Source organism: Anser cygnoides, chromosome 30 (assembly GCF_040182565.1).
Source record: "Anser cygnoides isolate HZ-2024a breed goose chromosome 30, Taihu_goose_T2T_genome, whole genome shotgun sequence".
Lineage (NCBI taxonomy): Eukaryota > Metazoa > Chordata > Aves > Anseriformes > Anatidae > Anser > Anser cygnoides.
In genome coordinates, this window is record NC_089902.1 from 4,220,366 (window position 1) to 4,291,140 (window position 70,775).

The 70,775-nt window shown below is 51.0% G+C and overlaps 1 protein-coding gene and 1 pseudogene across 1 annotated transcript; one reads left to right on the forward strand and one right to left on the reverse strand.

The window, feature by feature from the left end:
- Positions 1 to 22,709: 22,709 nt before the first annotated feature.
- LOC136787750 (olfactory receptor 14J1-like) lies at positions 22,710 to 23,294 on the reverse strand. The gene has a single exon (XM_066985068.1). The coding sequence runs from the start codon at positions 23,292 to 23,294 to the stop codon at positions 22,710 to 22,712; it is 585 nt and encodes a 194-aa protein (XP_066841169.1).
- An 8,451-nt stretch (positions 23,295 to 31,745) lies between these two features.
- LOC136787751 (olfactory receptor 14C36-like) lies at positions 31,746 to 32,708 on the forward strand (annotated as a pseudogene).
- The last annotated feature ends 38,067 nt before the right edge of the window (positions 32,709 to 70,775 follow it).

The window sequence follows — 70,775 nt, forward strand, 5'->3', positions numbered from 1 at the left end:
AGCTTATCGGTAAAGCACCAGGGCCTCATTGCCTCCTCGCCCCCACCCATGAACCAGGCAGGGCTCGTACCATTCTCCTGCACTTGCCCATGCACATCCCCATCTCCTCCTGCCCCACGAAGAGCCCTGAGCAGCGTGTGAAGGGAAAGGATCTCCCTTCCCAGGGGCTGGGGGTCAAGGCCTGACCCTTGTGCTTGGTGAAACACATCCAGTTTTCCTACACATCAGGGTCACATTCACAGTGCCTTTGTCTCCTTGTCCTCACCGCCTCCAATGCTCTGCTCTAACGAGCTCCAAGGGAGGCTGTGTCAGTGCTGGCCCTCAGGGGGACACTGCAGGAAACTTGCCTCTGACTTGGACTTGTTGAGAGATTTCTTCAATTGTCTCTCAGTGCCTGAGGTTCGTGGGCTCCTCACCAAAGCCCCCCGAGGGGGGATTCCAATGCCTTGGGCTGGGCGTCTGGTGCTGAGCTGGGCCGGGCTCGTGGGACAGAGAGAGCTCGTGGCAAGAGGGCCCTGGTGCAGAGAGACAGCTGTGCCCAGGAGCAGCTCCTGTGCACAGCGCAGCAGGGCTGGGGGCTCTGACCTCAGCTGGCACAGGCAGAGGAGAGAAGGAGAGAGGGCTTGGAGGCAGTTGGCAGTGGGAGGATGCTGAGAGCTGCCTGCAGGAGAAATGTGCACAGCCCTTGACAATGTACGTCTCTGGCTGCAGGGCCATGCAGGTGGGGTTGCCAGAGGGGTCTTCTGCAGCTGGCACATCCGATGCCTGACAGCATCTGTCGGGATGGGTCTCTCTCTTTCTCCAGCAAAGTGTAGAAGAAGCTGTAGAGAATGGCATTTATAAGAAGAAATTTCGAAGGGAAGACAGAGGCTTGGTTTATCTGAAGGGAAGAGATTTTTTGGACTCTGTGCTTTCAGATTCCTGCAGTGGAGGGGAATCTGAGTGAATCCGAGTACACATCTTGTGGGATGGGTCTGTGAGCATGGACAGGGAGGAGACGTGGGGACACAGAAGCGGCTCCCAGCAGGGACACGGGCAGGCAGCAGGGACATGGGCAGGCGGTGAGAGGGAGCTGCTGCCAGAAATGCTGTGCGAGGGAGGGCTCAGGCACCTCCCTGCCATCCCCAGCAGGGCAGGCACCTTCCCTGGGACACCCCCTGCTCTCCTCTGCCACCAGCACAGCCTCTGCCCTCAAGGCCCCGCTGTCCCCAGCAGGAGCTGCCTCCTCTGCAGGCAGAGCTGCAGCACAGGAGGGTGTGCTGAGTGTCCGTCTGTCCCTCCCTGGCCTTGCCTCCCCTGGCAGCAGCACGCTGCCATTCCTCCTGGCTTCTCCACCTGGCCGTGCTGCTGCTGCTCTTGTTCCCAGGCTGCCTGGGGATGGGGGTTTCACCTGCCCATGGGGTGAGCGCTCGGGGTGCTTGGGGGAAGGGGAGTACGGGGACAGGGTGAGGGGTCTGGAGATGGGCACTTGGAGCCTGGCTTCTTCTGCTCTCAGCAGTACCCAGGTTCTTCTCAGGAGAACCTCCTTAGTGCAATTGTCCTGTAGCTCAAAGAGATGCCAGCACAGCTCAGACCAGCACTGATGGACAGACTGGCTGTCGTCTCTGTGCGACGCTCTGCACTAAAGGGACAATCTCTTTGCCTCTGAGGATCCACAAGGTTTTACTTGGAGTGCAGCAGAACGCCCAGGATTTATGCCTTAGAAACACTCCTCAGGTGTGGTGGGGCAGCTAGAACCAAAAATACAAAACAAATAATTAAATAACTAAATCTTCACACCTCTGCTCTGCAGTTGGGTGAACTGGGAGCAAAACTGGAGAAATCTCTTTGATATCAGCAGTAAAGTGAATCGGAGACTACCCCATGTTCCTACCATGTTACTACCATGCTACTACCTCTGGCTGTAGTGCAGGACTGATTCTTGCATTGCCCACAGATGAGTCCCCTGTTCCCAGAGACACTCTCAGGCAGAATCAATGAAAGAGACCTTCAAAATATCTCCCTGGAAATGGGCAATTTTTGGTGATTTTAAGTGAGAAAATGGAGAGTTTTCCTCTGATATGCCTGTGGTACATTATCACTGCCTTTGTCCTCCTTGTACAGGACCTCATGACCAGAATTAGCAGATGTCCAACAGCAGCTCCATCACTGAGTTCCTCCTGCTGGCATTCGCAGACACGCGGGAGCTGCAGCTCCTGCACTTCGGGCTCTTCCTGGGCATCTACCTGGCTGCCCTCCTGGGCAACGGCCTCATCCTCACCGCCGTAGCCTGCGACCACCGCCTCCACACCCCCATGTACTTCTTCCTCCTCAACCTCGCCCTCCTCGACCTGGGCTCCATCTCCACCACTCTGCCCAAAGCCATGGCCAATGCCCTCTGGGACACCAAGGCCATCTCCTATCAAGGGTGTGCTGCACAGGTCTTTCTGTTTGTCTTCTTGATTGGAGCAGAATTTTATGTTCTCACGGTCATGGCCTACGACCGCTACGTGGCCATCTGCAAGCCCCTGCACTATGGGAGCCTCGTGGGCAGCAGAGCTTGTGCCCGGATGGCAGCAGCTGCCTGGGGCAGTGGCTTTCTGCACGCTGTGCTGCACACTGCTAATATATTTTTACTACCTCTGTGCCATGGTAATGCCGTGGACCAGTTCTTCTGTGAAGTCCCCCAGATCCTCAAGCTCTCCTGCTCAGACTCAGACTACTTCAGGGAAGTTGGGTTCATTGCATTTAGCTTCTGTTTAGGTGTTGTTTGCTTTGTTTTCATTGTGCTGTCCTATGTGCAGATCTTCAGGGCCGTGCTGAGGATGCCCTCTGAGCAGGGCCGGCACAAAGCCTTTTCCACGTGCCTCCCTCACCTGGCCTTGGTCTCCCTCTCTATCAGCACTGCCACATTTGCCCACCTGAAGCCCCCCTCCCTCTACTCCGCACACCTGGACCTGGTGGTGTCAGTTCTGTACTCAGTGGTACCTCCAGCAGTGACCCCCCTTATCTACAGCATAAGGAACCAGGAGCTCAAGCACGCACTGAAGAAGTTATTTCAGTTGTCTTCCAGAAGCAGTTCGCTGCATCTGAGCTGTTAAAATGGGAATAAGTCGCAAAAAAATAATCACAGAATCATAGAATATCCCGAGTTGGAAGGGATGCATAAGGATCATCACGTCCAGCTCCTGGCACCACAAAGGTCTACCCCAAAATTCAGACCATGGGACTAATTGCACAGTCGAAATGTTTCTTAAACTCTGAGAGGCTTGGTGCAGTAACTAGTTCCCTGGGGAGCCTGATCCAGCGGGCAACCATCCTCTCGGTGAAGAACCTCTTCCTGATGTCCAGCCTAAACCTCCCCTGACTCAGCTTGACACCATTCCCGTGGGTCCTATCACTGGTGACTAAAGAGAATAGATCGGCGCCTGCCCCTCCACTCCCCACCGTGAGGAAGCTGTAGACTGCGATGAGGTCTCCCCTCAGCCTCCTCTTCTCCAGGCTGACCAGGCCAAGTGACCTCAGCTGCTCCTCATACGTCTTCCCCTCTAGGCCCTTCACCATCTTTGGAGCCCAGTATCTTACTGACTTGAAGAAAGAGGCTTTAATCTCTCCTGGTTTCTTTCCTAATGAAGGAGCACAAAAGAGACGCGTGTCCTTGTCTCTGAAGAGGAGGTGAAGGAACAGCTAGGGCAAGGGACACAAAAATCAGTTGTGCCAGACTAAACTGTGGTTGTATCTGAGCTTGGAGACTGCAACCCTCTTCAGACTTCCAGATCTAGAGGAACACTTTGGCTGCAGCCTAAAAGCCACGTGTACATAAGCTCCCCCAAGCCAGCCAATCTCCTTCCCATGACCTGCCAGGAAACAGCAATGTAGGCATGTAACCAAATTAAAGCCCAAACCTTCAGCCCAGCCCTTGACCTGAATAGTGAGTGAGGATCCGGATCCTGGCATTTATACGTGAGAGTCAGTCAAAGTAAATACTGTAGTCAGAGGTCACGGGGCTAGATTTTGAAAAGTCCTACAGAAAGAAGAGATCTCAGAAAAGCAAATTTAAATAACATTAATGTCAAGAAAAGTAATTCTGATTGCTATATTCTTTATCTGCCATGACTAGACAGAAGGAAATCTGTGATAACAATTTTGCCTTTAAGGTCATTATCTTTTTCCTTTTATTTCTTCTATTTATTTATAAATTGATTGATTGATTGATTGATTTTAACAGGCTCTGTACTAATTTTCCTCACAGAATGACTAAGAGAAATGTGACCCTTGTGCACCATTTGTAGTTAATTCATTAGGTCAACTCTAACCACTAAGCCCCTTCTCAGGCTATTTCTATTAGTGATAAGGAGCGATTGACCTTCAAAGACTGAAGCCAGGTAGATGAGCCTATTCCACAAGGTCTCTTGGCTCCACCCTTGTTAAGTGAAATCTGCCAGGTGTGGATCATTTGACCTTTGCTCTATAGGAAGCATGAGGAGTGGTGGGGAATTGCCTCCCCAGGGGAGTTGGAGGCTTGTGTTATTTAGGGTGTGTTTCTATTGTGGTGCAATGGACTCAGTGTTCCCCATAGGCTGCTTTTTCTTCATGTTTTCTACCATCTCTGTGAAATAGTTTTAGTGACTCTAGGAGCTAGCTACATTGGTGGTGCCTTCTCAGTACAGTAAAACCCTGGTGGTACGACTTCACTGTGAAGTAGTTGGGAAGTGACTCAAGCTCAGAAGCTGGCAGGTAAGTGTTCCTGGGTTCTACAGTTGTTTAATGTTGAGGAGTTTGAGTACTTCCTTCACCTTGTCTGTTTTCAGTGAAATTACTTACGTGGGTTCTGAGCTCCCTTTCCAGCCCTTAAAAATAAAATAAAATAACAATAAAAAAGACAAACTCAGAAGCTCAAGTGTTTACAGGTGAGCCTGACTTTGAAGAATGTTTTTAAGTATTTGTTAAGATGGAACAACAGACTGTGTGAAAAAGGTGCCTTAATGTGAACTCAGATGATGTCTTGTGGTAAGTAGAAACAGATCTGGATAGATACTGGTGGCATTAGTGTTACTTTCACTAAGTGGAAATTGTGGGAATGTTCTGTTCCTAAAGAAAATAATGTTCTCACTATAGGCAAGTCAAAAGCACTGGGAAGGAAGCCTGTCCTCTTCCCTACAGGCCTGTGTCTCGACTGTGGAGAAACTTTTGGAAAAGGTCCACCAACATAAAGAGAACTGATCTTCCTCCCCACCTGTACAAACCAGTGTCTCAGTTCTCGGGGTTAAGCGTCCTTCTGTGCTAAGAAGATGACAGAGTGTGTAGAGGCTACCCGGGAAACTCCCCTGAAGAACACCACTGCTGCCGAGAAGAACCTGCACCTTGTAGTTCGCCGCAACCGAACTGACAAGCGAGGCAGAGAGTGAAACGGTGGGGAACTGTGTGGCCAGGTAAAGAACTCCGGAAAATGAGCCCTATCCACTTTTTGTGATACATAGTAATAGATGTGATTGTTTTCACTGTTCCTGGGTCTGCGCACCCTCATAAACCTTTTACATGGAGCCTAATTAGATGGGAAGATCACCATGTTGTGCAGCAGATAACTACTGCTGGGGGCTCTAGCTTTAAGGTCTCACTGTGTGACCTTGTGACATGGGGCAAAAATATAGCAAACGTGTTCTGGTCAATTAAGCTTCTATATGTGCCCAAGTTCTAACCTGGGAAAGCCGTATTGTAATTATCCACATGAATACTTTTGTGCTTATTGGGATTGTGAGACTATCGCCACAGACTGGAATCCCGGAGCTGGAGCAGATAAATATTTGAAGGTGGGATATGGGCCACCAGGATGTAATTATAAGGGTGAACTACGGCACTACACCACCCTCCATGGCGGAGGTCTACAGTACTCCAGGTCAGATTGCAAATTCACATACATCAATGTAACCCAACCGGGGGATCAAAGATGGACCCTGGGACAACGTTGGGGAATCAGGTTTTATGAATCTGGAGCTGACAGGGGAGGGATAATGTATATAAAGAAAGAAGAGGCTAAGAACCCCCAACGGGTGGGACCAAACCAAGAACTGTCAGGGAGTATTTTAAGGATTCAACCTACACAAGCTTTTGAAATACAAACTGCTAATAGCCCAAAACCACTAAAGGTTATTAATAAATCAGTGGGTCAAAAATATGAAATTAAAAATGAAGGGATGACTGAGAATAACATGTGGAGAATCATGAATGCTAGTTATTACTTATTGAATCAAACAAATCCAAACGTACCTAGACCTTGCTGGTTATGTCTTGATATAAGGCCTCCATATTACAACGCTGTTGGGGATCTGGGAAAGGCCACCCATTCAAGTAACACCAACCGTCCACAATGCAATTGGGGAAGGGATGTGGGAATAACATTGACGGAAGTAACTGGGAATGGCAGGTGTGTAGGTACGATCCCTAGTGAGAAGCTCCATCTATGCAGTATTATGGAGAAGATTACACCAGGAGGTAAAGAAAAATGGTTAATACCCGCAAATAACGCTAGATGGGTCTGCTCATCAATGGGTGTTACCCCTTGTTTATCACTTGAACTCTTTAATGTATCTCAAGGTTTCTGTATACAGGTGATAATTGTACCAAGAATTCTATACCATTCTGAGGAGTATGTATATAAACGGCACAAGGTAGCAGAGTACCATCTAACAAAAAGAGAACCAATCATGGCTGTAACATTGGCTACGTTGATAATTCTGGGAGGTACCGGGGTGGGCACTGGAGTTGTCTCTCTGGTCAGACAAAGCCAGGAGTTCACCTCCCTATGTGTGGCTATAGGTGAAGACTTAAGTCAAGTTGAACAGTCGATTACTGCCCTGGAAAAATCGGTACGGTCACTATCAGAAGTTGTTTTGCAAAACCGTAGAGGACTAGATCTGATATTTCTGCAACAAGGTGGATTATGTGCCGCCTTGAAAGAAGAATGCTGTGTATATGCAGACCACACTGGAGTAGTGAGGGATACAATGATGAAGCTCAGAGAAGGATTGGAAAAGAGGAAACGAGAAAACGAAGCCAGGCAGAACTGGTACGAATCTTGGTTTAATTATTCACCTTGGCTTACAGCTTTGCTGTCAACAATAGCAGGACCTTTGTTGTTATTAGTGTTAGGGCTAACCTTTGGACCATGTGTTTTTAACCGAGTAATCGCGATTGTAAAAAGCCATTTAGAGGCAACGCATTTGATGCATATCCGTGCTAAATATGAACCCATAACTACGGATGAGGATGTTAATGCTTAGTAGTCAGGCATACCAGGAATTAATGAAGAAAATAACTAACAAAAAGAAAAAGGAGGGATTGTGATGTATAAAGCATGTTTGTTCATTATTTCCCATGGCTATATTAAGAAGGAACAAAGGGAGTCACCCAGGTGGCGGCAAGAACCGTGAGGCACCCTGCCTGTTGCTGTCTTGGACAGAAGATTGAGAGAACTTTGTGTAAACAATGTAATTGGAAAAATGATAACCCACTGCCCTATCTTAAGACAAACCAACCTGACCAATTAAGGAGGGGAAAACACCACATACCAAGCAGGGGAAGACTACTGCCTTCATCCGTGCGACCACCGGAGGGACCGGAGACGACCCGCTAGCAACAGTTGACGCAGCCGCAGTACCAGGAAGGGGGGCTACGTAACCCCGTAAGAACCTGGTGATAAAAGGGTACTGCGAGAGGGGGGGGGGTGCGCACCGTTTGGAGGAGCATGGACTCCCTGGCCGCCCAGCGCTGTTTTGCTTGCTGATCGCTTACTCAATAAACTAATTCTTTCTGGCTAAAAGAGTAATTTATAACAGTATAGTCATTGCAATGGGGCCTCTTTGCTTCCTTGATACCCTGTGCAGGGGTGGGCAGGTGTCCTAACGAAGTTCTTCTCGTGGCATCACACTGCCTACCACATCATACAGACCCCAAGAAGAGCCCTGAGCCAGACGTGGGGGTGCAGGATCTCCCCTCCCAGGGGCTGGGGTCAGGCCTTGGCCCTTCTGCTTCACCAAAACCAACCAAGACTTTTCTCAGCACAGCGCTTTGCCTGTCTGCAATCATGGCTTCCAATGATCTGCCCTAACAAGTCCCTGGGGAGGCTTTGTTAGTAACAGCCCTCAGTGGGGCCCATTAATACTCCAAGTCACTTCAACTTTTCCTTCTGACTTTACCTTCTCAAGCAGTTGCATCATTCTCCTCTCACTACCCAAGCTTAGTAGTGTCAGCACTAAAATACACCACGGAACTCATTAAAACAGAGTAAGTCCTAAGCAGCCATATCTCTCCCACAGTTTTCTTCAAATCTTCAGGACTTGTGCAGCTAACTGGAGAACTTTCATGGTGTAGTTAAGGAGGAAGATTTCAAAGAGCATCTAATAGAAATCTTTCCTCATTGTAAAGGCTGATTTTTGTTGCATTTCAGTTTGGAGCATCATTTTCCTATAGATATTGGTCTAGGGTTACTCCTTTGAAGCCCTGCTTAGGTAGGAAGAACAGGGGTTTTCCTATTTAAAAACAAATAACAGGAAATCATGCTGCAATTTAAAAAAAAAACAAAAAACTTTAAGTTCCTCATTTTGTTGCCTCCAATTATGTTATCCTTCCGATAAGAATGACTGTACACGATATATTTTACACTGATTAATAGGAAATTTAAAATCATAGTGTTAATATTAATCCATATCATAGTAATTCAATGAGAAATGATGAGTTTCTTGCTAAGGAAACCATTAGACAGACTGCTGAGAGATGGGCGAGCTGGAACTCACTGAAACTCAAAGCAGCAACTGGGTTGGTGAGAGCGGTCTGAATGATCAAAGAGTAAGGGGAGGGCAAAGCAGGAGAACCATGGGAAGTGCATGGGTCCAGACAGGCAGCTGGCAAGGGGACATTCGGCAGGGTCTGTGTAATCAAGATTGGTTTCATGCCTGGAAGATGAGGGAGCACACCATGATAGACAGTGATGACAAAGCAAGTACAGGCGAACAGCAGGATTTCTTCTCCTGTCCTGAATATACATCCTGAAAATTTCTTCATGATAGAAATTATTCACGTGAGACATTTAATGGAAGGGATTGAATCAATTGAGCTGATGAGTAGTTGCTTTATTAATTGAGTACTAAAGAATTTATTGGGTATTCGGGCAGAATATTGCTGTCCGACCACAAGCAACCACGGAAAACCTCCTGTGGCCCCATTCTGTTTGAGGTACTTCCCTGGACCAGCAGATGTCAGAAAAGACCTGCAGGAGACCGGAGCCCTTTGGGAAAATCAGGTGGAGCCAGGTGGAATTCCCAGGGCACCTCCACTGTCAGCAGTGGTCTTTGTCCCTGTAACTGCAGCCCAGCCCAGCACAGGAAACCCCTTCAAAGACAAAACCCTAGTACAGTGTGTTCCTGGGATTGACCTAGATTTGAAATGGCCTTTGGGAAACCATGATACTTTCCCTTTTTCCTACGAGACACATGAACATCCGTTTAGATTCCTGGGTCATCTTTAGCAAACTCAGGCTTCAAAACTCAAGTATAGCATGCTTCAAATGGCTGAGGCAGAACCCATCAGCTTGCCCCACTTTAATAATGGTCCCTGTACAACTGAGGTTTTGAAAGTGAAAAATGTGAAATGACCCGTCAGGTCAACGCGCAGAGTAAGGGAATGTCATAGGCATTGTGCTGGATTGTCAGAAGGCAAAAAGCACTGCACTGTGCCTCAGAGTAATCAAGGAGACCTAATCCAGTTCATCTGTGAGATAAAGCAGAGTGAAGGACGTTGAGTTGTGTCCTAACGTGAAGAAGGATGTACATCACTGGTGAAGGAGCTGTCTTTTTGTGCCATCACCAATGCAAATTACACAAGAACTACGTCAAATAAAGGTAAGCTGTCCCACCCTGGCCCTGTCACACCACGGGGCAGCGGAGGGACCTTTTTCGGTTTCAGCCTCTTCTTCAGAGAGGCTTTGCCCTCTCCCTGCGCACCACGGGGCAGAGCCTGGTCCTGGATGCTGCGTGAGCGCCGTGCAGGTCGTGGCAGGCTGCGGTGAGGGGACGAATGCCCTGGGCCCCCTTCCTGCTCTGCCCAGGCCAGCAAGGGCCCCGAGCGGCCTCGTGTCCCCTGCCCCTGCAGCTCGGGGCTCCCTTCCCCAGCCCTGGCTCTGCAGCACCAAGCCCTGCTGGGAGCCCTCCCCTGCATGCTGCCACCGCTCCCTGACGCTGCTGCTGCCCTCTGCTGGGCACTGCCCAGCCCAGCCCAGCCCCTGCCCACCTCTCCCCACCTCCCGGACCTCTCCCCAGCCCAGCAGCCCAGGCTGGGCTGGCCCCAGGCCAGTGCCCACCGCAGCCTGCTGCAGGGCTCTGGGCACGGCCAGCACAGCCCCAGCCCCTCGCAAGGCACCGCAGCTGCTGGCACAAAGGCGGCTCTGGGCCTCCCCAGCAGCCCCCGCGCTGGGGCCAGCCACGGCTCAGGAGATGGAGGGCCGTGAAGCTGCAGGAGTCCTGCTCTCCTGCCTGGGACATCCCCAGCACAGAGTGCCTGTGCCCCGCAGGGCCAGCCCCGCTCCCCAGGCCAGCACAAGAGGCCTGGCCCAGGCATAGAGCAGCTCCAGGTTCCTCTCCAGGATGCTATTTGCCATCAGACCCAGCACCAGTGGGACAGTCCCAAGCAGATAATTCAAGGGCCAGTAATTGTTTGCTGGGCCATAGGCAAGCAAGAAGGCAGCTCCCAGTGCAGCCCTTGATCCTTCACTGATCACGCTGGGGTTCTGATCCATTGTGAGGCCCAGAAAAGCAAGAGGTCTGTTCAGGAAGCAGCTCCTTGGGTGTATTCCTGAAACCAGGTTTGCGGGAGGCGTGCAGAGATATTGAAGAGATGCCAGTGTAGAGATAAGAGGACTGTCACCAACACACATGAGATCTCAGGGCTTATCCAAATACAAGAAGTACAATGTGGAAGCCAGAAGAGAGCAGCAGTGGAAAGGCCACGTCCTGCTGCTGGCCATTGTACTCCATTGTACTTGTTTAGTTTCTTCAGGTGGTCTCAAACCTGCTCTTCACTTACAGCAGGTGGGACTTTGCCCCCCAGCCTCCATCTCTGGGTTCAGGGAAATGAAAGACTTGGGAAGCCTGACTGGCAGGGAAGACTGAGGAGAAGACATTGCTGAGTCCCTCAGCCTTCTCCATGGCTGTCATTACCAGTTCACCCTTCTCATCCATCAGAGGGGGTACACTCTCCTTGGCCTTTCTTTTCTGAGCAATGTATCTGTAGAATCCCTTCCTGTTATTCCTTGGATCCCTTGACAAGCACATTTCCATCTGTGCCTTGGCTTTCCTTAATCGATCCCTGCACATCTAAAACTGAAACACGCACGAGAAAAAAGTAACCCTGGATCCAGTGTGATTCTGTGGAGGTGCAGAGCTGATGGGCCGATTGTTCAGGATGCTCCTAAAGACCTTCGTATCCTTTTCTCTCCTGACTACAACGCCACTTCCTTCTCAGGAATGGAGTAGACAACAGAGGTGAGACAGATACTCTGAGGTCAGGAATGTCATCAGAAAGCTGATCCCAATAAGATATGGGGAGGCCAGAAGCAGCCTGGACACGAAACATATGAGATTTTGGGGTGGGAAGAGGAGCATGACCACCTGAAATAAGAGGGTTCATGTAATGTCGAAGCTGTGGTAACACTGACTTAAAACAGTCATGTGTGGCTCTTACCTTATTTTAACCAGTAGTTTTAATCCCTGAAACTAAATGCTACTCCAACAAGCTGTCAAGAATCCGCTACTCTAATGCTTGAACTCAAAATATCCCTTGAAGCAAAACTCACCCATAGCCCCTTTCCCTTCCCGTTACTCTCTTGCTCACCCTAATCCCTTCCCTGGACATTAGCATTAAAATGCTATATTGAGGCCTAGAAAAGTTCTTGGCAGACCTAAAAAGACCCTAAACCAGACAGCTTTCCCATACCCTAATCACAGAGGAAGACCAAACCTTCCCATTAAACCTTTGTTTACTCTCTGACCCACAAAGGTGAGCCCTATTCCCATGGGGACGAGAAAGTGGTCAGCTCTGCCTCAGGATCTCCTGCCCCAGCAGGAGGAATGTGACCGTGGCAGTGACTGGAAGGTCACTTCTGTCTCTGCAGCTGATAGGGCAGCAGCAGGAACGTGTCACGCAAAGGGACTGTGAGGTCCCTTGTGTCTGGAGGTGGCAGGTCACCCTTGGCTTCTCCCTGGGATGTGCACTTTGGGGCTGACATCTTCCAGTGGCCCTGCTAGGCCAGCAGAAGGCCCCTGCTTGGCATGCTGCCTGTGGGTTCCCCTCTGCCTCCATCCCCAGGAGGACCCAGACACAAAGAAGGCTCGCACAGGGCTTGTCCTGTCCCTTCTGCTTGAGTCCAGGACTGGAGAGCAGGAGGCCCAAGGCTTGGCTGTGTCTAGCCAAGAAGCTGCAAGGCCAGCAGCAGCCTCAGGCCTTGGAAGATGCTGCTGAGTATCTATGATCAGACTCTAGCTTTGTGTTTCAAGGAACAGCTGGTGAGGGTTGATGAGACACTGCTGAAATGATGGAAATGCTGGGATGAGAGCAAGGTGGTGGACAGAGATGGGTGTCTGCAGACTTCAAGGAAATAGGGCAAAGTGTGGGACAGCATAGGAAAGGCTGCAGAGGAGAAGGCAGAGGGTGCTGGCAGGAATGGAAGGCCCCAACAGCCCTGACCTTTTTGTCCCTTTGGCTAGAGCTTCTGAGGAGACGAGATAGAGTCATTGCAATGGAGCCTCACTGCTTCCTTGGAACACTGTGCAGAGGCTGGGAGGTGCCATAATGACGTTCTTCTCATGGCATCACACTGCCCACCACATCATACAGACCCCAAGAAGAGCCCTGAGCCAGATGGGGGGGTGCAGGATCTCCCCTCCCAGGGGCTGGGGTCAGGCCTTGGCCCTTCTGCTTCACCAAAACCAACCAAGAGTTTTCTCAGCACAGCGCTTTGCCTGTCTGTAATCATGGCGTCCAATGATCTGCCCTAACAAGTCCCTGGGGAGGCTTTGTTAGTAACAGCCCTCAGTGGGGCCCATTAATACTCCAAGTCACTTCAACTTTTCCTTCTGACTTTCCTTTCTCAAGCAATTGCATCATTCTCCTCTCAGTACCTGAGCTTCATAGACTGAGCACCAAAATACACCACGGAACTCATTAAAATGCAGAACGTCCTAAGCAGCCATATCTCTCCCAGAATTTTCTTCAAGTCTTCAAGACTTGTGCAGCTAATTAGAGAGCTTTCATGGTGTAGTTAAGGAGGAAGATTTCAAGAAGCACCAGAAAATATTTTTTCTCATCTTAAAGGATGTGTTTAGTTGAATTTCAGTTTGGAGCATTATTCTCTAACTGATATTGATCCAGGATGTCTCCTTTGGAGACCTGCATAGGGAGGAAAAGTAGACTCTTGAGGTCTGACACTGCATGGAGAATCTTGCTCCTCACCACCCCAGCCCTGACATTTCTCTCTTTGGCACTTGCGTCACTTTTCCTTCCACCAGACATCAGCACAGAAGTCTGCAGCTGGATGTTACAGCTCCTTTGCACCAGCTCCCTCCTGCTGTCCTTAGAGACCTGGATGCACACAGGCGCAGAAGGGTTTCTCCTTATTTCAAAACAAAGAGCATAAGAGAACAATTTGGAAGCAAAAGAGATCAGCAGTGAAAAGGCCACGTCCTGCTGCTGGCCATGGCCATTCCTCCAGGGAAGCAGCAGCCCCGACCCAAAGGCAGCAGAGAGGCAGAGCCCAGCGGGCAGTGAGGGGCAGCCGCGAGGGCCAGCGGGGCTGCTCCTCCCTGTGGTAGCTGGGCTCTGGGCCCTGAGCCCCTCCTGCGTGCTGGGGCCTGTCCTCAATAAAGGACATTGCACTATAGGGCCAGTCCCTTTTTTCTGAGGATCCACAAAGTTTCCCTTCAAGTGCAGGAGAAATGCCCACGATTTCTCTTTTAGAAAAACTCAGCAGTGGCCAGGTTCTGTAGGCACTGGAACAGCTACCGCAGGGAAGTGTTCACAGCGCTGAGGCTGTCAGAATTCAACAAATATTTGGGCAACCCCCTCAGGCATATGGACTGATTTTTGGGTGTTCATGTACAAATTCAGGAGTGGGATTTGATGATCCTTGTGGAACCCTTCCAAGTCAGGATATTCTACAGCTTCTAGAGGATTCTACAACTCTAGGAACATAGGAGGAGAATTGTCCTGGAGCTCAAAGACCTGCCAACACAGGGCAGCTGGACCAGGACTGATGGACTGACTGCCTCTCCTCTCTGAAGGGCACTCTGCTCTAACAAGGCAGTATCTGTGACTGTAAGGATCTAAAAGGTTTCACGTGGAGTGCAGCAGAATGCCCAGGATTTATGCCTTAGAAACACTCCTCAGGTGTGGTGGGGCAGCTGAACAAAGAGTACAAATCAAACAAACAAAGAAACAAATAAATAAATAAATATCCACATTTCTGCTCTGTGATGAACTAGGAGCAAAACTGGGGAAATCTCTTCTATATCAGGAGTGAAGTGAATCTGAGACTACGCCATGTTCCTACCATGTTGCTACCTTCAGCTACGTCTGATTCTTCCATTGCCCACAGAAGAGTACTCTTCTCGCAGAGAAACTCAGAACCAGTTGGAAGTCATTAAAGGGAACTTCAAAATAACTGCCTGCAAGTGGACAATCTTTTTGATATTTTTTAATGAGAAAATTGAATTTTCCTCTGATAAATCTGTTGTATATTATTACTATTCTTTCTCTTTGTGCAGGACCACATCACAGAACTAACAGATGTCCAACAGAAGCTCCAACACTGAGTTCCTCCTGCTGGCATTCACAGACACGCGGGAGCTGCAGCTCCTGCACTTCGGGCTCTTCCTGGGCATCTACCTGGCTGCCCTCCTGGGCAACGGCCTCATCCTCACCGCCGTAGCCTGTGACCGCCACCTCCACACCCCCATGTACTTCTTCCTCCTCAACCTCACCCTCCTCGACCTGGGCTGCATCTCCACCACTCTCCCCAAAGCCATGGCCAATGCCCTCTGGGACACCAGGGCCATCTCCTACCAAGGGTGTGCTGTCCAAGTCCTCTTTTCAGTCTTCTTCTTGGAGCAGAGTATTCACTTCTCACCATCATGTCCTACGACTGCTACGTTGCCATCTGCAAGCCCCTGCACTACGGGAGCCTCGTGGGCAGCAGAGCTTGTGCCCAGATGGCAGCAGCTGCCTGGGGCAGTGGCTTTCTCAATGCTGTCCTGCACACAGCCACTACATTTTCCCTGCCCCTCTGCCAAGGCAATGCTGTGGACCAGTTCTTCTGTGAAATCCCCCAGATCCTCAAGCTCTCCTGCTCAGATGCCTACCTCGGGGAAGCTGGGCTTACTGCAATCACCTTCTGTTTAGGTATTGGTTGCTTTGTTTTCATTGTGGTGTCCTATGTGCAGATCTTCAGGGCAGTGCTGAGGATGCCCTCTGATCAGGGCCGGCACAAAGCCTTCTCCACGCGCCTCCCTCACCTGGCCGTGCTCTCCCTGTTTGTCAGTACTGCCATGTTTGCCTACCTGAAGCTCCCCTCCATTTCTTCCCCATCCCTGGACCTGGTCGTGTCATTTCTGTACTCAGTGGTGCCTCCAGCAGGGAACCCCCTCATCTACAGCAAGAGAAACAAGGAGATCAAGGGTGCAGTGAGGAAACTGTTTCTCTACATGCTTCTTAAGTATTAAGAATGTCTTCAATATCTTTGATTTTGATTTAATAGTATTCTTGGCCTTTTGCTTGTTAATTAGTTTACTTACTTTGACAGTATTATCTAAACTACTTATAGAAGTAGGCTTCCAGTGTACATATAGGCAATAAAGAAGCCACGAGGACTTTCTCGATCTCAACTTTCCTCTCTTCCCATCACCTCTGTAGCTGGGGGAGCAGTCCCAGCTCAGGGCCAAGAACCCAGCTGCCGGAGGGAGGAGCAGCCCTGGTGTCCCTCAGAGCTGCCCTTCACTGCCCACTGGGCTCTGCCTCTCTGCTGCCTTGATAGAATCATAGAATCATTAAGGTTGCAAAAGACCTCCACGTCCATCCCATCCAATGGCTGTCCTACTAATAATGCCATCACAAAACCATATCGCTAAACACCATGAGGTGGGTCTGCCTCCCCGCCTGCCCAGCACAGCCCTCCCTCTGCACGACCCCTTGCTCTGCAGAGCAGCTCCTCTGGTTGTCATGTCAGAGAGTCCAGCTTTTGCCTGAAGTCATCCCTCAGGGCTGCTTGCAGCTTTCTACACAGAGGTGGCCACTGCCTCCCAGATACCTGGGGTGGGGGGGGAACTGAGGCCTGCACGATGGCCTGGGAAACATTACCCTGGATCCACAGAAGCCATTCCCGAACCAAAACACGTAAGCAGGAAGCTCACTGTGGTGGCGGTGCAGAGGTGCTGGGCACCTTGTGCAGGGTGCTCCTACAGGGTGCTCCTTTGTGCCCTTTGCCCTCCTGACTACAACGCCACTTCTGTCTCAGGAATGGAGGAGCCAACAGAGGTGAGACAGAGATCATGATCTGTGAGATCACGAGTGCCATCAGATAGCTGCCCCTTAGAAGACAACTGATATGGGGGGTTCATGAGAAGCCTGGCCAGGAGAGATGTGTGATTTTGGGAGGGAACAGGGGCTTGACAAGAAGAAATTAACAATTTTGAAGAGGTAAGAGGGTTCACGTAATGTTCATTCTGCTGTAACACTGACTTAAACAGTCACATAAAGCCCTGCCCCTATTTTAACTAGTAACCTTAATCCCTAAACCTAAATGCTGCTCCACACCCTGACAGGAATTCACTACTCTAATGCCTGACCTCAAAGAATCCCGTGAAGCCAAAACTCAGCCCCTTACCTTTACACTTGTTCTCTTGCTCACCCTGATCCCTTCCCTTTACACTAGCATTAAAATGCTCTATTTAATCCTAGACAACTTCTTAACAGCGTGTTGTGGTTTAACCCGGCCGTCAGCTAAACACCACACAGCTGTTCGCTCACCCTCCCCCCTCCCTCTCTGAGATGGGGGAGAGAAACGGGAAAGTGAAGCCGGTGAGTTGAGATAAAGACAGTTTATTAAGACAGGAAAATAATAATAATAATAATAATAATAATAATAATAATAATAATAATAATAATAATAATAATAATAGTATTAATAATAATAATGTGTAAGAAAACAAGTGATGCACAATGCAATTGCTCACCACCCGCTGACCGATGCCCAGCCTATTCCCGAGCAGCCGGCCCCCCACCCCGGCCAGCAACCCCTATATATTGTTTAGCATGACGTCAGATGGTATGGAATACCCCTTTGGCCAGTTGGGGTCAGCTGTCCTGGGTCTGTCCCCTCCCAGCTCCTGCTGCACCCCCAGCCTGCTCGCTGGCAGGACAGAGCAAGAAGCCGAAAAGTCCTTGGCCTGGTGTAAACACTGCCCTGCAACAATTAAAACATCAGCATGTTATCAGCGCTCTTCTCATCCTAATCCAAAACAGAGCACCCTACCAGCTACTAGGAGGAAAATTAACTCTGTCCTAACTGAAACCAGGACACAGTGCTAAAGCAAACCCTAAAGCACAAAGTTTGCCCATAGCCTAACCAAACACCTGACACCCCAAGCAGAACACCAAACCCTCCCACTAAACAGTTGCTTAATCTCTAACCCAAAACCCCTGTTCCTGTGCATTAACCTCCTCACCTTAAACCCTCTCCTAAATCTTAACTCTGAGATCATGAAAGCCATCAGAAAGCTGATCCCAATGAGATGACTGATATGGGGAGGTCAGGAGAAGCATGGACAGGAGAGAAGTGAGATTTGGGGGAGGGAATAGGGGCTTGGCCAGCAGAAATTAAGGAATTTCTAGAGGTAAGAGGGTTCAGGTTATGCTGATGCTGCTGTAACAGTGACTTAAAACAGTCATGTGAGGCCCTTCCCCAGTTTCAATCAGTAACTTTAGTTCATAAATTGAAATGCCACCCCGCAGCCTGACACAAATCCACTACTCTTATGCGTGACCTCAAAGTATGCACTGAAGCCAAAACTCAGCCCATAGCCTCTTTCCCTTACCTTTACTCTCTTGCTTACCTTGATCCCTGCCCTTAGCACTAGCTTGTAATTTTTCTATTTAATCGTAGACTTCTAGGGTTAAACAACAAACAAAAACCTAAACGAAACCGTAAACCACAAAGCCTGCCCATCCCCTAAACACAGACATGACACCCCAAGCAGAACATCAAACCTGCCCACAAAACCTTTGCTTAATCTCTAACCCAGAATGGTGAGCCCTGGTCCCTAAACCCAAATGTAAAAAGTAACCAGACAAAGCCCTCGTTCCTGTGCATTAACCTCCTCGCCTTCAGCCTCTCACCTGACCCTTAACTTTAGGTGCTTGGCCCCTTGAGGCAGGGCAGGAACCATGAGGTTGCTGTGCAGTCACATGGCATTCAGAGATGGATGTGAGGGGCCATGGATCTGATCAGCTTGTGGGCCACAAGGAGGAGATGGGTGGGAATGCTCTGCTGAGCTCAGCTCTGCCTCAGGATCTCCTGCCCCAGCAGGAGGAAGGGGACTGGGGCAGTGACTGGGAGGTCACTTCTGTCTCTGCAGCTGATAGGGCAGCAGCAGGAACGTGTCACGCAAAGGGACTGTGAGGTCCCTTGTGTCTGGAGGTGGCAGGTCAGCCTTGGCTTCTCCCTGGGATGTGCACTTTGGGGCTGACATCTGCCAGTGGCCCTGCTAGGCCAGCAGAAGGCCCCTGCTTGGCATGCTGCCTGTGGGATCCCCTCTGCCTCCATCCCCAGGAGGACCCAGACACAAAGAAGGCCCGCACAGGGCTTGTCCTGTCCCTTCTGCTTGAGTCCAGGACTGGACAGCAGGAAGCACAAGGCTTGGCTGTGTCTAGCCAAGAAGCTGCAAGGCCAGCAGCAGGCCCAGGCCTTGGGAGATGCTGCTGAGGTGACTTCTGTGTGCTTGGCTGACAGGCCGCAAGGAGCCTGATGGGTTGGGATGCCTGCTTCAGGAGTGGTTTCCACCCTGATGGAGTTTTGTTTTGTTGTAGAGAAGAGCAGGAGAGAAAAAAACTGCCACAAGGTGCATCTTGGAAGGGTGGCACTGCCCACAAGGAGGAAGAAATGTCCCTCAAAGGGTCGTGCTGTGGTGCCATATGTCACCCAAAGGGTGTCTGTGATCAGACCATCGCTTTGTGTTTCAAGGAACAGCTGATGAGGCTTGATGAGACATTGGTGAAATGATGGAAAGTCCTGGATCAGAGTAAGGTGGTGGATAGAGATGGGCGTCTGCAGGCTTCAAGGAAATAGGGCAAAGTATGGGACAGCATAGGAAAGCCTGCAGAGGAGAAGGCAGAGGGTGCTGGCAAGAAGGCAAGGCCCCAACAGCCCTGACCTTTTTGTCCCTTTGCCTAGAGCTTCTGAGGAGACGAGATATAGTCATTGCAATGGGGCCTCACGGCTTCCTTCATACCCTGTGCAGGGGTGGGGAGCTGTCCTAATGAAGTTCTTGTCATGGCATCACAGTGCCCACCACATCATACAGACCCCAAGAAGAGCCCTGAGCCAGACGTGGGGATGCAGGATCTCCCCTCCCAGTGGCTGGGGTCAGGCCTTGGCCCTTCTGCTTCACCAAAACCAACCAAGACTTTTCTCAGCACAGCGCTTTGCTTGTCTGCAATCATGGCCTCCAATTATCTGCCCTAACAAGTCCCTGGGGAGGCTTTGTTAGGAACAGCCCACAGTGGGGCCCATTAATACTCTAAGTAACTTCAGCTTTTCCTTCTGACTTTACCTTCTCAAGCGGTTACATCATTCTCCTCTCAGTACCTGAGCTTCATAGACCGTGCACCAAAATACACCATGGAACTCATTAAAAGAGAGAAAGTCCTAAGCAGCTATAACTCTCCCACAGTGTTCTTAACGTCTTCAAGACTTGTGCAGCTAATTGGAGAGCTTTCATGGTATAGCTAAGGAGGAAGATTTCAAAGAGCACCTAATAGAAATCTTTCCTCATTTTAAAGGCTGAATTTTGTACCATTTCAGTGTAGAGCATCATTCTCCTATAGATACTGGTCTAGGTTTTCTCCTTTGGATCCCTGCCTAGTGTAGGAAGAGCAGGGTTTTTCCTATTGAAAAGCAAAGAATAGGAAACCATGCTGCAATTTTCAAAAAAAAAAACAACCAATGTTCGTGTTCCTCATTTTGTTGCCTCCAGTGATGTTATCCTTCCCATAAGGATGACTGTACATGATCTATTTTACACTGATTAATAGGAAATTTAAAATAATAGTGTTAATATTAACCCATATCATAGTAATTCAATGAGAAATGACGAGTTTCTCGCTAAGGAAACCATTAGACAGACTACTGAGAGATGGGCAAGCCGGAACTCACTGAAACTCAAAGCAGCAACTGGGTTGGTGAGAGCGGTCTGAAGAGCGGTCCAAGAGTAAGGGGAGGGCAAAGCAGGAGAACCATGGGAAGTGCATAGGTCCAGACAGGCAGCTGGCAAGGGGACATTCAGCAGGGTGTTGTGGTTTAACATGGTAGGCAGCTAAACACCACAGAGCTATCTCTGTAATCAAGTCAGGTTTTGTGCCTGGAAGATGAGGGAGCACACCATGATAGACAAAGCGATGACAATGCAAGTACAGGTGAACACCAGTATTTCTTCTCCTGCGAAGAATATACATCCTGAAAATTCACTTTTCTTCATGATAAAAATTATCATTCACATGAGATATTTAATGGAAGGGGTTGAATCGTTTGAGCTGATGAGTAGTTGCTTTATTAGTTAAGTACTAAAAAAAAATTACAGGGTATTCAGGCAGAGCTTTGCTGTCTGACAATAAGCATAAACAGGGAAAACCTCCTGTGGTCCCGTTGTGTTTGAGGCACTTCCCTGGACCAGCAGATGTCAGAAAAGACCTGCAGGAGACCGGAGCCCTTTGGGAAAATCCGGTGGAGCCAGGCAGAGTTCCCAGGGCACCTCCACTGTCAGCAATGTTCTTTGTCCCTGTAACTGCAGCCCAGCCCGGCCCAGGAAACCCCTTCAAAGACAACACCCTTCTTCAGTGGGTTCCTGGGACTGACCTAAATCTGAAATGGCCATTGGAAACCCGTGATGCTCTCCTTTATACCTACGAGACACTTGAACATCCGTTTCCCTTCCTGGGTCATCTTTAGCAAATTCTGGCTGAAAAAATCAAGTATAGCGTGCTTCAAAAGGCTGAGGCAGAACCCATCAGCTTGCCCCACTTTGGAAATAATCCCTATCCAGCTCAGGTTTTGAAAGTGAAAAATGTGAAATGACCCGTCAGGTCAATGCGCAGAGTAAGGGAAAGTCACACATATTGTGCTGGAGTGTCAGAAGGCAAAAAGCACTGCACTGTGCCTCAGAGTAATCAAGGAGACCTAATCCAGTTCATCTGTGAGATAAAGCAGAGTGAAGGACGTTGAGTTGTGTCCTAACATGAAGAAGGATGTACATGACTGGTGAAGGAACTCTCTTTTTGTGCCATCACCAATGCAAATTACACAAGAACTATATCAAATAAAGGTAAGCTGTCCCACCCTGGCCCTGTCACACCACGGGGCAGCGGAGGGACCTTTCTCACTTTCAGCCTCTTTTTCAGAGAGGCTTTGCCCTCTCCCTGCGCACCACGGGGCAGAGCCTGGCCCTGGATGCTCCGTGAGCGCCGTGCAGGTCGTGGCAGGCTGCGGTGAGGGGACAAATGCCCTGGGCCGCCTTCCTGCTCTGCCCAGGCCAGCAAGGGCCCCGAGCGGCCTCGTGTCCCCTGCCCCTGCAGCTCTGGGCTCCCTTCCCCAGCCCTGGCTCTGCAGCACCAAGCCCTGCTGGGAGCCCTCCCCTGCATGCTGCCACCGCTCCCTGACGCTGCTGGTGCCCTCTGCCGGGCACTGCCCAGCCCAGCCCAGCCCCTGCCCACCTCCCGGACTTTGCCTGGTCACCCAGTCTTGGCCCTTTCCTACAGTTCACTGAAGGCCTCTGAGACTTTTGTGCTGTGGCCTCGCTGTGTGTCCTGGCATTGCAGAGCTCCCATCAGCCCGTGCATCCTTTGGCTTGGCTTTACTGTGAAGACCCACTCGCTGCCCACCCAACACAAGGCACACGGCATCCCAGGAGAACCCTTAGGATATCCTGGTGGCTCCCGATACCTCCCTGATGCCGCCAGCCCTTTCACGTTTCAATCCCAGGAAGCTGCTTCTTGACCAGTCAGGGCCTCCAGGGGCACTGGGCATCCACCAGTGACGACTCAGTCCAGCCCTGACTCCCTCACCCAGCACCCCGTGCCCTCCATCCCCTGTGTCCAGGTGGCACCCAAGCACGAGAGTGAGGCCTTGATCATGGCATTCCCTGAGCGCCTTCTGCACTCCAGTTTGGGAAGAAGAGCCCTGAGCACTGAGCAACTTCACTTTTATTGACAAGATGCCACAATGGAGGTCAGGTGTCATTTAGGAATAAACACATTCAGAAAAATCCTCTGAGTCACACAGAGGGTTGGTCATCTGGAAAAGAGGATTGAAAGCAAATATTTATCTGTAAACAGAATTTTAAAGAATACGTACCTAAAGGTCAAAAATTGCCTGAGATTAACTGGAGATAAACTAGAAAAGGGAGATAGCCAATTGATTGCTAAGTAAATATTACCACTAGAATCATTTTCTTCAGTGTGTCTTTCAGGTCCTGGTTCCTCATGCTGTAGATGAGGGGGTTCACTGCTGGAGGTACTACTACATATAAAACTGCCAGCAGCAGGTCCAAGGATGGTGAGGAGATGGAGGGGGGTTTCAGGTAGGCAAACATGGCAGTGCTGACAAAGAGGGAGACCACAGCCAGGTGAGGGAGGCATGTGGAAAAGGCTTTGTGCCGGCCCTGCTCAGAGGGGATCCTCAGCACAGCCCTGAAGATCTGCACATAGGACAACACAATGAAAACAAAGCAACCAAATACCAAAGAAACACTAAACACAAGTGCCCCAACTTCCCTGAGGTAGGCGTCTGAGCAGGAGAGCTTGAGGATCTGGGGGATTTCACAGAAGAACTGGTCCACAGCATTGCCTTGGCAGAGGGGCAGGGAAAAGGTAGTGGCTGTGTGCAGGACAGCACTGAGAAAGCCACTGCCCCAGGCAGCTGCTGCCATCTGGGCACAAGCTCTGCTGCCCACGAGGCTCCCGTAGTGCAGGGGCTTGCAGACGGCCACATAGCGGTCGTAGGACATGCTGGTGAGAATGGAATACTCTGCTACAACGAAGAAGACAGAAAAGAAGACCTGTGCAGCACACCCTTGATAGGAGATGGCCCTGGTGTCCCAGAGGGCATTGGCCATGGCTTTGGGCAGAGTGGTGGAGATGGATCCCAGGTCGAGGAGGGCGAGGTTGAGGAGGAAGAAGTACATGGGGGTGTGGAGGCGGTGGTCGCAGGCTACGGCGGTGAGGATGAGGCCGTTGCCCAGGAGGGCAGCCAGGTAGATGCCCAGGAAGAGCCCGAAGTGCAGGAGCTGCAGCTCCTGCGTGTCTGCGAATGCCAGCAGGAGGAACTCGCTCACAGAGCTGCTGTTGGGCATTTGCTGGTTCTGGACATGGGGTTCTGACCAAGGAGGGAAAAGGCAGTAAGAAAATACAACAGAATTATCTGATAATATGTGATTCAGTTTCAGCCTCTTAACCACACATTATGCAGGTCCCTTTCATGACCTCTGACTGGGGCGTCCTGAGGCTGTCCCTGGAAGCAGGGCACTCTGCTGTGGGCAGTGTAGTTAACAGTCCTTACCTATAAAAAGAAGTAAAGAGGAACATGGAGTATTCTCAGATTAATTTAACTCTTGTTGTGAACAAATTTTTACTCCCAAGTCCCCTAATGGCAGAGAAGGGATGTGGCGATTTCTTTTCCTATACTGTCATTCCTGCTGCACTTCAAGTGAAACCTTGTGGATCCTCAGTGTCACAGATACTGTTCCTCTAGTGCAGAGTGTACTTCAGAGAGCACAGCCAGTCTGTCCATGAGTTCTGGTCTCAGCTGCCCCTTGCTGGTGGGAGAGGAGAGCAGCGATTGTCCCAGGGGGGTGCCTGAGCCCTCCCTCGCACAGCATTTCTGGCAGCAGCTCCCTCTCACCGCCTGCCCATGTCCCTGCCTGGAGCCAGATCAGTGTCAGATCAGTTAAATCCTGAGGGGAGCACAAACATGATGTTGGTGCAGTCTTTAAACTGAGGTGACTGTAGGGACTTTATGAATTTCATCGCTTCCATACTGAAATCTCAGTGCAATGCTCTAGGAGTTTCAGTCTCCTGTAAAATCCTGACAAATTACCATGAAACCTTCCTCCCCTGCACTGTAGTAACCTGAAAGCACAGACTATAGAAAAAATCTTACCCTTCAGGTAACCCCTGTCTTAGCCTTCCTCCTTAAATGTCCAATCATAAATGTCATTATCTAAAGCATTTTCTACTCATTTCTGGAGAAACAGAGAGACCCATCCCGACAGATGCTATCAGGCATCGGATGTGCCAGCTGTAGAAGACCCCTCTGGCAACCCCACCTGCATGGCCCTGCTGCCACAGACTCACGGTGCCAACAGCCTGCAGATCTGTCCTGCCACACGCTGCCCTCTGTTGCTGCGCTCCTCACTGCCTCCAAGCCCTCTCTCCTTCTCTCCTGTCCCCGTGCCAGCTGCGGTCAGAGCCCCCAGCCCTGCTGCGCTGTGCAGAGGAGCTGCTCCTGGGCACAGCTGTCTCTCTGCAGCGCTGCCCGCTTGCCACGAGCTCCCCTTGGGCCCAGGAGCCCGGCCCAGCTCAGCAGCAGAGCACCCGACCATGGCATCGCTTGCTCTGTGCCATTGGGCTCCCTCGAGGTGTCCCCAAGGCCTCAGGGCTGACAGCTCCCGAAGGCAGCAGGGTCTCCGCTGGGCTGTGGTGTCTGAAGCAGGCTGACATCATCGCCAACTGCTCCTCTTTGTAGAAGTCAGAGACTGATTTTTACAAGTGTGATTTGTGCTGTTGGACTGTGATTGTCAAATGTTGTGCTTTAACCCGTCAGCCACCTTAGCACCACACAGATGTTAGTTGACACCCACCTCCAAAAGATAATGGGTTGAAATAAAGGTAGTTTAAATGGACAGAAATTGAAGAGATAGTAATAACTTTAACAATACTACTAATAAATAATAATAATTTTTATTTTTTTATTATTATATGTATAAAGCAAGTGATGCACAATGCAATTGCTCATCACACACTGACCGATGCCCAACCTTTCCCCAAGCAGGGGTCCCCCTGAACCTGACCAGCCTGCTTTATGTTCTCCTGTGCAGGTCCCTTGACCTTACTTTGTTTTAGGGCAATACAAGCTTTCAGAAAGATTAGGACTATTTTCTTCCCTTTCTCAAATACTTCTTGAGCTGTGTTGCCCCATGTGATGATGACATCAATGTACTGGAGGTGTTCAGGAGCTTCCCTGTGTTCCAGGGCAGTCTGGATCAGCCCATGGCAAATGGTAGGGCTGTGTTTCTACCCCTGGCGCAGTCCATTCCAGGTGGACAGGACGCCCCTCCAACTGAAAGCAAAGTGTGGCCTTCACACTGCTGCCAAAGGGATGGAGAAAAATGCATTAGCAGTATTAATTGTGGCATAGCGCTTGGCTGCCTTTGACTGCAGTTCGTACTGAATGAAGTTCTAGCATGCCCAGCACAGTAGTACTCAGCGGTGGTGTGACTTCATTCAGGCACAGAAGCCCACCGTTCTCTTCCACTCACCATTAGAATTTTGCACTGTCCGTATGGGACTACTAAAGGGTGAGCAAGTGTTGCTGATCACCCCTTGGCTCTGCAGTCAATGAACCAGCTCATGCATGGGAATCAGGGAGTCTCTGTGAGTGCAGTACTGCCTCAGGTGCGCTGTTGTGGTAGCGATTGGCACCTGCTGCCCATTGGCCATCAGCACCTGCACAGCAGAAGGGTCCTGTGAGAGAGTGGGCAAGGTAGACAACTGTTTGATGTTCTCCGTCTCCAAGGCAGTTATGCCAAAAGCCCACCAATACCCTTGTGGATCTTTGAAGTACCCCCTCCTGAAGTAGTCTATGTTAAGGTTGCACAGAGCCTCCAGGCCAGTCCCAATGGGTTGCTTTTGCCATTCCTTCCCAGTTAGGCTCACTTCAGCCTCCAGTACAGTTAACTCTTGGGTTTTATGTGCCAGGCCAGTACTCCTCAGAGTCCAATACACGCGATTGTCCCCTTCCTCCTCCTGGATGGAGGCTGGGCCCCTCTAGTCCTGCTCATAGTATTCATTACTCTGTTTGGAGGACTGTCTGCTAGAAACTGGAGCAGTAATTTTCTCAGAAGAACCACTTTTTTGCAAATGCTTTTCCTTGCGCTTCATGTATCCATGCCTCTAGGGTGGAGGTAGGGCAGATTTTTGCATCCTGTTTTCTCATGGCCTTTTTGTGGTCACACAGTAAAAAGCCACAGGGTGGCACATAGTATGCACGCACTATATCAACTTTCTTGAGCAGAGGGATGCTTACACCTGATAGGTGAGCTATTGGTTCGTGCAGGTGGGGAGGAAGATGTATCCTCTTGTAGTTCTAGCATCTCGTGAGAAAGTTTCTCTCAGGATGAGATGCAGGCCCATAGGGAAGAAGAGAGACTTTCTTTGTAATGCCAGAGTTGGCTAGTTGGCTAGCTGATTCATCCACGTGAGTTCATCTTGGTCTTTCCAGGTCAATGTGTTGGCATATGCTGATGGTGTGCTCTGTATAAACTTCTGCCACATGGGTCGTGTGCACTTGTCTTCATCTGGATCTTTGGATAGATGTTCATTTTCTAGGTTTCTACAAATGGCATTCAGCATGGCTAATTCCCTCAGGTACTGGATACCCCTCTGCATGTTGGTCCACTTTCCTGGTTGACATACAAGATCTTCCTTCAAGGGATACCTTTCCTTGACGCCTGACAGGATTAAGTTTCTTGTGCCCTTTTGCAATGGTTTTGTCAATCACCCCTTCCTTAGGGGGGGATCCAAGCTGCTTGGCTTCCCTGCCCTCTAATTGCAGGCTATTGGCCCTGTTCTCCCAGCACTGGAGCAGCCAGGTGACAGTGTGCTCATCAAGATGATGGCTGAAATCTTTTCCCTTATCTCATAGCTTACCCTGGGATAGGGATCACTTGGTTTCTGATGCTTAGATGATCTCTTCTTCTTTGTCATCCTGCTTCCATGGTGGACTTTCTTTGGAGAAACCTGCCTTATCTTCTTCTTCCTCCTTTCTTCTCTGGGTAGGAGTTTTTTTCCTTTCTAAAGAAAAACTGACTTCCACACCCATTGTTTTCTCTTGCATAAAGAGGCAACCAATAGTGGCACAGGCTGGTTCTCTGGCCCAGCCATGGGGCCCATTTCAGGGGCTGGAGTGGCTGCAGGGCCCATCACAGGAGTTGTTCTGGCTGCAGGGCCTTTCAGAGCAGTTGGAGTGGCTTCAGGGCCTATCACAGGTTTTGGAGTGGCTCTAGGGCCTGTCACAGGGGTCGGTTTAACTTTGGGCCCATCTCAGGAGCTGGAGCGCTTGCAGGGCCTGCTGCAGGGTTTGGGGTGGCTGCTGGGCCCTTCACAAGGGTTGGAGTGGCTGCTGAGCCTGCCACAGGGGCTGGCGTGTGCCTGCAGGAAAAGTCACAGGGGTTGGGGAGGTGTTGACTGTGGCTTGTTAAGCATGGGGCAAGGCCCAGCACACTGCAGTGATTTGTGTCTCTTTGCAATTACCAGGGTGATGACACACAGTTTTCACATTTTTTTTCGGATTCTGCACTTCTGCACTTGCTCAGAGGTGAAGTTCCAAAGCACTGGAGGTGCCCCCTGCTCTAGGTGCCTGCCCAGATCCTCCCACACTCCCTGCCAATCCTCAATCTCCTGCCTCTGGACACATCTCTGGATGGCATGCTTAAGTAGTTCTATGACATTAAACAAAAGCTGAAACACATTCAGGAGACATAACAATAGGAACATGCTGGTTTGACCATCCCAAGGATATTCAAAACTTTGAAGAGCTACTGTAATTGGCCTGTGGGAAAAGGGGGAGGTGAAGGAGAAAGGGAGAGTGAACCAGTGGGGAAAAGTGTCCTCCCCTTGTCTCCCCCATGGCTTGGTTTCCTGAGGAGAAAAGGTCAAGATTGTAATTCTTAATAGTTTCTGAGAGATGGCTCCCAAGGTATGGAGGTAATGGCAATGCTGAGTACAAGTACCAGATTAGTTTCATGACCAGGAATTTTATCATATCACAAGCCAGTGTTACACGATACAACAAAAGAATAAACTTGAAGCAGCCATCAGAAAAGATAAACAGCATGACAGGGGAGACATACAGGAAGTCATGTGCTATACAACACAGTTCTGAAATCGAGCACAACAGACCTGAGATTAAAAAAAAAAAAAAAAAAAGAAGAAAGAAAATCATCTTTGTGATCAGCAACTATTAAAATCAACTCATGCTTATAAAGGCTTTCTTTTAACATGCTGTGGTGAGATCTGTCATTGGCTGAAACTTTGTGCTCCATGTCGGACACCAAAAAGAGCGTGGTTTAACGCAGCAGGCAGCTCAGCACCACACAGCCATTCCCTCACACACACACCCTGCTACGCCCCCAGCGGATGCAGGAGAGAATGAGGAGGGGGAAAAAAATAAATAATAATAATCATGGGTTGAGATAAAGACAGTTTAATAGGCCATAAAGGGAAGACAAATAATACGAAGAATGATGACGATGACCGTGATGGTGATTGCCTGTCCCGCAGCAGTGGTACCCCCTACCCTGGCCAGCCACCCCATATTGATTGTTCAGCATGACGGCTGCGGTATGGAACATCCCTTTGGCCACTTGGGGTCAGCTGTCCTGCTTCTGTCCCCCCCAGCTCCTCAGGCACCCCCAGCCCTCCACTGCTGGGCAACAACTAAGCCATCAGTGTGTGATCATCATTCTTCTCATGCTAAATGCAAAACACAGCATCATACCAGCTACTAGGAGGAAAATTAACTTGATTCTAGCCAACATCAGAACACCCACAGACCAATGGCATGATATCTCTGTGTGTATATCAAAAGAGAAAAGGTGGTAGTGAATAATTAGAAAGTACTGGAGCTGAGCACGATGCAGATGGTGTGGAATATGGGGTGGATATTGTCCTCGTTGTGGCTGGGATAGACTCAATTTTCTTTCTATTAGCTGGTATGGTGCAGTGTTTGTATATAGGACACAGCTCTAGATGAAATAACAGCATGCATAAGAAGAAAGAAGAGAAAAAAAGGAATCTCGCATCTTTCCATCCCGTACCCTTCTGTGATTCTGTGCTCTAATTCCATTAAACTAATTACTCCTCTATTGTCCAAACTGTCCTGCAAACTCCTACTGCTGTTACCTCGTGAAAGACAGCACAATCAGGGTGAGCCATCTGCCTGTAGACATTAACAGCTGACAGAATGGAGCATTTGTCCAGGCAAAACTTGAGAAACTGCAGGATTTGGCCTACAGAAACCTCTTGACAGTTACAGGGAGAAGAGCCCAGTCCTGCACCAGAGGAAGAGGAACCCCACAAATCAGGGCAGACTGGGACCCTGCTGAGGGAACAGTGCCCAGGAGGAGGAGGGCCTGGGCACCACGAGGGATGCCATACGAGCAGTGGTGCTGCTCACCAGGAACCAGGCCAAGTTCCACCAGGGCTGCCTTATGAGGAGCATGGCCACCAAGAAAATCTGAGTTATCAGACTCAGCTCAGATCCGGTGTGACACCGCACAGATAAGGGTCTACAACCAGCAGGGAAAGAGGTGAAGGTCTGGGAGTCCCTAGGACAGGCTTGTGTGGAGAGCAGCAAGGGCTGTGACAAGGCAGCAAGTCACAACAGGACCCAGGGCTTTGGGTCCATGGCTCTGGCTGTTGTCTCTGCCACTGAGGCCTTGGAGGAGACAGCTTCTCGGTAAAGCACCAGGGCCTCATTGCCTCCTCGCCCCCACACATGAACCAGGCAGGGCTCGTACCCTTCTCCTGCACTTGCCCATGCACATCCCCATCTCCTCCTGCCCCACGAAGAGCCCTGAGCAGTGTGTGAAGGGAAAGGATCTCCCTTCCCAGGGGCTGGGGGTCAAGGCCTGGTCCTTGTGCTTGCTGAAACACATCCAGTTTGGAAAAGTGACATCAGGGTCACCTTCACACTGCCTTTGTCTCCTTGTCCTCATTGCCTCCAATGCTCTGCTCTAACGAGCTCCAAGGGAGGCTGTGTCAGTGCTGGCCCTCAGGGGGACACTGCAGGAAACTTGCCTCTGACTTGGACTTGTTGAGAGATGGCTTCAATTGTCTCTCAGTGCCTGAGGTTCGTGGGCTCCTCAGCAGAGCCCCCCGAGGGGGGATTCCAATGCCTTGGGCTGGGCGTCTGGTGCTGAGCTGGGCCGGGCTCGTGGGACAGAGAGAGCTCGTGGCAAGAGGGCCGTGGTGCAGAGAGACAGCTGTGCCCAGGAGCAGCTCCTGTGCACAGCGCAGCACGGCTGGGGGCTCTGACCGCAGCTGGCACGGGGACAGGAGAGAAGGAGAGAGGGCTTGGAGGCAGTGAGGAGCGCAGCAACAGAGGACAGCATGTGGCAGGACAGACCTGCAGGCTCTTGGCACCGTGAGTCCCTGGCAGCAGGGCCATGCAGGTGGGGTTGCCAGAGGGGTCTTCTACAGCTGGCACATCCGATGGCTGATAGCAGCTGTCAGGGTTGGTCTCTCTGTTTTTTCAGCGAGTAGAAGATGCTGTAGAGAATGGCATTTAGAAGGGGGCATTTCAAGAATACTGAGGTTTGGTTTATCTGAAGGGAGAAGCTTTTTTGGATTCTGTGCTTTCAGATTCCTTCAGTGGAGGGGAATCTGAGTGAATCTGAGCACAGAGCTTGTGGGATGGGTCTGTGAGCATGGACAGGGAGGAGATGTGGGGACATAGAAGGAGCTCCCAGCAGAAGCACAGGCAGGCAGCAGGGACATGGGCAGGCGGTGAGAGGGAGCTGCTGCCAGAAATGCTGTGCGAGGGAGGGCTCAGGCACCTCCCTGCCAGCCCCTGCAGGGCAGGCGCCTTCCCTGGGACACCCCCTGCTCTCCTCTGCCACCAGCACAGCCTCTGCCCTCAAGCCCCCGCTGTCCCCAGCAGGAGCTGCCTCCTCTGCAGGCAGAGCTGCAGCACAGGAGGGTGTGCTGAGTGTCCGTCTGTCCCTCCCTGGCCTTGCCTCCCCTGGCAGCAGCACGCTGCCATTCCTCCTGGCTTCTCCACCTGGCCGTGCTGCTGCTGCTCTTGTTCCCAGGCTGCCTGGGGATGGGGGTTTCACATGCCCATGGAGTGAGCCCTCGGGGTGCTTGGGGGAAGGGGAGTACGGGGACAGGGTGAGGGGTCTGGAGATGGGCACTTGGAGCCTGGATTCCTCTGCCCTCAGCAGCGTTCAAGCTCTTCTCAGGAGAACCTCCTTAGTGCAATTGTCCTGCAGTCAAAGAGATGCGCGCACAGAGCAGCTGAATCCAATGTGGGAAAGGGCTCTGCCAACTGTCTGTGTGCAACTGGGCAAGTGCTTTGAGGGGCCTAATTAAGAAATTGAAATGGTTTTTCTCAGATAACTCTCATATGTTATTACTGTATTTCTGTTCCTTTGGCAGGACCCCATGCCCAGAAGCAGGAAATGCCCAACATCAGCTCTGTGAGCGAGTTCCTCCTGCTGGCATTCGCAGACACGCGGGAGCTGCAGCTCCTGCACTTCGGGCTCTTCCTGGGCATCTACCTGGCTGCCCTCCTGGGCAACGGCCTCATCCTCACCGCCGTAGCCTGCGACCACCGCCTCCACACCCCCATGGACTTCTTCCTCCTCAACCTCGCCCTCCTCGACCTGGGATCCATCTCCACCACTCTCCCCAAAGCCATGGCCAATGCCCTCTGGGACACCAGGACCATCTCCTATCAAGGATGTGCTGCGCAGGTCTTCTTTTCTGTCTTCTTGCTTGGAGCAGAGTATTCCCTTCTCACCATCATGTCCTACGACCGCTACGTTGCCATCTGCAAGCCCCTGCACTACGGGAGCCTCGTGGGCAGCAGAGCTTGTGCCCAGATGGCAGCAGCTGCCTGGGGCAGTGGCTTTCTCAGTGCTGTCCTGCACACGGCCACTACCTTTTCCCTGCCCCTCTGCCAAGGCAATGCTGTGGACCAGTTCTTCTGTGAAATCCCCCAGATCCTCAAGCTCTCCTGCTGAGACGCCTACCTCAGGGAAGTTGGGGCACTTGTGTTTAGTGTTTCTTTAGTCTTTGGTTGTTTTGTTTTCATTGTGCTGTCCTATGTGCAGATCTTCAGGGCAGTGCTGAGGATGCCCTCTGAGCAGGGCCGGCACAAAGTCTTTTCCACGTGCCTCCCTCACCTGGCTGTGGTCTCTATGACTGTTAGCACTGGCTTGTTTGGCTACCTGAAGCCTCCCTCCATCACCTCCCAATCCGTGGACCTGGTGGTGGCAGTTCTGTACTCGGTGGTGCCTCCAGCAGTGAACCCCCTCATCTACAGCATGAGGAACAAGGAGCTCAAGAATGCACTGTGGAAATTAATGACTAGATTTTTTTCGGAAGCAATAAATTTCCATTCTAGCTCTGCAGTTGACTAATAATGTCAATGACTACAAGAACTAATATTATATATATATAATTATATTTGTGTGTGTTTGTTTATTTATGAGTGTTTTCATTACAAGACTTTCTTTGTTTTAATACGTCTAAAGTTGCCCAGTAAAATGATATGATTCATCTCATTTCTTTTACAGTATTTACCTGTCGAGTATAGCTCAGAGATTCTGTATATGAGGAGCCAGGCCCTCTGTAAATTTAAATAAAAAAAAGGAGCCCGTTGTTCCACTTCCATTTCAGTATGTACGTGTTGAATGTATATACTGAGACTCTGTACATGAGGAGAACCGTCTCTCTGTGAACATAAACAAAGTGAAGGAGCCTGCACTGCCTTCCTTGTGTGACGTCCTTCCTCTGAGAGCTGCTCTGGCTCTGCAGGGGCAGTGCCATGTGCAGGGCTGCAGAGGAAAAGAGTCCCATCCCAGCAGCACGGGCAGGGAGCACGAGCGCTTGGGGCATGCCGAGCTGCTCTCTTGCCACTGCCCCCCTCTGGTGCTGAGCCCTGCTGGTGGGGTCAGGCCCGGCTGCTCCTGTAGCTTGGTGCCAGTGCTGCTGTGGGGCTGTGCTGGGACTGCAGGCAGGGGCAGGCAGTGGGCACGGCAGTGGCACAGCCGGCCTGCGCTGCAGCACTTCCCTCCTAAGGGGGGAGCTCCTCCAAGGTGGACTGACCACAGCTCAAGGGCTCAATCTGCTGTGAGCAGGCAGAGGAGAGCTCTGCAGCCCCAGGGCACGCAGCAGCCCCAGCCAAGGAGCCTGGTGAGTGATTTGACTGCAAGGTCCCTCCTGCCCTAGCACCTCCCAGAACTGGCACGGCCCTGGCTCCTGTGTGTCAGAGAGGCTGGGAGCCCAGGAGCTGTGCCATGGGCTGGAAGGATCACAACCAGATCACTTCTACCTGGGCAGATTCTGGGCCAAAAAGGGGGTGTTTTGTAGGTGTGGTATTATGAGCTCAGTGGTGCCTCAGAAGCTCCAAGTCCAGCAGGAAGCTGATGGCTGTTAAATGGCCTGTGAGGTGACTTTTTTCTGAAGCAGCTAACAGGTCATCCCTTGACTCCTGGCTGGGATCTGTGCCTTTAGGCTCACATCTGCTGGTCTCCATGATAGGCCAGCAGAAGGCACCTGCTCTGCACACAGTTTGTGAGATCCTCTCTTCCTACGTAGCTGGTAGGCCCCATAGAGGAAGGGGTCTTGAGTAGGTGTTGTTATGTCAGAGGTTTCAGCTTTTGCCTGAACTCGTCCTTCAACGCTGCTTTTGCGGTGGTGCAGAGCTGCTGGGCACATTGTGCAGGGTGCTCCTACAGCCTTTGTGTCCTTCTCCGTGCTGGCTTTGGAGCTGCTACTTTCTCAGGAGCAGAGTAGCCAACCGAGGTGGGACAGATACTCTGAGTTCATGAAAGCCATCAGAAAGCTGCCCCTAAGAAGATGACTGATATGGGGAAGTCAGGAGAAGCCTGGCCAGGAGAGATGTGAGATTTGGGGGAGGGAAGAGGAGCTTGGCCAGCAGAAGCTAATGATTTTGGAGAGGTAAGAATGCTCAGGTAATGTTGATCCTGCAGTAAAGCTGACTTAAAGCAGACATGTGAGGCCCTTACCTTATTTTAACCTGTAACATTAATACCTAAATCTATATGCCACTCCACACCCTGACAGGAGTCCACTGCTCTAATTTTTGACCACAATATCCCCTGAAGCAAAGATAAGTCCATAAGACGTTTCCCTTACCTTCACACGCTTGCTCACCCTGATCCCTGCCTTTAACACAAGCATTAAAATGCTCTATTTAACCCAAGTCTTCTTGCAGACCTAAACAAAACGCTAAACCAAAGAGATTGCACATACTCTAACCACAGACCTGACAACCCAAGCACAACACCAAACCCTCCCACTCAATATTTGCTTAAGCTCTCACCCAGAAATGTTCACCGCAGTCCCTAATGCCATATCTGAACAACTAACATCCAAACCCTGTCCTCCTGTGCATTAACCTCCTCACCTTCAACCCCTCTCCTAACCCTTAACGTTACGTTCTTGTTCCCTTGGAGCAGGGCAGGAACCATGAGGTTGCCATGCAGTACCATTGTGTTCACTGATGAGTGTGAGGGGCCATGGATCTGATGAGCTTGTGGGCCACAAGGAGGAGATGGGTGGGAATGCTCTGCTAAGCTCAGCTCTGCCTCAGGATCTCCTGCCCCAGCAGGAGGAATGGGACTGGGGCAGTGACTGGGAGGTCACTTCTGTCTCTGCAGCTGATAGGGCAGCAGCAGGAACGTGTCACGCAAAGGGACTGTGAGGTCCCTTGTGTCTGGAGGTGGCAGGTCAGCCTTGGCTTCTCCCTGGGATCGGCACTTTGGGGCTGACATCTGCCAGTGGCCCTGCTAGGCCAGCAGAAGGCCCCTGCTTGGCATGCTGCCTGTGGGATCCCCTCTGCCTCCATCCCCAGGAGGACCCAGACACAAAGAAGGCCCGCAGAGGGCTTGTCCTGTCCCTTCTGCTTGAGTCCAGGACTGGACAGCAGGAGGCACAAGGCTTGGCTGCGTCTAGCCAAGAAGCTGCAAGGCCAGCAGCAGGCCCAGGGCTTGGAAGATGCTGGTGAGGTGACTTCTGTCTGCTTGGCTGACAGGCCGCAAGGAGCCTGATGGGTTGGGATGCCTGCTTCAGGAGAGGTTTCCACCCTGATGGAGTTTTCTTTGGTAGTAGGAAAGAGCAGGAGAGAGAAACTGCCACAAGGTGCACCTTGGGGGGGTGTCACTGGCCACGAGGAGGAAGAAATGTCCCTCAAAGAGTAATGCTGTGGTGCCAGAGGTCACCGAAAGATTAGACCCTAGCTTTGTGTTTCAAGGAACAGCTGAGGGTTGACGAGACATGGGTGAGATGATGGAAATGCCGGGATGAGAGCAAGGCGGTGAACAGAGATGGGCGTCTGCAGACTTCAAGGAAATAGGGCAAAGCGTGGGACAGCATAGGAAAGGCTGCAGAGGAGAAGGCAGAGGGTGCTGGCAAGAAGGGAAGGCCCCAATAGCCCTGACGTTTTTGTCCCTTTGGCTAGAGCTTCTGAGGAGACGAGATAGAGTCATTGCAATGGAGCCTCTTTGCTTCCTTGATACCCTGTGCAGGGGTGGGGAGGTGTCCTAATGAAGTTCTTCTCGTGGCATCACACTGCCAACCACATCATACAGACCCCAAGAAGAGCCCTGAGCCAGACGTGGGGGTGCAGGATCTCCCCTCCCAGGGGCTGGGGTCATGCCTTGGCCCTTCTGCTTCACCAAAACCAACCAAGACTTTTCTCAGCACAGCGCTTTGCCTGTCTGCAATCATGGCCTCCAATTATCTGCCCTAACAAGTCCCTGGGGAGGCTTTGTTAGGAACAGCCCTCAGTGGGGCCCATTAATACTCCAAGTCACTTCAACTTTTCCTTCTGACTTTACCTTCTCAAGCAGTTACATCATTCTCCTTCATATACTGAGCACCAAAATAAAGCATGGAACTCATTAAAATGCAGAACGTCCTAAGCAGACATATCTCTCCCATAATTTTCTTCACGTCTTCAAGACTTGTACGGCTAATTGGAGAGCTTTCATGGTGTAGTTAAGGAGGAAGATTTCAAAGAGCATCTAATAGAAATCTTTCCTCATTTTAAAGGCTGAATTTTGTTGCATTTCAGTTTGGAGCATCATTTTCCAATAGATAGTGGTCTAGGGTTACTCCTTCGAAGCCCTGCTTAGGTAAGAAGAGTAGGGTTTTTTCTATTAAAAAAAAACCAAACAAAAAAAAAAACACAGGAAATCATGTTGCAATTTAAAAAAAAAAAAAAAAAAGAACAAAGTTCAAGTTCTTCATTTTGTTGCCTCCAGTGACGTTTACCTTCCCAAAAGGATGATGGTACTTGATGTATTTTACACTGATTAATAGAAAATTTAAAATCATAGTGTTAGTATTAATCCATATCTTACTAATTCAATGATAAATGATGAGTTTCTTGCTAAGGAAACCATTAGACAGACTGCTGAGGGATGGGCGAGCTGGAACTCACTGAAACTCAAAGCAGCAACTGAGTTGGTGAGGGCGGTCTGAATGATCAAAGAGGAAGGGGAGGGCAAACCAGGAGAACCATGGGAAGTGCATAGGTCCAGACAAGCAGCTGGAAAGGCGGCATTCAGCAGGGTCTTTGTAATGAAGACGGCTTTTGAGCCTGGAAGATGAGGGAGCACACCATGAGAGACAAAGCGATGACAATGCAAGTACAGGTGAACATCAGTATTTCTCCTCCTGTAATGAATACACATCCTGAAAATTAACATTTCATCATGATAGAAATTATCATTCACGTGAGACATTTAATGGAATGGGTTGAATCAGCTGAGCTGAAGAGTAGTTGCTTTATTAGTTAAGTACTAAAAAAATTACGGGGTATTGAGGCAGAGCTTTGCTGTCTGACCATAAGCATAACCAGTGAAAACCTCCTGTGGCCCCATTGTGTTTGAGGCACTTCCCTGGACTAGCAGATGTCAGATAAGACCTGCAGGAGACCGGAGTCCTTTGGGAAAATCAGGTGGAGCCAGGTGGAATTCCCAGGGCACCTCCACTGTCAGCAGTGGTCTTTGTCCCTGTAACTGCAGCCCAGCCCAGCACAGGAAACCCCTTCAAAGACAAACCCCTTCTTCAGTGGGTTCCTGGGATTGACCTAGATTTGAAATGGCCTTTGGAAACCTGAGATACTTTCCCTTATTCGTACTAGACACCAAAACATCCATTTACCGTCCTGGGTCATCTTTAGCAAACTCAGGATGAAAAACTCAAGTATAGCATGCTTCAAATGGCTGAGGCAGAACCCATCAGCTTGCCCCACTTTGGGGAATCATCCCCTTCCAACTAGGGATATGAAAGTGAAAAATGTGAAATGACCCGTCAGGTCAATGCACAGAGTAAGGGAAAGTCACACATATTGTGCTGGAGTGTCAGAAGGCAAAAAATACTGCACTGTGCCTCAGAGTAATCAAGGAGACCTAATCCCGTTCATCTGTGAGATGAAGCAGAGTGAAGGACGTTGAGTTGTGTCCTATAATGAAGAAGGATGTACATCACTGGTGAAGGAGCTGTCTTTTTGTGCCATCACCAATGCAAATTACACAAGAACTACATCAAATAAAGGTCAGCTGTCCCACCCTGGCCCTGTCACACCACGGGGCAGCGGAGGGACCTTTTTCAGTTTCAGCCTCTTTTTCAGAGAGGCTTTGCCCTCTCCCTGCGCACCACGGGGCAGAGCCTGGCCCTGGACGCTCCGTGAGCGCCGTGCAGGTCGTGGTAGGCTGCGGTGAGGGGACGAATGCCCTGGGCCCCCTTCCTGCTCTGCCCAGGCCAGCAAGGGCCCCGAGCGGCCTCGTGTCCCCTGCCCCTGCAGCTCTGGGCTCCCTTCCCCAGCCCTGGCTCTGCAGCACCAAGCCCTGCTGGGAGCCCTCCCCTGCATGCTGCCACCGCTCCCTGACGCTGCTGGTGCCCTCTGCCGGGCACTGCCCAGCCCAGCCCAGCCCCTGCCCACCTCTCCCCACCTCCCGGACCTCTCCCCAGCCCAGCAGCCCAGGCTGGGTTGACCCCAGGGCAGTGCCCACCGCAGGCTGCTGCAGGGCTCTGGGCACGGCCAGCACAGCCCCAGCCCCTCGCAAGGCACCGCAGCTGCTGGCACAAAGGCGGCTCTGGGCCTCCCCAGCAGCCCCCGCGCTGGGGCCAGCCACAGCTCAGGAGATGGAGGGCCGTGAAGCTGCAGGAGCCCTGCTCTCCTGCCTGGGACATCCCCAGCACAGAGTGCCTGTGCCCCGCAGGGCCAGCCCCGCTCCCCAGGCCAGCACAAGAGGCCTGGCCCAGGCACAGAGCAGCTCCAGGTTCCTCTCCAGGATGCCATTTGCCATCAGACCCAGCACCACTGGGACAGTCCCAAGCAGATAATTCAAGGGCCAGTTATTGTTTGCTGGGCCATAGGCAAGCAAGAAGGCAGCTCCCAGTCCAGCCCTTGGTCCTTCACTGATCACTCTGGGGTTCTGATCCATTGTGAGGCCCAGAAAAGCAAGAGGTCTGTTCAGGAAGCAGCTCCTTGGGTGTATTCCTGAAACACGTTTGCAAGAGGCATGCAGAGAGATTGAAGAGATGCTAATGTAGGGATAACAGGACTGTCACCAACATACATGAGATCTCAGGGCTTACCCAAATACAAGAAGCACAATGTGGAAGCCAGAAGAGAGCAGCAGTGAAAAGGCCACGTCCTGCTGCTGGCCATGGCCATGGCTCCAGGGAAGCAGCAGCCCCGACCCGAAGGCAGCAGAGAGGCAGAGCCCAGCGGGCAGTGAGGGGCAGCCGCGAGGGCCAGCGGGGCTGCTCCTCCCTGTGGCAGCTGGGCTCTGGGCCCTGAGCCCCTCCTGCGTGCTGGGGCTGCTCCCCCAGCTCCAGAAAAGATGGGAAGGGATGGATGCTGAGACCAATGAATTTCTGCTCAACTCTTTTTTGTCTTTATCTAAACGGGAAGCCCACTTCCATAAGTACATGAGATACTTGGTTCAAAACTAAAATAGAATGATAAACACCTAGGATAGTAAGTAGATCATTACTGAAAGAAAATCACAAGGTTCAGAAAATAGTTTAAAAGTGAAGTAAGACTGTTCCAACACATTAAGAGAAAAGAAAAAAAAATCGTGTCCTGTTAGGACTTTGCCCCGATTCTTAATGATGAATAAATGTATCCAAAGAGTTTCCTCAATGCGTCCTTGAGCTCCTTGTTTCTCATGCTGTAGATGAGGGGATTCATGGCAGCAGGAACCACCGAGTACAGAACTGCCACAACCAGGTCCAGGGATGGGGAGGAGATGGAGGGGGGCTTCAGGTAGGCAAACATGCCAGTACTGATAAACACGGAGACCACGGCCAGGTGAGGGAGGCACGTGGAAAAGGCTTTGTGCTGGCCCTGCTCAGAGGGCATCCTCAGCACAGCCCTGAATATCTGCACGTAGGACAGCATAATGAAAACAAAACAGCCAAATGCTAAACAGACACTAACTACATTAAGCCCAACCTCCCTGAGGAATGACTCTGAGCAGGAGAGCTTGAGGATCTGAGGAAGCTCACAGAAGAACTGATCAAGCTCATTACCTTGGCAGAGGGGCAGAGAAAATGTAGTGGCCGTGTGCAGGACAGCATTGAGAAAGCCACTGCACCAGGCAGCTGCTGCCATCTGGGCACAAGCTCTGCTGCCCACGAGGCTCCCGTAGTGCAGGGGCTTGCAGATGGCAACGTAGCGGTCATAGGACATGACGGTGAGAATGGAATATTCTGCTGATATGAAGAAGACAAAGAAAAAGACCTGTGCAGCACATCCCTGATAGGAGATGGCCCTGGTGTCCCAGAGGGCATTGGCCATGGCTTTGGGGAGAGTGGTGGAGATGCAGCCCAGATCGAGGAGGGCGAGGTTGAGGAGGAAGAAGTCCATGGGGGTGTGGAGGCGGTGGTCGCAGGCTACGGCGGTGAGGATGAGGCCGTTGCCCAGGAGGGCAGCCAGGTAGATGCCCAGGAAGAGCCCGAAGTGCAGGAGCTGCAGCTCCCGTGTGTCTGCGAATGCCAGCAGGAGGAACTCGCTCACAGAGCTGCTGTTGGCCATTTCCTGAGTCTGGACGCAGTGGTCTGTTGAAGAGGATAAAGCAGAAAAAAGTTAGAACAGACTTCTCTGAGGAAAATCTGTTGCAGTCTTAGAGCACCCCCAGCCCAAGCCTCTCTCTTTGCAGGAGAACCTTTCTGCAGCTCTCCTGCTTGAGCTGCGGCTGGTGCTGGCTGAGAGTGGCACTGGGAGCAGGGGCTGCTGTGGGCTCCAGAGGAGTCCTTCCTGCTGTGCAGCAGGAGGGAAGCAGGAACATGGGGGAAACTCAAGTTCAGTCGACTTGTCCATTGTTGCAAACAAATCATCTGAACACAGAGCTGAGCTGTAGGGATTTTGTTTGCTTTATTTTATCCCAGTAGGCCCTGTAACGCTTAGGATAGGTATTGGATGGTTGAATGCCCTCGCATTTCCTGGACACTCCTGCTGATATTTTATGGGAGTGTCCATTAGTGAAGACTGAGAAGAGCCCTTCTGTCCACCAGTCCTGTTCTCAGCTGCCTTGTGTCACCCCTCTCTCAGCTGCACTATCATCCCATTCAGGTGTTTCCCTGAGAAGAAAAAGGAGAATTCTGCTGAGGAAGAAGGGCCACAGCAAGCCAGATGGAGTTTGGGAGCTTCTCTTCTTTCCATGGCTGCAGGAGCTCTGGGGCAGCTGGCAGAGAGCCCGGCCTGGCCAGGCAGGGCAGGGTGTTCTGGGCTGAGCGGCGGCACCTGGCTTAGGGCACTCCTAGGGGCTTCTGCCAGACTTCCTCACCTCGCAGTGCCATCCAGCAGGACTCCCAAAGCCTACTGCATTGCCCACTGCCCTCCCAGAAACAAGACCCAGCAGGAGACCCTTCCAGAACGTGCAGCTGCATGGCCCTGCAGCCAGAGACGTACCTTGTCAAGGGCTGTGCAGATTTCTCCTGCAGGCAGCTCTCAGCATCCTCCCACTGCCAACTGCCTCCAAGCCCTCTCTCCTTCTCTCCTGTCCCCGTGCCAGCTGCGGTCAGAGCCCCCAGCCCTGCTGCGCTGTGCACAGGAGCTGCTCCTGGGCACAGCTGTCTCTCTGCACCACGGCCCTCTTGCCACGAGCTCTCTCTGTCCCACGAGCCCGGCCCAGCTCAGCACCACACGCCCAGCCCAAGGCATTGGAATCCCCCCTCGGGGGGCTTTGCTGAGGAGCCCACGAACCTCAGGCACTGAGAGACAATTGAAGCCATCTCTCAACAAGTCCAAGTCAGAGGCAAGTTTCCTGCAGTGTCCCCCTGAGGGCCAGCACTGACACAGCCTCCCTTGGAGCTCGTTAGAGCAGAGCATTGGAGGCGGTGAGGACAAGGAGACAAAGGCAATGTCAAGGTGACCCTGATGTCACTTTTCCAAACTGGATGTGTGTCACCAAGCGCAAGGGCCAGGCCTTGGCCCTTGGCCCCTGGGAAGGGAGATCCTTTCCCTTCACACACTGCTCAGGGCTCTTCGTGGGGCAGGAGGAGATGGGGATGTGCATGGCCAAGTGCAGGAGAATGGTACGAGCCCTGCCTGGTTCATGGCTGGGGGCGAGGAGGCAATGAGGCCCTGGTGCTTTCACGATAAGCTGTCTCCTCCTAGGCCTCAGTGGCAGAGACAACAGCCAGAGCCATGGACATGAAGCCCTGGGTCCTGTTGGGACTTTCAGCCTTGTCACAGCCCTTGATCTTCTCCACACCAGGCTGTCCTAGGGACTCCCAGACCTGCACATCTTTCCCTGCTGGCTGTAGACCCTTACCTGTGTGGCATCTCAGCGGATCTGAGCTGAGTCTGATACCTCAGATCTTCTTGGTGGCCATGCTCCTCGTAAGGCAGCTCTGGAGGAAGCTGGCCTGGTTCCTGGGGAGCAGCACCACTGCTCGTATGGCATCCCTCGTGGTGCCCAGGCCCTCCTCTTCCTGCGCACTGCTCACTCAGCAGGGTCCCAGTCTGCCCTGATGTGTGGGGTTCCTCTTCTTCTGGTGTAGGACTGGGCTCTTCTTATTGTAAAGGTCATGACGTTCCTTCATGCACAATCCTGCAGTTTCTCAAGGTTCTCCCGGACAGATGCTTCGTTATGTCAGCTGTTCATGTCTGAAGACAGAGAGTTCAACCTTCATGTGATTGTGCTATCTCTGACAAGACAGCAGCATCAGGAGCTGCAGGGAAGTTTGGATAATACAGGAGTAACCAGCTGAATGGACCTGCAGTACCGAGTCACAGAAGAGCAGGGGATGGAAGGCTGCTAGGTTCCACCTCTTCTGTGCATCCTTCTCATGCGTGGTTTCATTTTGGTTGGATCAGTGTCCCAAATGTTAAGGGACTGTGCAGGTCAAAGTTAGAAGGGCCAAAGCCCTAGTAGAGCTCTATCCGTCTATTGCTGTCAAGGACAAAAAAAAAAAAAAATAAAATAAAATAAAAAACTGTTCAGATAAATACTTTAAATAAAGGAGGATTAAGGAGAATCATCATCCTTTACTGGATGTGCGGGAAAAGTGGTGACAAGAGATGAGGTAAAGGCTGAGGCACTTAATGCCTTCTTTTTCTCAGGCTCTAGCAGCAAGACCAGTTGTTCCCCTGGACATTTCTTCTTCCTCATGGCCAGTTCCAACCTTCCAAGGAGCAATTGTGGCAGTTTTTTTCTCTCCTGCTCTTTCGTACTACCAAAGAAAGGTCCATCAGGGTGAAACCACTCCTGAAGTAGGCATCCCAACCCATCAGGCTCCTTGCGGCCTGTCAGCCAAGCAGACAGAAGTCACCTCACCAGCATCTTCCAAGGCCTGGGCCTGCTGCTGGCCTTGCAGCTTCTTGGCTAGACACAGCCAAGCCTTGTGCCTCCTGCTGTCCAGTCCTGGCCTCAAGCAGAAGGGACAGGACAAGCCCTGTGCGGGCCTTCTTTCTGTCTGGGTCCTCCTGGGGATGGAGGCAGAGGGGATCCCACAGGCAGCATGCCAAGCAGGGGCCTTCTGCTGGCCTAGCAGGGCCACTGGCAGATGTCAGCCCCAAAGTGCACATCCCAGGGAGAAGCCAAGGCTGACCTGCCACCTCCAGACACAAGGGACCTCACAGTCCCTTTGCGTGACACGTTCCTGCTGCTGCCCTATCAGCTGCAGAGACAGAAGTGACCTCCCAGTCACTGCCCCAGTCACATTCCTCCTGCTGGGGCAGGAGAGCCTGAGGTAGAGCTCACCACTTTCTCTAGCCCCCTCGGTACCTGTTTTTCACGTTCTGGGTTAGAGATTAATCAAAGTTTCAGTGGGAGTCTTTGGTGTTCTGCTTGTGGTGTCAGGTCTGTGGTTAAAGTATGGACAAGCTCTATGGTTTAGGATTTTTTAGGTCTCCCAGGAAGTCTAGGGTTAAATAGACCATTTTAATTTTAGTGTTAAGGGAAGACATTAGGGTTAGCAAGCGAGAAAATGGATTCCTTTGAGAGTGTTTTAGTAGCATTTAGGTTTAGGGATTAAAATTCCTGGTTCAAGTAAGGTAAGGGCCATACATGACTGTTTTAAGTCAGTGTTACCGCAGCATCAACATTACATGAACCGTCTTAGCTCTACGAAATCATAAGTTTCTGCTGGCCAAGCTCTTCTTCCCACCCCAAAATCTCACATCTCTGTTGTCCAGGCTGATCCTGACCTCCCCCTATCTTATTTGGATCAGCTTTCTGATGACATTCATGATCACAGGGTATCTGTCTCACCTCTGTTGGCTACTCCATTCTTGAGAAGGAAGTGGTGGTGTTGTCAGGAGGGAAAAGTACACAAAGGTCTTTAGTAGCATCGTCCACCATGTGGCCATCAGCTTTGCACCTCCAGAAAACTGCGCTTCCTACCTACAAGTTTTGTTTCCAGAATGGCTTCTATGGTGCAGGGTTCCTTTTTCCAGGCCCTCCCGCATGGTTTTTTTTTGGATGTGCAGGGATGGGATAAGGAAAGCCAAGGCACGCATGGAACTGTGCTTGGGAGGGGATGCAAAGAATAACAGGAAGAGATTCTATAGATACATGGCTCAGAAAAGAAAGGCCAAGGTGTTCCCCCTCTGATGGATGAGAAGGGTGAACTGATAATGACAGACATGGAGAAGGCTGAGGGACTCAGCAATGTCTTCTCCTCAGTCTTCCCTGCCAGTCAGGCTTCCCAAGTCTTTCATTTCCCTGAACCCAGAGATGGAGGCTGGGGGGCCAAAGTCCCATGCAATGTAAGTGAAGAGCTGGTTCGAGACCACCTGATGAAACTAAACATGCTCAAGTCTATGGGGCCTGATGACTTGCACCCCAGGTGTGGAGGGAACTGGCTGATGTAGTTGCCAAGCCTCTCTCCATCCTATTTGAAGAGTCCTGGCAGTTGGGTTAAGTCCCTGGTGACTGGGAAAAGGGAAACATCACTCCCCTTTTGATTAAGGGTAGAAAGGAGTGAAGGGAATGACGACACGGACTCCAAGATAGTCGAGAAATGGAGACCCTTTATTGTCCCAATGCCAGATCTTATATAGCTTTTCTGAGCCCCTACATGCGCTGCACGTGGCTGGCAACCATAGTTACAGACTTCTGATTGGTGCATTCCTTTTGATCACGCGTAGCCCTCTATAGGCCTGTTTGAACCTATCAACTCCTTCTTATTGGTTCCCACTTTCTCTTATTCTAGCCTGGTTACCACTCTATGCCTTAGTGCACCGCCGTATCAATCAGCTCCAGTTTGTCACCAAAATGGTCACCCATAATTCCCCCTTTTTTTGTTTCTAGAAGCCAAATCATGCGCAATGAACATTTAATCATTTTTTGCAAACATTGCAACAGGCTTGGTATAACTATTATAATTGCAACAAACGCGATAAACAAAATAATCATTATCTTTTACCAACTCCGTTAGCCACCCGGTTATTCCTAATCCCTTTAGCCAAGGCTCCAATCCCAGTGAGCTTGTTGTTAGCTTATCAGACAACTCATTCAGTTTTTTAAGCTGTTGAAATATCATCTGGGCTGGATTGAGACCCATGCGGCGCCGAAACTGCAGAGGTGGAGGAGGCCAGTGGTCCCAACCAAGGCCGCACGCCACGGGCTGGCAGCCATCGTGGTCCTTGTCCTGTGGAGACACAAGCATACCCTCGCCCCCAAATTATTAGCTGGTATGGTCCTTCCCACCCCCCGGTATCCAAGTTTTGCATCATAACCATTGCTTTCCCTGTTTTAACTGATGTTAGTCCTGATTCCATTCTTTTAAAATGCTTAATGAAGGGTGGTACATCTTCGTGTTGAAAAGGTAGTGTTAACTGATTCATAACATAGATTACTTTAGCTAACCTATTCTGTGGTGTCTCTTGGGTCTCCCCCTGTTTTTATTTTGCTAGCAGGTCCTTTATTGTGCGGTGTACTCGTTCTACTATGGCTTGTCCTGTGGGTGAGTGTGGGATGCCTGTCTTGTGCGTGATACCCCAAGTGTGAAAAAATGCCGTTGTAGAGTGGCTGACATATGCAGGGCCATTATCTGTTTTTATTTCTTTGGGGATGCCAAGGGCGGCAAAGGCTGCACAAAAATGTGCTTGGACATGGCGGCTAGTCTTGCCTGCCATCGCCGTGGCCCAGACTGCGTGTGAAAAGGTTTCTATGGATACGTGAACATATTTTAACCTTCCGAATTTGGGAATGTGAGTAACGTCGGTTTGCCAAATCTGGAGGGAGGACAGGCCCCTAGGATTGACGGTAGTCAGTGGGCCTGTCTGCTGTTGACAATCTGGGCAGGTTTGGACTATGAGTTTTGCCTCTACTATAGGGATGGCAAATTGTCTGGACAATACTTTTGCTGCCTGGTGAAAGGATTGGTGTGACAAACAAGCCTGAGATAGTGTATTTGGTACCGGGACTTGCAATGTTACGTTAGCTAGGTGGTCGGCTCGGGCATTCCCCTCTGTAAGGAAACCTGGTAAGGTGGTATGACTCCTAATATGAATTATGCAGTATGGATGGGTACGTTGCTCAACAAGGAATAGCAATTCCTTGAATTTTGCAAATAGTGCTTCATTCTGAATGTGCCTGATTTGAGATCATTCAATTCGTTGTACCACTCCCACCGCATATTGTGAATCTGACACAATATTCACTGGGACCTGATGCCACTGTTTAAATGCCAATATTATTGCATGCAATTCTACTATTTGTGGGGAGCCTTGAATGTTTTCCATTATGTGATTCCACTGGCCCCCTTGTTCCCATGTAACTACTGCCTTTCCTGTTCGCCCCGACCCATCAGTGAATACAGTTTGTCCTTGGACAGGGTGCCATCTATACAGGGGTTTAACCTCGAGTTGCACATTATTATAAAAGGTGAACATTTTGTGAGAAGGGAGGTGTATATCTAATTGACCATCAAAGCCCGAAAGGGCTGCTTGCAGCTCAATGCTATTCTGGGGGCACCAGTTGAGGCAGTCCTTAACTATCGGGATAGCAATGCTTTTTGGTTCCTCTCCAGCTATCTCTACGATACGTTCTCTGCCCTTCTTAATTAAGGCTGCAAACATTTCAATGCGAGTCGCGAATGTCTTAGTAGGTTGATGAGGTAAGAATACCCATTCCAGTAACAATAGTGGATTTGCTGCGGCGGGATCCCATTGTGCAATGATAGCTAAAGGTTGCGGATTCTGGTTGCATATGTAGAGCTGAATGGGTAAGTTTTCCGCGCATCGTTGGCATTGTTGGGCTGAAATTTTTTCCTCAACGTTGCTTAAAGCTATTCTGGCCCAATTAGTCATGTTTCGGGGTGCATTAATGTCCATGTCCCCCTTCAAAATTTCAAACAATGGTGCTAAGGTTTGATTATCAATGCCGCAGAGCGTTCGTATCCAATTTATATTTCCTATAAGCTTCCGGACATCATTCAGCATGCGGATTTCCATTGTGATGGCTACATTTTGGGGTTGAATACTCTGTTGTAATATCTTCCAGCCTAAATATTTCCAAGGTGCTTCCGTCTGGATTTTTTCTGGCGCAATTTGTAACCCTCTTTTTTGCAACTCCTGCTGTAGAACAGGCAGCACTTCTTGCGCTAAGCTCTTGGATGGGCTGGAGAGCAATATACCATCCATATAGTGATAAATGTACATGTGAGGGAATTGCCTTCGCACAGGGCGCAAAGCTTCTGCAACGTATGTCTGGCATATAGTTGGGGAATTTTTCATCCCTTGGGATAGTACAGTCCAGTGATATCTGTCTATGGGTTCACCCCTGTTGATTTTTGGGACTGAAAAGGCAAATCGGGGAGCATCTTCAGAGTGAAGTGGTGTAGTAAAAAAATAATCCTTCAAGTCAATAATTAGTATATTCCAACTTCGAGGGAGCATAGTAGGGGAAGGCAATCTGGGCTGGAGAGCTCCCATGTCTTCCATGACGTTGTTTATCTGACGCAGGTCATGGAGCAGTCACCATTTCCCATTTTTCTTTTTGATCACAAATATTGGTGAGTTCCAAGGACTAGTTGTGGGGGTGATATGTCCTAATTTCAATTGCTCTTTAATAAGTTCTTGGAGCACAGTGACCTTTTCCACTGGAAGCGGCCATTGATCCACCCACACTGGCTTCTCAGTTTTCCAGGTGAGTTTCATGAGTGGTCGCTTGTCAATGGCCGCTATCGAAAATTTTCCGGAGAGCTCAGGATGAAATTGCCCTGCCCCATCACATCTCTCCCCAGGAGGTTGACAGGTATTGGGGCAGCATATGGCCGAATGTGGTATGCCGAACCTTCGTGAGTTTTAATGGTAAGCATATATTTACTTTGACAAGTATTGGAAACACCACCCACCCCCATGAGGCCTTTTGCAGTTGAATCCAACGGCCATCCGCTGGGCCAGTCCTTTAGGGCTATTACTGTTACATCTGCCCCTGTATCCATTAACACCGTGACTAGGGCATTCGGGGGGTCAGCGGTCGGGTGATGTAGTGTCAGGGTCAATGTAGGTCTTTTGGTGGCAATGGTCGAGGCCCAGAAGACTGACGGGGATCCTGTTGACCCAAAACCCCTGTCACATCACTCGCACTGTAGGGCTAAGCAGTGCTGCTTCGCGACCCTCTTCTTGATCGTCCCCCACGTCTATTAAATTGTCCTGTTCTGGTGGCTCATCAGACTCCGATCCCGGAGCTGCTATCAGGATCGCCCAGGCGGTGGCGCTCTGTACCTTCTTTTCCGCCAGCCACGCTCTTGAAGTCTCCATTACCAGGCGCCACGTGGTCATAACCTCAGCTGCGGTCACATCCCCGCTTGATGCTGCCTCCCACACTTTCTCCCCCGCTTGTTCCCAAGTCTCTACATCGAATATAGCTGAGGCCATCGAGGGGACCCCTTGTTTTTGCAAAAACTTTAATAGTAGCTTTATCTTAAATGGGTCATATTTTACACCCCTTTTGGTTAATAATTGCGTTAATAATGTTACTATTGCTTCTTCTTCTCATGAGAGATTGGCTCCCATTGTGAATGCCCAGCCGCTTACCTGTCTTTCAGGCGATGTCCCGGGGTTGAAGCTGCAGTCCAGCTGCGAGCTTGATTCGTTCGGCTGGGTTCCCTCCGGATGCTCGTGCAGCATTGCTCTACCCCTTCACGTCGGGGTCACCATTTGAGGGGAATGAAGACACAGACTCCAAGATAGTCGAGAAATGGAGACCCTTTATTGTCCCAATGCCAGATCTTATATAGCTTTTCTGAGCCCCTACATGCACTGCACGTGGCTGGCAAACATAGTTACAGACTTCTGATTGGTGCATTCCTTTTGATCACACGTAGCCCTCTATAGGCCCGTTTGAACCTAACAACTCCTTCTTATTGGTTCCCATTTTCTCTTATTCTAGCCCGGTTACGACTCTATGCCTTAGTGCACCGCCGTATCCATCAGCTCCAGTTTGTCACTGTCCTGGTTCCAGTTAGGACAGAGTTAAGTAGCTCATAGTAGCTGGTAGGGTGCTATGTTTTGGATGAGAAGAGCGCTGATAACATGCTGATGTTTTAATTGTTGCAGAGCAGTGTTTACACCAGGCCAAGGACTTTTCGGCTTCTCGCTCTGTCCTGCCAGCGAGCAGGCTGGGGGTGCAGCAGGAGCTGGGAGGGGACAGACCCAGGACAGCTGACCCAAACTGGCCAAAGGGGTATTCCATACCATCTGACGTCATGCTAAGCAATATCTAGGGGTGGCTGGCCGGGGTGGGGGGGGCGGCTGCTTGGGAATAGGCTGGGCATCGGTCAGCGGGTGGTGAGCAATTGCATTGTGCATCACTTGTTTTCTTACACATTATTATTGTTAATACTATTATCATTATCACTATTATTATTATTGTTATTATTATATTCCTTATATTCCTTATATTATTATATTCCTGTCTTAATAAACTGTCTTTATCTCAACTCACCGGCTTCACTTTCCCGTTTCTCTCCCCCATCCCAGAGAGGGAGGGGGAGGGTGAGCGAACGGCTGTGTGGTGTTTAGCTGCCAGCCGGGTTAAACCACAACAGTCACCGAAAGGGTCACCGAAAAAGGAGGACCGAGGGAACTACAGAATGGTGAACCTCACCTCTGTGCCTGGCAAGATCATGGAAATGATCCTCCTGGAATCAATGTCAAGGCACTTGCAAGACAAAGAGGTGATCTGAGAGAGCCAGCATGGCTTCACCAAAGGGTAAGTGGTGCCTGACCAATCTGGTGGCTTTCTACAATGGATGACCACATCAGACGACAAGGGAAGACCGACCGATGTCATCTACTTGGAATTGTGTTGTCACAGTCCCCCATGACATCCTGGTCTCGAAATTGATGGGATACGCATTTGCTGGGTGGACCATTGAGTGGATAAGGAGTTGGCTTGAAGGTCACACCCAGAGAATGATGGTCAATGGCTCTATATCCAAGTAGTGGCTGGTGATGAGTGGTGTCCCTCGGGGGTCAGGCTACAGGTGCTACAGGCTGGGAGATGAGTGGTTGGAAAGCTGCCTCGCAGAGAAGGACCTGGGAGTACTGGTTGATAGTCGGCTGAATATGAGCCAGCGGTGTGCTCAGGTGGCCAAGAAGGCCAACAGCATCCTGGCTTGTATAAGAAACAGCGTGGCCAGCAGGTCTAGGGAGGTGATTGTCCCCCTGTACTCGGTTCTGGTGAGGCCGCACCTTGAGTACTGTGTTCAGTTTTGGACCCCTCACTACAAGAAGGACATGGAGGTGCTTGAGAGAGTCCAGAGAAGGGCGACGAAGCTGATGAGGGGTCTGGAGAACAAGTCTTATGAGGAGTAGCTGAGGGAGCTGGGCTTGTTCAGCCTGGAAAAGAGGAGGCTCAGGGGCAACCTTATCACTCTCTACAGGTACCTTAAAGGAGGCTGTAGCGAGGTAGGGGTTGGTCTTTCTCCCACGTGCCTGGTGACAGGACGAGGGGGAATGGGCTAAAGTTGCGCCAGGGGAGTTTTAGGCTGGATGTTAGGAAGAACTTCTTTACTGAAAGGGTTGTTAGGCATTGGAAAGGGCTGTCCAGGGAAGTGGTTGAGTCACCATCCCCGGAGGTCTTTAAGAGACGTTTAGATGTTGAGCTCAGTGATATGGTTTAGTGTAGGACTTGTTAGTGTTAGGTCAGAGGTTGGACTGGGTGATCTTGGAGGTCTCTCCCAACCTAGACGATTCTGTGATTCTGTGATTCTGTGAAAGCCAAGGCATAGAAGGAACTGAGCTTAACAAGTGAAGCAAAGAACAACAGGAAGAAATTCTACAGATACATTGCTCAGAAATGAAAGGCCAAGGAGAGTGTACCCCCTCTGATGGATGAGAAGGGTGAACTGGTAATGACAGACATGGAGAAGGCTGAGGGACTCAGCAACACCTTCTCCTCAGTCTTCCCTGCCAGTCAGGCTTCCCAAGTCTTTCATTTCCCTGAACCCAGAGATGGAGGCTGGGGGTCAAAGTCCCACCCACTGTAAGTGAAGAGCAGGTTTGGGAACACCTGATGAAACTCAACAAGTACAAGTCTATGGGGTTTTGGTGAAGCAGAAGGGCCAAGGCCTGACCCCAGCCACTGGGAGGGGAGATCCTGCACCCCCCCGTCTCACTCAGGGCTCTTCTTGGGGTCTGTATGATGTGGTGGGCAGTGTGATGCCACGAGAAGAACTTCATTAGGACACCTCCCCACCCCTGCATAGGGTATCAAGGAAGCAGTGAGGCCCCATTGCAATGACTCTATCTCATCTCCTCAGAAGCTCTAGCCAAAGGGACAAAAAGGTCAGGGCTATTGGGGCCTTCCCTTCTTGCCAGCATCCTCTGCCTTTTCCTCTGCAGGCTTTCCTGTTCTGTCCCACACTTTGCCCTATTTCCTTGAAGTCTGCAGACACCCATCTCTGTCCACCACCTTGCTCTCATCCCGGCATTTCAATCATCTCACCATGTCTCTTCAACTTTAATCAGCTGTTCCTTGAAACTCAAAGCCATGGTGTTGTTGTGGTTTAACCCGGCTGGCAGCTAAACACCACACAGCCGTTCGCTCACCCTCCCCCCTCCCTCTCTGGGATGGGGGAGAGAAACGGGAAAGTGAAGCCGGTGAGTTGAGATAAAGACAGTTTATTAAGACAGGAATATAATAATAACAATAATAATAATAATAGTGATAATGATAATAGTATTAATAATAATAATGTGTAAGAAAACAAGTGATGCACAATGCAATTGCTTACCACCCGCTGACCGATGCCCAGCCTATCCCCAAGCAGCCGGCCCCCCCACCCCGGCCAGCCACCCCTAGATATTGTTTAGCATGACGTCAGATGGTATGGAATACCCCTTTGGCCAGTTTGGGTCAGCTGTCCTGGGTCTGTCCCCTCCCAGCTCCTGCTGCACCCCCAGCCTGCTCGCTGGCAGGACAGAGCGAGAAGCCGAAAAGTCCTTGGCCTGGTGTAAACACTGCTCTGCAACAATTAAAACATCAGCATGTTATCAGCGCTCTTCTCATCCTAATCCACAACATAGCACCCTACCAGCTACTAGGAGGGAAAATTAACTCTGTCCTAACTGGAACCAGGACAGGTGTGATCACAGATACTCTTTGGGTGACCTCTGTCACTACAGCACTGCCCTTTGAGGGATATTTTTTCCTCCCCGTCGCTAGTGCGAACATTCCAAGGTGCACTTTGTGGCAGTTTTTTCTCTCCTGCTCTTTCCTACTACCAAAGAAAACTCCATCAGGGTGGAAACCACTCCTGAGGGATGCATCCCAACCCATCAGGCTCCTTGCGGCCTGTCAGCCAAGCACACAGAAGTCACCTCACCAGCATCTTCCAAGGCCTGGGCCTGCTGCTGGCCTTGCAGCTTCTTGGCTAGACACAGCCAAGCCTTGTGCCTCCTGCTGTCCAGTCCTGGCCTCAAGCAGAAGGGACAGGACAAGCCCTGTGCGGGCCTTCTTTCTGTCTGGGTCCTCCTGGGGATGGAGGCAGAGGGGATCCCACAGGCAGCATGCCAAGCAGGGGCCTTCTGCTGGCCTAGCAGGGCCGCTGGCAGATGTCAGCCCCAAAGTGCAGATCCCAGGGAGAAGCCAAGGGTGAGCTGCCACCTCCAGACACAAGGGACCTCACAGTCCCTTTGCGTGACACGTTCCTGCTGCTGCCCTATCAGCTGCAGAGACAGAAGTGACCTCCCAGTCACTGCCCCAGTCCCATTCCTCCTGCTGGGGCAGGAGATCTTGAGGCAGAGCTGACCACTTTCTTGTCCCCACGGGAATAGGGCTCACCTTTGTGGGTCAGAGAGTAAACAAACGTTTAATGGGAAGGTTTGGTCTTCTTCTGTGGTTAGGGTATGGGAAAACTCTCTGGTTTAGGGTCTTTGTAGGTCTGCCAAGAACTATTCTAGGCCTCAATATAGCATTTTAATGCTAGTGTCAAGGGAAGGGATTAGGGTGAGCAAGAGAGTAACGGGAAGGGAAAAGGGCTATGGGTGAGTTTTACTTCAAGGGATACTTTGAGTTCAAGCATTAGAGTAGGGGATTCCTGTCAGAGTGTTGGAGTAGCATTTAGTTTTAGGGAATAAAACTACTGGTTAAAATGAGGTAAGGGCCACACATGACTGTTTTAAGTTACTTTTTCCACAGCTTAGACATTACATGAACCCTCTTATTTCAGCTGGCCATGCTCCTCTTCCCACCCCAAAATTTCCCATCTCTCGTGTCCAGGCTACTCCTTACCTCCCCATATCTTACTGGGATCAGCTTTCTGATGACATTCCTGACCTCAGAGTATCTGTCTCACCTCTGTTGGCTACTCCATTCCTGAGAAGGAAGTGGCGGTGTAGTCAGGAGGGAAAAGGACACAAAGGTCTTTAGGAGCATCCTGCACAATGTGCCCATCAGCTCTGCACCTCCACAGAATCACACTTCCTACCTATAAATTTGTTTCCCAAATGGCTTCTATGGATCCAGGGTTACTTTTTTCTCATGCATGTTTCAGTGTTGGATGTGCAGAGATGGAATAAGGAAAGCCAAGGCACAGATGGAACTGAGCTTATTGAGTGAAGCAGGGAATAACAGGAAGAGATTTTGTAGATACATTGCTCAGAAAAGAAAGGGCAAAGAGAGTGTTCCCCCTCTGATGGGTGAGAAGGGTGAACTGGTAATGACAGACATGGAGAAGGCTGAGGGACTCAGCAACTTCTTCTCCTCAGTCTTCCCTGCCAGTCAGGCTTCCCAAGTCTTTCATTTCCCTGAACCCACAGATGGAGGCTGGGGGTCAAAGTCCCACCTGCTGTAAGTGAAGAGCAGGTTTGGGAACACCTGATGAAACTCAACAAGTACAAGTCTATGGGGCACAATGACTTGCACACCAGGTCCTGAGGGAACTGTCTGATGTAGTTGCCAAGCCTCTCTCCATCATATCTGAAGAGTCCTGGCAGTCGGGTGAAGTCCCTGGTGACCTGTAAAAGGAAAACATCAGTCCCATTTCTAAAAAGGGTAGAAAGGAGGACCCAGGGAGCTACAGAACAGTGAACCTCACCTCTGTGCCTGGCAAGATCATGGAAAAGATCCTCCTGGAATCAATGTCAGGCACATGCAAGAGAAAGAGGTAATCCAAGACAACCAGCATGGCTTCACCAAAGGGTAAGTTGTGCCGGACCAATCTGGTGGCTTTCTACAATGGAGTGACCACATCAGATGACGAGGGAAGACCGACCGATGTCATCTACTTGGACTTCTGTAAGACCTTTGACACGGTCCCACATGACATCCCGGTCTCAAAATTGGAAAGATATGCATTTGATGGGTGGACCATTGAGTGGATAAGGAGTTGGCTTGAAGGTCATACCCAGATAGCGCTGGTCTACGGCTCTATGTCCAAGTGGAGGCTGGTGATGAGTGGTGTCCATCAGGGGCCTATCCTGGGACCAGTACTGTTTAATATCTTTATCAATGACAGGGACAGTGGGGTAGAGTGCACCCTCAGCAAGTGTGCAGATGACACCAAGCTGAGGGGTGTAGTGGATGCAACAGAGGAAGGGATGCCATCCAAAGGGTCCTGGACAAGCTTGAAATTTGGGCCCATGTGAACATAAGGAGGGTCGACAAGTCCTAGTGCAAGGTGCTGCACCTGGTCCAGGGAAATCCCAGACATGGGGATAGGCTGGGAGAAGAACTCATTGAGAGCAGCCCTGCAGAGAAGGACTTGGGGGTTCTGCTGCATGAAAAGCTCAACATGAGCCAGCAGTGCGTGGTTGTAGCCCAGAAGGCCAACTGCATCCTGGGCTGCATCAAGAGAGGAGTGGGCAGCAGGTGGAGGCAGGTGACTGTCCCCCTCTGCTCTTCCCTTGTGAGGCCCCACTTGGAGTCCTGCATCCAGGTCTGGGGCCCCCAGCACAAGAAGGCTGTGGGCTGTTAGAGTGGGTCCAAAGGGAGGCCACAAAGATGATCAAGGGGCTGGAGCACCTCTCCTATGAAGAAAGGCTGAGAGAGCTGGGGCTGTTCAGCCTGGAGAAGAGAAGGCTCTGGGGTGATGTCATTGCAGATTTTCAATACTTAAAGTGGTCTTATAAAGTGGATGGAGAAGGACTCTTTACTCAGGTAGATAATGATAGGACAAGGGGAAATGGTTTTAAATTAAAAGAAAGGGGAAATTCCTGTTAGAGGTTACCAGGAAAGTTTTCACTCAGGATAGTGAGGCACTGGAACAGGTTTTCCACAGAGGTATTGGATGCCCCATCCCTGCAGGTCTTCAAGAGCAAGTTAGATGAAGTCCTGAGCAACCATGATCTCCTGGGAGGTGTCACTGCCCATGGTAGGGGGGTTGGAACTAGATGATCTTTGAGGTCCTTTCCAGCCCAGGCCATTCTGTCATTCCATGACTCTATGACTGGTTAAAAATATTTTTAAAACTTGTTATGCAGAAGGATAGGAATAACATTATTTCTATCAATATAAAATTTTGCTAAAATATTAATAAAAATATACTTAAAGAAATCATTCTCTCAGTTTCCCAAATAACCAGGTAGTCCTGTTAGGATTATTTCTAACATTACATTTTGATAATCAGTTTAATGACAAAAACGATATGGTAATAATCACAATTATGAAGTCATTACTGATGATGAAGAAGCATGTACAGAAATTCCTTACTGCATGCTTGAGCTCCTGGTTCGTCATGTTGTAGATGAGGGGGTTCACTGCTGGAGGCACCACCGAGTACAGAAATGACAAGAGCAGGTCCATGGATTGGGAAGAGATGGAGGGGGGCTTCAGGCAGGCAAACAGGATGGTGCTGACAAACAGGGAGAGCACGGCCAGGTGAGGGAGGCACGTGGAAAAGGCCTTGTGCCGGCCCTGCTCAGAGGGGATCTTCCGCACGGCCCTGAAGATCTGCACATAGGACACCACAATGAAAACAAAGCAAACAACAACCTAAACAGAAGCTAAATGCAATGAACCCAACTTCCCTGAGGTAGGCATCTGAGCAGGACAGCTTGAGGATCTGGGGGATTTCACAGAAGAACTGGTCCACAACATTGCCTTGACAGAGGGGCAGGGAAAAGGTAGTGGCCGTGTGCAGGACAGCATTGAGAAAGCCACTGCCCCAGGCAGCTGCTGCCATCTGGGCACAAGCTCTGCTGCCCACGAGGCTCCCGCAGTGCAGGGGCTTGCAGATGGCAACGCAGCGGTCGTAGGCCATGACCGTGAGAACATAAAATTCTGCTGCAGTCAAGAAGACAAATAGAAAGACCTGTGCAGCACATCCCTGATAGGAGATGGCCCTGGTGTCCCAGAGGGCATTGGCCATGGCTTTGGGCAGAGTGGTGGAGATGCAGCCCAGGTCGAGGAGGGCGAGGTTGAGGAGGAAGAGGTGCATGGGGGTGTGGAGGCGGTGGTCGCAGGCTACGGCGGTGAGGATGAGGCCGTTGCCCAGGAGGGCAGCCAGGTATATGCCAAGGAAGAGCCCGAAGTGCAGGAGCTGCAGCTCCCGCGTGTCTGCGAATGCCAGCAGGAGGAACTCGCTCACAGAGCTGCTGTTGGGCATTTCCTGCTTCTGGGCATGGGTCCTGCCAAAGGAACAGAAATACAGCAATAACATACCAGAGTTATCTGAGAAAATCATTCCCATTTCTCAATTAAGGTCCTCAGAGCACTTTCCCAATTGTACGCAGACAGTTGGCAGATCCCTTTCCTGCGTTGGATTCAGCTGCTCTGTGCTGGCATCTCTTTGACTGCAGGACAATTGCACTAAGGAGGTTCTCCTGAGAAGAGCTTGAACACTGCTGAGAGCAGAGGAATCCAGGCTCCAAGTGCCCATCTCCAGACCCCTCACCCTGTCCCCGTACTCCCCTTCCCCCAAGCACCCCGAGGGCTCACTCCATGGGCAGGTGAAACCCCCATCCCCAGGCAGCCTGGGAACAAGAGCAGCAGCAGCACGGCCAGGTGGAGAAGCCAGGAGGAATGGCAGCGTGCTGCTGCCAGGGGAGGCAAGGCCAGGGAGGGACAGACAGACACTCAGCACACCCTCCTGTGCTGCAGCTCTGCCTGCAGAGGAGGCAGCTCCTGCTCATTGCAAACGATCTGTGCTCACCTCAAGCCAGCAGAGACCTCCCAAAGGCAGGGCACTGGGCATCGGAAGGTTTGCAGCTCCTAAAGATCAGCTAGGATAAAGCCTGAGAGGACCTCAATGTGGTGTTGGTGCAGTCCATGAGATGAGGTTTGGGAAGGTACTTTGCAAATTTCATCACTGACCTGCTGATTTCTCAGTGCAATGGTCTAGGAGTCTCAGTCTCCTGTACAATCCTGACAATCCATTACCATGAAAACTGCCTCCCCTCCACTGCAGGAATCTGAAAGCACAGACTGAAGAAAAAGCCTTACCCTTCAGATAAACCAAGCCTTGATCTGCCTCTTGAAATGCCCCCTCACAATGCCATTTTCTAATGCACTGCAGAAACGGAGAGACCCATCCCAACAGCTGCTATCAGCCATCGGATGTGCCAGCTGTAGAAGACCCCTCTGGCAACTCCAGCTGCATGGGCCTGCTGCCAGAGCCTCACGGTGCCAAGAGCCTGCAGATCTGTCCTGCCACACGCTGCCCTCTGTTGCTGCGCTCCTCACTGCCTCCAAGCCCTCTCTCCTTCTCTCCTGTCCCCGTGCCACCTGCGGTCAGAGCCCCCAGCTCTGCTGCGCTGTGCAGAGGAGCTGCTCCTGGGCACAGCTGTCTCTCTGCAGCGCTGCCCGCTTGCCACGAGCTCCCCTTGGGCCCAGGAGCCTGGCCCAGCTCAGCAGCACAGCACCCGACCATGGCATCGCTTGCTCTGTGCCATTGGGCTCCCTCGAGGTGTCCCCAAGGCCTCAGGGCTGACAGCTCCAAAAGGCAGCAGGGTCTCTGCTGGGCTGTGGTGTTTGGAGCAGACTGAAGTCATCGCCAACTGCTCCTTTCTGAACAGGGGAGAGGCTGGTTTTAGAAGTGTGATTTGTGCTATTAAAGCTATTTTCTTCCCTTTCTCAAATACTTCTTGAGATGTGTTGCCCCATGTGATGATGACATCAATGTACTGGAGGTGTTCAGGAACTTCCCTGTGTTGCAGGGCAGTCTGGATCAGCCCATGGCAAATGGTAGGGCTGTGTTTCTACCCCTGGCGCAGTCCATTCCAGGTGGACAGGACGCCCCTCCAATTGAAAGTAAAGTGTGGCCTTCACACTGCTGTCAAAGGGATGGAGAAAAATGCATTAACAATATTAATTGTGGCAGAGCGCTTGGCTGCCTTTGACTGCAGTTCGTACTGAATGAAGTTCTAGCATGCCCAGCACAGCAGCACTCAGCGGTGGTGTGACTTCATTCAGGCACAGAAGTCCACCGTTCTCTTCCACTCACCATTAGAATTTTGCACTGTCCATATGGGACTACTAAAGGGTGAGCAAGTGTAGCTGATCACCCCTTGGCTCTGCAGTCAATGAACCAGCTCATGCATGGGAAGCAGGGAGTCTCTGTTAGTGCAGTACTGCCTCAGGTGCGCTGTTGTGGTAGCGATTGGCACCTGCTGCCCATTGGCCATCAGCACCTGCACAGCAGAAGGGTCCTGTGAGAGAGTGGGCAAGGTAGACAACTGTTTGATGTCCTCCGTCTCCAAGGGAGTCATGCCCAAATTCCATCTAGTAAACGTTTGGATCTTTGAAGTACCCTCTCCTGATTTAGTCTGTGCTAAGGTTACACAGAGCCTCCAGACCAGTCCCAATGGGTTGCTTTTGCCACTCCTTCCCAGTTAGGCTCACTTCAGCCTCCAGTACAGTTAACTCTTGGGTTTTATGTGCCAGGCCAATACTCCTCAGAGTCCAATACACACAATTGTCCCCTTCCTCCCCCTGGATGGAGGCTGGGCCCCTCTAGGCCTGCTCATAGTATTCATTACTCTGTTTGGAGGACTGCCTGCTAGAAACTAGAGCAGTAATTTTCTCAGAAGAACCACTTTTTGTGAATGTTTTTCCTTGTGCTTCATGGATCCGTGCCTCTAGGGTGGAGGTAGGGCAGATTTTTGCATCCCGTTTTCTCATGGCTTTTCCATGGTCACACAGTTAAAACCACAGGGTGGCACGCAGTATGCACCCAAAATATCAACTTTCTTGAGCAGAGGGATGCTTACACCTTATAGCTGAGCTATTGGTTCATGCAGGTGGGGAGGAGGATGTATCCTCTTGTAGTTCTAGCATCTCGTGAGAAAGTTTCTCTCAAGACGAGATGCAGGCCCATAGGGAAGAAGAGAGACTTTCATTGTAATGCTGTAGTTGGCTACATCCAACTACATCCGATTCATCCATGTGGGTTCCTCTTGGTCTTTCCAGGTCATAACTGCCAATGAGTTGGCATATGCTGATGGCGCGCTCTGTACAAACTTCTGCCACATGGGTTGTGTGCACTTGACTTCATCCGGATCTTTGGACAGCTGTTTGTTGTCTAGGTCACTATCAATCACCTTCAGCATGGCTAATTCCCTCAGGTACCGGATACCCCTCTGCATGTTGGTCCACTTTCCTGGTTGACATACAAGATCTTTCTTGAAGGGAGAACTTTCCTTGACGCCTGACAGGATTAAATCCCTTGTGCCCTTTTCCAATGACTTTGTCAATCACTCCTTCTCTAGAGGGGGATCCCAGCTGCTTGGCTTCCCTGCCCTTTAATTCCAGGCTATTGGCCCTGTTCTCCCAGCACTGGGGCAGCCAGGTGACAATGTGCTCACCAAGATGATGGCCGAAATCATAGAATCATAGAATCATAGAATATCCTGAGTTGGAAGGGACCCTTAAGGATCATCAAGTCCAACTCTTGATACTGCACAGGTCTACCTAAAAGTTCAGACCATGTGACTAAGTGCACAGTCCAATCTCTTCTTAAATTCAGACAGGCTCGGTGCAGTGACCACTTCCCTGGGGAGCCTGTTCCAGTATGCAACCACCCTCTCTGTGAAGAACCCCCTCCTGATGTCGAGCCTAAATTTCCCCTGCCTCAGCTTAACCCCGTTCCCGCGGGTCCTGTCACTGGTGTTAATGGAGAAAAGGTCTCCTGCCTCTCGACACCCCCTTACGAGGAAGTTGTAGACTGTGATGAGGTCTCCCCTCAGCCTCCTCTTCTCCAGGCTGAACAGGCCCAGTGACCTCAGCCGTTCCTCGTACGTCTTCCCCTCCAGGCCTTTCACCATCTTCGTAGCCCTCCTCTGGACACTCTCCAACAGTTTCATGTCCTTTTTATACTGTGGTGCCCAGAACTGCACACAGTACTCGAGGTGAGGCCGCACCAGCGCAGAGTAGAGCGGGACAATCACCTCCCTTGACCTACTAGCGATGCCGTGCTTGATGCACCCCAGGACACGGTTGGCCCTCCTGGCCGCCAGGGCACACTGCTGGCTCATATTCAACTTGCTGTCAACCACGACCCCCAGATCCCTCTCTTCTAGGCTGCTCTCTAGCGTCTCATCGCCCAGTCTGTACGTGCAGCCAGGGTTTCCCCGTCCCAGGTGCAGGACCCGGCACTTGCTCTTATTGAACTTCATGCGGTTGGTGATCGCCCAGCTCTCCAACCTATCCAGATCCCTCTGCAAGGCCTTTCCACCCTCATTCGAGTCCACAACTCCTCCAAGTTTGGTGTCATCAGCAAACTTGCTCAAAATACCTTCTATTCCTACATCCAGATCGTTTATAAAAATATTGAAAAGTACCGGCCCTAAAATGGAGCCTTGAGGGACCCCACTGGTGACCGCCCGCCAGCCTGACGCAGCCCCATTTACCATAACCCTTTGGGCCCTGCCCGTTAGCCAATTGCTCACCCATCGTATGATGTTTTTATTTAGCTGTATGGTGGACATTTTGTCCAGTAGGATCCTATGGGAAACCGTGTCAAAAGCCTTGCTGAAGTCCAAAAAAATCACATCAGCTGGTTTCCCTTGGTCCATCATACGGGTGATCTTATCATAAAAGGAAATCAGGTTAGTTAGGCAGGACCTGCCCTTCACAAACCCATGCTGGCTGGGACCAATGACTGCTTTGTCCCCCAGGTGAGCCTCAATAAGTTCGAGAACCATCTTCTCCATGATTTTACCAGGCACTGACGTGAGACTGACAGGCCTGTAATAGCTAGGGTCTTCTTTCTGACCCTTCTTGTAAATCGGCACAACATTTGCCAGCTTCCAGTCTACCGGGACCTCTCCAAATTCCCAGGATCGTTGAAAAATAATTGAGAGAGGTTCCGCGATGACGTCCGCCAGCTCTTTCAGCACCCGGGGATGAATCCCATCCGGACCCATGGACTTGTAGGGATCCAGGTGGAGTAGCAAATCCCGCACACGTTCAGGGTCGGTTGGGAGTTTGTCATCCCCACCGTCCCAGTCCTCTAGCTCAGGGCACCCTGGGTCCCGAAGCCCATCATCGGCATTGAAGACAGAGGCGAAGAAGGCGTTAAGCGTCTCTGCTTTGCCTATGTCATTGTCTGTGAGGAGACCTTCCCTATCAAGGAGCGGCCCTATGTATTCTTTAGTTCTCCTTTTTCCATTCACATATCTGAAAAAGCCCTTTTTATTTTCTCTCACAGACACAGCCAGCTTCAACTCTAGGTGTGCTTTGGCCACACGAATTTTCTGCCTACAAACACGAACGGCATCCCTGTATTCTTTCCATGACACCTGGCCCTCCTTCCAGTAGCGAAACACTCTCTGTTTCCACCTAATCTCCATTAGAATGTTCCTGGTCAGCCACGCCGGCCTCCTGCCCCGCCTGCCTGACTTGCGATATTTAGGAATTGCTTGATCTTGTGCTTCTAGGAGGCATCGTTTAAAGAATGACCAGCACTGGTGGACATCGAGGCCTTCAAGAGCAGTTTCCCAGGGGACCTTGCTGACTAGTTCCCTGAGCAGCCTGAAGTCCGCTTTCCCCATATCTAGGGATGAGGTTTTGGTGGCACTTTTCTTTCTGTCACCGTAAATTTTGAACTCAACCACTTCATGGTCGCTTTGACCAAGGCGGCCACCAATCACCACATCTCCCACCAGACCCTCTCTGTTTTCTAGCAACAGGTCCAGGAGGGCACCTTTCCTAGTTGGCTCCGTTAGCACCTGCACCAAGAAGTTATCATCTAGGTGCTTCATGAACCTCCTGGACTTGCTCGTGTCAGCCGTGTGGCACTCCCAGTTAACGTCTGGCAAGTTGAAGTCCCCCATAAGGACAAGGGGAGTTAATCTCGAGGCCTCTCTTAGTTCTGTAAAGAATAATTTATCGGCGCTATCGTCCTGGCCAGGCGGTCTGTAATAGACTCCCACAACGACATCCCCTTTATTCGTTCGTCCCTTGATCCTTACCCAGAGGCTCTCAACTTTGCCATCTCCGACCTGAAGTTCCACACAGTCTAGCCCCTGCTTCACATACATCGCCACCCCACCACCTCGCCTACCCTGCCTGTCCCTCCTGAAGAGCCTGTAACCATCTATCGCAACACCCCAGTCACAGGACTCATCCCACCAGGTTTCGCTTATGCCGATGATATCGTAGTTGCAGGACTGGGCCAGGACTTCTAGCTCATCCATTTTATTCCTCATACTGCGTGCGTTCGTGTAGAAGCACTTCAGGTGCGTCTCCTTACACTCAGCACCTTGTGGATCTGCCCGAAGGACCTCACTGGCACCCAGCCCCTCTGATTCTAGCGTACCTTCCCTTAGGTCTTCACCGGCGTGCCTGGTTTTAGCCCCTTCCCCCTTCGATTCTAGTTTAAAGCCCTATCTATCAGCCCTGCCAACTCCTGACCAAAGATCCTTACCCCTCTCCGAGAGAGGCACATCCCATCCGGTGCCATCAGGCCCTGTGTAGCATAGACCTTCCCGTGATCAAAGAACCCAAAGTTCTGCCGGTCACACCAGTCTCGAAGCCACGAGTTTATGTGAACAGCACGCCTTTCAGCTTCGATCCCCCCTATCGGAAGGACAGAGGCAAACACAACCTGCGCCCCTGATCCTCTAAGTAGTCGCCCCAAGTCCCTAAAGTCTCTTTTGATCGCCTTCGGACTTCTCGTTGCTACTTCATCACTACCAGCCTGAAAGACCAGTAGCGGGTAGTAGTCAGTGGGCCGTACCAGGCGCTGGACTTTCTTGGCGAAGTCTCTCACCCGAGCCCCAGGGAGGCAACAGACTTCTCTGCGGGTTGGGTCTGGTCGGCATATCGGTCCCTCTGTCCCTTTCAGAAGGGAGCCCCCCATAACAATAGCCCTTCTTTCTTTTTTGAAGGATGATGTGGCAATGCGGTGTGCAGGTCGCCTTGTCTTAGGCGCCCCCTCCAGCTGGGACGGGTTTTTATCTACTTTATCGTTCGGATTGTCTTGTTCTAGTCCTTCATATCGATTATTTAAGGGTAGATGAGAAGGTGAGGTGGGCAGAGAGAGGGCTCGCCTACCACCCCGAATAGGCACCTGCCTCCATTCCCCCCCTTGATCTAGGTCTCCTCCCGCTGCCTGGCAGGAGGAGGGAACCTCCGTCTTCTGCATAACAGGAGACGCCTGTGCTGTGGCAGGCTCATGAGCCTGCCTCAGAGAGGGTAGAGTGCACCTCCACCAGTCAATTTCCATCTCCGATTCCCTGATGCTTCTGAGCCTGTTCACCTCCTCCCGGAGCACCGCTACCTGGCTGAGCAGTTCTTCAACCTGGGCACACCTCCCACAGGCATACCCACCACTGCTGTCGGAGACCGACAGAAGGCTGGGGCACACTCTGCAGCCCAGGACCTGGACGGCTGCGTGTTTCCCGGGTCCCTCCGTCTGAGTAGCCACCGTGGTGACCGTGGCTGGAGATGCCACACGAGATGCGGAGGCCACGGTTTTCTGCCTGGTTGATACCATGGTCAGGTTCTACGCAAGCAGGTTACAAGCACGGAAGGGAGAGGTAGCTGCAACAGAGCGACGATGGGTCCCCGCCCTTCCTGCCCGCCCTTCCTGCCCGCGCTAACTGCCTTGCTAACTGCCGCGTCACTCCCTGTTTGCAGGCCCTGTTAGCCGCGCTCCTGGTCGCTCGCGCTCCCTAAGGGCTGCCTTTGAACGGCCGGGGGGAGGAGCTGTCGCTGACGCTGCTGGCTCCGCCTACGCCTCGTCAGCCTCCCTCACGAGGGCTGCCGGTGCCTGGCGGCTCCCTCACGTAGGCTCGATGCCCGAAAAATAGCCCTGCCTGTCCCGATCCCGCGCTCCGCTGCAGCAAGCGTCTGCCCCGGAGCCGGTCGCCTCGGCAAGTCATCTTTTCCCTTATCTCATAACTTACCCTGGGAAAGGGATCACGTGGTTTCTGATGTTTAGGTGATTTCTTCTTCTTTGTCCTCCTGCTTCCATGGTGGCCCTTCTTTGGTGAAACCTGCCTTATCTTCTTCCTCCTTTCTTGTCTGGGTAGGAGTTTCTTCACTTTCTAAAGAAAAACTGACTTCCACACCCATTGTTTTCTCTTGCATAAAGAGGCAACCAATAGTGGCACAGGCTGGTTCTCTGGCCCAGCCATGGGGCCCATTTCAGGGGCTGGAGTGGCTGCAGGGCCCATCACAGGAGTTGTTCTGGCTGCAGGGCCTTTCAGAGGAGTTGGAGTGGCTGCAGGGCCTATCGCAGGTTTTGGAGTGGCTCTAGGGCCTGTCACAGGGGTTGGTTTAAATTTAGGCCCATCTCAGGGGCTGTGGTGCTTGAAGCAGACTGAAGTCATCACCGACTGCCCTTCCCTGAACACAGGAGAGATGAATTTTACAAGTGCGATTTGTGCTATTAGAGTGTGGTTGTCAAACATGTTGTCCTTTAATCTGGCAAGTAGCTCAGCACCACACAGCAGTTAGCTCACACCAAGCCCCCAAATGCTTATGTGTTGAGATAAGGGCAGTTTAATGGACCGAAAGGGAAGAGAAATAATAATAATAGTAGCTTTTATGATGATGATGATGATGACGATGATGATGATGATAATGATGATTATGATGATATTTATTATCTTTATTATTGTTATGTACAAGGCAAGCTATGCACAGCGCAAGTGCTCATTACTTACTGATGTCCAGCCTGTCCCCAACTGGTAGAACATTGTGGTAACCACCTGTACCTGCTCTTCTTTGACCTTCAACAACTCCACAAACGGAAGTCTCCTCCCAGAGACTGGGCAAGGTAGACAACTCTTTAATATCCTCTGTCTCCAAGGCAGCTATCCCAAACCCCCACCTGTACCCTTTTGGATCTTTGAAGTACCCCCTCATGGGGAAGTCTGTGTCAAGGTTTCATAGATCAACATTCTTCTTCCTCCTTTCTTTTCTGGGTAGTAGTTCTTTTCCATTCTAAGGAGCCTGATTTTCACACCCATTGTTTTCTCCTGCATATAGAGGCAACGGATACTGGCACAGGTTGGTGCTGTGGCCTAGCAAGACCAGACCTGGGGGGTCTGGTCTAGTCCCCAGACTAGACCTGGGGCCTGTCCCAGGGGCTGGAGCGGCTGCAGGACATGTCAGAGGTGTTGGAGTAGCTGCAGGGCCTGTCACAGGGGTTGGAGTGGCACTGACTGAGGCTCAGTAAGCACAGACCAAGTCCCAGCACATTCCAGTGATTTGTGTCCCTTTGAAATTGCCAAGGTGATAACACCTCCTTTTCAAGCACTTCTACAGTTTTTAAGGATTCTGCATGTGCTCAGGGGGGAAGTTCCAAAGCCCTGGAGGTGCCCACTGCTCTAGGTGCCTGCCCTTATCCTCCCACTCTCCCTGCCTCTCCTAACTCTCCTGCCCTGGGGCAGGTCTCTGGAGGGCATTCTTCAATAGTTGTTTATCCTTAAACAGAAGTTGAAACGCATTCAGGAGACATCACAATAGGAGCATCCCAAGGATATTCAAAGCTTTGTAGAGCTAGTGTAATTAGCCTGGAGGAGAAGGGGGAGGTGAAGGAGAAAGGGGGACTGAATAAGTGGAGAAGTGTCCCTCCCTTTTCTCCCCCTAGATTGGCTCCCTAAAGCAAAAAGGTCAAGAGTGTAATTCTTAAGTTTCTGAGCGATGGTTCCTGAGGTACGGAGGTGATGGCAATGCTCAGTACAAATAACACATCTGTCACATGACCAGACATTTTATAGGACCATAAGCCAGTGTTACACAACATAGCAAAATAACTTTAAACCAGCCCCAGAAATGATGAACAGCACAACGGGAACACATGCAGTAAGTAATGTGCTATACAACACATTTCTGAAAGCAAGCACAACAGACCTGAGATCCAAAACGTCGACATTGTGATCAGCAACTACTAAACTGGTCTAGTGCTTATAACAATTTAATTTTAGCACTCTCTGGTAAGATCTGTCATTATCTCAACCCTTCGTGCCCCACTCTGCATGCCAAAAAGACTGCTGTGGTTTAATGCGGCAGTTCGAGTACATGGAACTATTTGAACAGGTCCAGAGGAGGGCCACAGAGATGGTCAAGAGGCTGGAGCACGTCTGCTATGAAGGCATGCTGAGCAAGCTGGTACTGCTCATCCTGGAGAAGACGAAGCACTGGAGAAACCTTAGAACAACCTTGCAGTACTTAAAGAAGACCTGCAGGAAAGCTGGGGAGACAGTCTTTGTCAGGGAGTGTAGTGATAGGACAAGGAGTAATGACCTTAAACTAAAAGAGGGTAGGTTTAAATTAGATATATGGAAGAAATTCTTTAGAATTCTTCAGAGGGATCTGGATAGGCTGGATTGCTGGGCTGAGGTGAATGGGATGAAGTTCAACAAGGCCAAGTGCCGGGTCCTGCAATTTGGCCACAATAACTCCATGCAACGCTATAGGCTTGGGGCAGAGTGGCTAGAAGACTGTGAAAAGGAAAGGCACCTGGGAATGTTGATTGATGCTCGGCTGAACATGAGCCAGCCGTGTGCCCAGGTGGCCAAGAAGGCCAACGGCAACCTGGCTTGTATAAGAAACAGCGTGGCCAGCAGGTCGAGGGAGGTGATTGTCCCCCTGTACTCAGCTCTGGTGAGGCCGCACCTCAAGTACCGTGTTCGGTTTTGGGCCCCTCACTACAAGAAGGACATCGAGGCCCTGGAGTGTGTCCAGAGAAGGGCAACCAAACTGGTGAGGGGTCTGGAGCACAAGTCTTATGAAGAGTGGCTGGGATTGTTTAGTGTGGAGAAGAGGCTCAGGGGAGACTTTATTGCACTCTACAACTTCCTGAAGAGATGTTGTGGTGAGGCGGGGGTCAGCCTCGTCTCTCAGATAACTAACGATAGGACTCAAGGAAATGGCCACAGGTTGCACATGGGGAGATTTAGATTAGATGTCACGAAAGACTTTTTCTTTCAAAGAGTAGTCAGGCACTGGAATGGTCTGCCCAGGGAGGTGGTGGAGTCACCGCCCCTCGCAGTGTTCAAGAAGCACCAGGACAAGGTGCTACGGTATCTGATTTAGTAGCTTAGTGGGTAGTAGTAGTGATAGGATGGTTGGACTAAATGATCCTTTCCAAATTTGTGTTTCTATGATTTCTATGATTCTATGATAGGACAAGGGGAATGGTTTTAAACTTGAAGAGGGTAGATTTAGAGTAGATAGTCAGATGAAATTCTTGACTTGGAGGTGAGGCACTGGCACTGGTGCTGTGGGTCCAGAGGTCACCCAGAGGGAGTTTGGATCAGCCCATGCCCTTGTGTTTGAAGGAACAGCTGGCGAGAGCGGAGAGGCATCAGTGAAATCCTGGCAATACCAGAGTGAGAGCCAGGTGGGGAAGAGAAGTGGCTGTCTGCAGCCTTCAGAGAGGTGTGGGACAGCACAGGAAAGCCTGCAGAGGAGGAGGCAGAGGGCTCTGACAAGAATGGAAGGCTGCAGCAGCACTGACATCTTTGTCTCCGCAACCATGGCTTATGAGGAGACGTGTTATACTCATGGCACTGGGACCATGTATTTTCCTTTCAACCATGTGCAGACACTGGGAGGTGTCATACCATTGTCCTTCACATGATATTATGGGCATTGTCCCCTACCCCACAGACCCCAGGAAGAGCTCTGAGTGAGACATGGGGGTGCAGGATATGTCCTCCAGTGGCTAGGGTCAGGCCTTGGCCCTTCTGCTTCACCAAAACAAAATGAGATTTTCTCAGCACAGTGCCTTTGCCTGTCTGTAATCACGGCCTCAGAAATCCAAAAACACCCACTAAAACTTTGCTTAATCTCTAACCGAGAAACTGAAAAACAGGTACCGAGGGGGCTCTCTACGTCAGCTGTGTCTCCGCTAGGTCAGCTCTGCCTCAGGATCTCCTGCCCCAGCAGGAGGAATGGGACTGGGGCAGTGACTGGGAGGTCACTTCTGTCTCTGCAGCTGATAGGGCAGCAGCAGGAACGTGTCACGCAAAGGGACTGTGAGGTCCCTTGTGTCTGGAGGTGGCAGGTCAGCCTTGGCTTCTCCCTGGGATGTGCACTTTGGGGCTGCCATCTGCCAGTGGCCCTGCTAGGCCAGCAGAAGGCCCCTGCTTGGCATGCTGACTGTGGGATCCCCTCTGCCTCCATCCCCAGGAGGACCCAGACAGAAAGAAGGCCCGCAGAGGGGCTGTCCTGTCCCTTCTGCTTGAGTCCAGGACTGGACAGCAGGAGGCACAAGGCTTGGCTGTGTCTAGCCAAGAAGCTGCAAGGCCAGCAGCAGGCCCAGGCCTTGGAAGATGCTGCTGAGGTGACTTCTGTCTGCTTGGCTGACAGGCCGCAAGGAGCCTGATGGCTTGGGATGCCTCCTTCAGGAGTGGTTTCCACCCTGATGGAGCTTTCTTTGGTAGTAGGAAAGAGCAGGAGAGAAAAAAAGTGCCACAGAATTCACTTTGGAATGTTGGCACTCACCATGAGGAGGAGGAAAAGTCCAGGGGAACAACTGGTCTAGCTCCTAGAGACTGAGGCAAAGAAGGAAGTATGTGCCTCAGCCTTTACCTCTTCTCTTGTCACCAGGTTTACCCCCACATCCATTAAAGGATGATGAGTCTTCTTAGTCCTCCTTTATTAAAGTGTTTATATAAACGGTTTTTATTGTCTTTGACAGTAATAGACAGATTGAGCTCTACCAGCGCTTTGGCCCTTCTAACTTTGACGTGCACAGCCCCATAACATTCCGGACACAGCTCCAGACAAACTGACAGCATGCATGAGAAGGAAGCACAGAGGAGGTGGAACCTGGCAGCCTTCCATCCCCTGCCCTTCTGTGACTCTGTGCTGCAATTCCATTCAGCTGGTTACTCCTGTGTTATCCAAACCTTCCTGCAGCTCCTCATGCCGCTGTCTTGTCAGAGAAAGCACAATCACACAAAGGTTGAACTGTCTGCCTGCAGATGTTAACAGCTGACAGAATGCAGCATCCATGTGGGAGAACCTTGAGAAACTGCAGGATGTTGCCTACGGAAACATCGTGGCATTTCCAAGGAGAAGAGCCCAGTCCTGCACCAGAAGAACAATAACCCCACACATCAGGGCAGTCTAGGACCCTGCTGAGTGAGCAGTGCCCAGGAGGAGGAGGGCCTGGGCACCATGAGGGATGCCATACGAGCAGTGGTGCTGCTCCCCAGGAACCAGGCCAGCTTCCTAGAGAGCTGCCTTACGAGGACCATGGCCACCAAGGATATCTGAGTTATCAGACTCAGCTCAGATCCTCTGAGATACCACATGGACAAGGGTCTGCAGCCAGCAAGAAAACAGGTACAGGTCTGGAAGTCCCTAGGACAGCCTGGTGTGGAGAGCAGCAAGGGCTGTGACAAGGCTGAGAGTCCCAACAGGACCCAGGGCTTTGTGTCCGTGGCTCTGGCTGTTGTCTCTGCCACTGAGGCCTAGGAGGAGACAGCTTATCGGTAAAGCACCAGGGCCTCATTGCCTCCTCGCCCGCACCCATGAACCAGGCAGGGCTCGTACCCTTCTCCTGCACTTGGCCATGCACATCCCCATCTCCTCCTGCCCCACGAAGAGCCCTGAGCAAGGTGTGACAGGAACAGGTCTCTCTTCCAGGGTTCCAGGGGTCAAGGCCTGAACCTTGTGCTTGGTGAAACTCATCCAGTTTGCAAAAGTGACATCAGGGTCACCTTCACATTGCCTTTGTCTCCTTGTCCTCACTGCCTCCAATGCTCTGCTCTAACGAGCTCCAAGGGAGGCTGTGTCAGTGCTGGCCCTCAGGGGGACACTGCAGGAAACTTGCCTCTGACTTGGACTTCTTGAGAGATGTCTTCAATTGTCTCTCAGTGCCTGAGGTTCGTGGGCTCCTCCCCACAGCCCCCTGAGGGGGGATTCCAATGCCTTGGGCTGGGCGTCTGGTGCTGAGCTGGGCCGGGCTCGTGGGACAGAGAGAGCTCGTGGCAAGAGGGCCCTGGTGCAGAGAGACAGCTGTGCCCAGGAGCAGCTCCTGTGCACAGCGCAGCAGGGCTGGGGGCTCTGACCGCAGGCACCCAGGCAGAAAGGGATCCCAGGCAGCCTGCAGGGTGCGGGCAGAGGAGAGCTCAGTGCAGG

What these genes read in the sequence shown, in the direction of transcription:
- LOC136787750 (XM_066985068.1), bottom strand. Translation starts at nt 23,294, where the DNA reads ATGTCCTACGACCGCTATGTGGCCGTCTGCAAGCCCCTGCACTACGGG.